This window comes from Channa argus, chromosome 4 (assembly GCF_033026475.1).
Source record: "Channa argus isolate prfri chromosome 4, Channa argus male v1.0, whole genome shotgun sequence".
Classification (NCBI taxonomy): Eukaryota; Metazoa; Chordata; class Actinopteri; order Anabantiformes; family Channidae; genus Channa; species Channa argus.
The window spans coordinates 15,464,867-15,536,955 of NC_090200.1; the positions used below are offsets into that span (position 1 = coordinate 15,464,867).

The 72,089-nt window shown below is 39.0% G+C and overlaps 1 protein-coding gene and 2 long non-coding RNA genes across 6 annotated transcripts in view; 1 reads left to right on the top strand and 2 right to left on the bottom strand.

The window, feature by feature from the left end:
* Window positions 1–33,782: 33,782 nt before the first annotated feature.
* LOC137125283 (uncharacterized) lies at window positions 33,783–39,796 on the bottom strand. 2 transcript variants are annotated; one of them, XR_010914117.1, is made up of 3 exons: window positions 38,381–38,570; window positions 38,213–38,293; window positions 33,783–34,814 (listed from the first exon to the last, which is right to left on the bottom strand). It is a non-coding gene; the product is annotated as an uncharacterized lncRNA (long non-coding RNA). The 2 variants fall into 2 exon arrangements; XR_010914116.1 differs by having other exon boundaries at window positions 33,783–38,293; window positions 38,381–39,796.
* nr2f2 (nuclear receptor subfamily 2, group F, member 2) lies at window positions 37,531–47,386 on the top strand. 3 transcript variants are annotated; one of them, XM_067500481.1, is made up of 3 exons: window positions 37,531–37,875; window positions 42,189–42,716; window positions 44,818–47,386. In XM_067500481.1, exons 1-3 carry the CDS (start codon window positions 37,836–37,838, stop codon window positions 45,090–45,092), a joined length of 843 nt encoding a protein of 280 aa, XP_067356582.1. In that variant the 5' UTR covers window positions 37,531–37,835; the 3' UTR covers window positions 45,093–47,386. The 3 variants fall into 3 exon arrangements, with proteins under 3 accessions (XP_067356582.1, XP_067356580.1, XP_067356581.1); XM_067500479.1 differs by lacking the exon at window positions 37,531–37,875 and adding an exon at window positions 39,996–41,181 and having other exon boundaries at window positions 42,171–42,716; XM_067500480.1 differs by lacking the exon at window positions 37,531–37,875 and adding an exon at window positions 39,998–41,181.
* Window positions 47,387–63,608: 16,222 nt separating this feature from the next.
* The window catches only part of LOC137126242 (uncharacterized), a 13,656-nt gene continuing 5,175 nt past the window's right edge, over window positions 63,609–72,089 (bottom strand). The window contains exon 3 of the long non-coding RNA XR_010914294.1: window positions 63,609–66,813. This is a non-coding gene — a long non-coding RNA (uncharacterized lncRNA). The remainder of the gene's footprint in view (window positions 66,814–72,089) is intronic.

Below are 72,089 nucleotides of genomic sequence, written 5' to 3' on the forward strand. Positions count from 1 at the left end.
AGTGATAAACGTTTTGTGCAAAAAAATAAATCTTTTATTTTGTCTGAACCCAAGGAAGGTCCAGACGGTACTTTCAGTGCCTATCCAGTCTTTAGACTATAGGACAGACAAGAGGATTACTGATAATGTGGACAGTCTTCTTTCAAGAAAAGCTGGCAAACACAAGTGAGTTGACTGACAGGGAGAAGAATCTGATGCTGCTTGTTTGTTTGAACGAGGAGATTAAGGAGAGTAAGAACACAGATTTCAATGCAGTAAATACCAATGAGAGATCGCTATCTTTGTCAAGCCAGTGAGGCCCTGTCTTTAGAGCAGTTGCACCATTTACTTTATGTAACCAGAAAAGTCTCTTAAAATTGGCAGAAATCCCTTAACTGCTAATATTAAAAAAAAAACATATACAAACACGCTATTATATTTCCTGCAAAAGCATGTCTGAATACTAATGTGATCTCTGCGTTCATTTGTTTTTAGTCTTGCCGTTATGTTTTTGTGTCCTCGTGTATTCCTTTATGACTGGCCATGCAGCGCAGTGAGGGAAACTCCATGAGCCATGATGAGTTGTTTAAAATCTAATCAGAAACTAACAAGTCCCTGGTTATTTGTTTCTGCCTCGATACTTGAGAGTTCCCAGATGTTGTGGAAGGTAGGGAGTCGATTGTTTATACAGCAGCGAATCTCTCCCAAACACACACATTCTATCAGCCTTCATGGCTATCTATCAAGGGAGGCACAAGTTACAGTTTTTCTGAAGTCAGGCAGGCACAAAAGCCCTTCAGCAGCAAATTACAACTCCCACCCCACCTGCTGAAGCCAGCGTGCTGGCGGCGCAGTGTTCAGACGGTAACCTGCCTCCGATCGATCGGTTGTTGTTGCAGCTGTGCTCTGGTTGATGGTTTATTTAAGCGGCTCCACATGCTTGTTGAGGGGAAGGCAGCTGAATACATAAAACAGGCTCTCAGAACCACTTTGTGGTCCGGCTAAGAGTAAATGGAATAATAAAAACCAAATGGTTTCATCCCATGTTGTTGGCTCATAAATCCAGGAAGTTGCTTCTTACCTTTATGATCCATGCATGTAGCATGATTCTGTGCTTTTGGCTTTAAGACAGTATGTGTATTGAACTAGATGCAGGTTTAGTTAATTTTGTTAGCCTGCCAACACTGCATCACACTAAAAGGAATTCTTATAAACAGAGAATGAAACGACACCAATTGATGTGCCATTTTCAGCGATCTGAATTAAAATATTTCTCTCCTTATATAACTAAGAGCTACTGTTATCCATGTTCAGTACTGCATGATTTCAGTCACATGTGAAGTCAGCTAGGATTCAAGGTCAAGCCTTGACTCTCTACTGAGGGTCAGTGACATTCCCTCTCCATTCACACTGTTTCCTTCCCTTCGGCCAGAGGGGAGGATGTATCTCCAACTTCCTGCTGCCGTACACATAGACAGGAAATTAGTAATTTGCTGTGCTATGCCTGACATTTCAAGTGTTTAAACTTGCATGCTGTAAGACTTAACCACTTTTATTGGCTTCATACACAACAGGAGCTTAGATCTTTTACAGAAGCACAAATATCACTGTTAAAATAACAGAAAGATTAAAGGACAATCCACTGTCATTTAGATTTCAGTCACTCCTAATCAGAAATCAAGTGATCTCTTCTGTCTGATAATAACTGTTATTATAGAAACAGCTGATTACAGAACATTACTTCTGCTGTTCTTATCAACCTGTCAAAAACGTTCAATTCATAAACAATTCATGACATAATGTCCCTACAAAGATATAAAGACACAGCTTTCTGTCTCATTAGCAGCTGACTGGTTCTTACATTATCAACGGTGTTGTCAGCACAGCCTTTTTTCAAATAGACCAACCAGATATTTATTTCTTTAGTAGCAAAGGTAGTATTTAACCAAAATGGAAACTCCATTTGAACATCACATTTTACATGATTCTGGTTCTGGAAATTAAAATTTAATTTCATATTATGTAACCGACATAATATGTCACTTGGATGGGTAAAACATTACCTTAGTTGAAGCGTCAGTTTAATTATTAGCCATTTGTGCTGATAGATAAATAAATAAAGTATAACAGAAGCACAGTGAGTCAGCTGTACATCCCCAAAAACATTAAACACTTTTAACACTGACTGTGGTCTTAGCAGCAGTTGCTCATGGGTCTCATCTGTCCTACAGTATTTATTGCTGTTTAGCTCACCAAAGCTAATTAGTCATAAATTACGAACTTTAGCCTATAAATACTCTACTTTTTCAGATGACTGCACGAAATAAAATGAAGAACATGTTCTTTTACTGCACGGCTGTCCCTCTGCAGTGTTTAGAAAAATTATTGATATTCTATATTTGTCTACTACTGAACAGATCCACCGAACCTGCAGAATTACGGCATAACTACAAAGTTGACACAGGGTAGTCTGATTGCTGTTTTTATGGACATTTAAATTTAATAAAACCTAGGGAAATCCCTGTGCACATGATTCTTAAAGTTATCAAAGCCCATTGAAAGTCACCACAAGCTTTTATGACACATTACAGTAATGACATTATGCGAATGTGAAACTTTAATTGACTTTTAAAGTAGTTTTAAACTTTGGGTCAATTATGTATATTTTATGACATTGATTACTTGTTCTGTGTACTTGTGGTACTACAGTATCATTACAGGCTCTTTTAAACCTCTAATTAGATCACATAGATTTACAGTATAGTGTGGTTAGGAAAGCTGCTATTGCCAACGCTCTGAGTTAAAAACAAAAAGGTACAACGTGCTGCCAATTCCAAATGCCTGCAAATGAGAGGGGTTTCATAACGTTTTGTTGTCAGATGTCAAGCAGGTCCATTTGACTTCTTTGGCCCCTGGAAACAACAAAGGTAAGCCTGAGAAAAATCCAGCCACTTTGATATTGTGGATATTTCTGTAAACTCCCAGGGGTCCAGGCTTGCCCTAGAAATGGCTGAGGACTGAAAAATGTTGTTGGAGCAATACTGTTTATGCAGAGCACAGGTTTATTGTTAGGGGACAGGGAATATTCAGAAAACAGTTTGGCCCTCTTTTACTCCAAGATATTTTGGCCCATGTCTCCTCGAGAATGACCTGAAAAACAGTAACCTAGATTCTAATACCCAATTAAAACAATTGAAGAAAACAAATGCAGAAATAATAATAGCTGCAGTCATATTAAAATGATGAATCATACAGCACATTTGTTTACTTTATGCAATGTTAAAACAGGGAATGAAGTCAATCATGCACAGAGTAAACCTAAGTAGTTTTATTCTATTAATGCATGTTTGTTAAGTTTAAAGTGCATTACCCCAAGATGAATCACAGACTGGTCCATTTTAAAATGTCCACAAACTTGAGTTATAAGGTCATTAGCTGTAATACAACATACGGAATATATCTCGGCAAATCTTCAAAGCCATGTCACTGTCTATTCAGGCTCACAGAGGAAGTGCTCCATAGATACTTGCAGTATATAAACAAAGCGTGACCTCTTCATGCCATTTGAAAGGATTACAAAGCATTATTATTATGTTGTCTCCACAGTGTTTGCTCGTATCTCTTTTAGATCAGGTCCACACATGCATTTTACCTTTAAAGTATAGAGGCAAAGCATGCTGTCCTCCCAATATTCTGATCTTCAGCAAACGTGCATTTTACACATTGTGCTGCATTTTTGAACTGTTGAACTGCACAATAACATATCCACATCTGGCACTGGCTCCAATGTCACATCTGGCATTGGAGAAATTCTTAAAACAGTAACTAACCAGCAATTACACTCCTGAAGACAATCTAATCACCTGCTCTGCTCTTTGTGGGATTCTGTGCAACACCCTTGAGAAAACCTGGGCCATCAGTTATGAATCGGTCACATTATTTTTTCCGTACCCAAACCAACTGCACATTTCTATTTTGACAGGCTCTCTAATTACCTTTGCTATTTATGGCACACTAACCATCTGCTACTGATTTCTTCATTATCTCGAACATGACAAAATGATTATAGCATCATTGGAGAGATTCATACCTTTGCCAAGTTTGGGCAGTTGTCATCACAAATTGTTTATCAAAAGTCACCAAACAGTCCTAAAATGATTAAATCACTAATCACTTTGTTGCAAAACTTTTTAGCAAGAGACGCTCCATTTGAGTGAACATGAGGGCCCTGATTTTAGTTGAGTGACCCAGATGCTTTGAAATTTACAGGCATTAGGTCCCTAAACGGACTCACTTGGATGCCTACCTCCATTAGCTTAGCAGTCATGTTAATGACACATGCTCCTCAGCCCTACTACAGTATCAGTGATTGACATAGTATTTTTTTGGGCTCAGTTTTAGTTTGAAATGTGTATTCTAGGATGTATTTGAGAGTATTTGATTATTTTATTAATATAATTTGTACAACTTGGGATAGTGAAAAAGTGTACTATGTTCCATTTACACAAATCTGACCCGTTTCGATGCCAGTATTTTTTAATGCTATTTTTAAGTCTTGCAGTAATGACCATCTATTTATTTTACTAATTTCATTTTTTTGGAGCATTCAGCAGGCAGGGTATTTAAAGTACTATAACATTACTCATCCACATTGGTTATTTGCTCAAGCACCTAAACTTAACTGACTATATTCATATTTCTATAATAAGTGATTATTTGTGGTTGTGTCATGAGTTTGAAAGATCTTGGCAAAATCTGACATTTTCAGATGTTGTACTGGGGTGGATAATTGCAAGTACCAAATGTATAATTGTGACACCAGACACCACAGTTTGCCTTTGACTCCTACCAACAGTTAACACTGATTTCTTTTAAACCATAACCAAGCATTTCCGTTTTCACTTTGTCCTACTTATCATGAGGATTATCTCTTGTCTGGAAATCAGCTGATGCTCCTTTTGACCTTGGTTGGCCATTGGCATGTGGAGTTTGTTTTGTAGTAGTACTGATATTATGCAAGTAAATCGATTAATTAACATGTTTTTGTTTTTCCTATTTTTTATTTTAATCCACTTCTTCATTATAGTTTGCTTTGTTACCTTTGTTAAGCTAGGTTTGGTGTTTGACATGTAAACCAAGCACGATAATTCTGTGTTGCTTATCTGTACTCGTTTTTGTTTGTATATATGTTGATGCTGTTTCCTGATCATTTCTTGTGTTCTCTACACTAGCAACAGATTTTGCCTTGGCAATAATTTATTTGCATGTCATATTCGGAAACAAATAACACAGGCCTCTTAATATGGTGCCCTCAATTATCTTGACATGTTTAGGACCAAATATAAACAGGCTACAAATATCAGAAGAGGTCACACTGACACTACAGTAAGTACATTGTTAGTCATATGGAAATTCAAAAGGACACTCATGAAAACACTAGAAATCAGGACAGTCCATCAAAGAGTGATACGATCGTCACATGTATGCTTTTCAATAGTGCTTCAGCATTTTTAATTTAATCGGCCATGAAAAATGGGCGACAGTTGTTTTTAGGTTTTACTGGACATAAACAGCCTGTTTGGACTTTTTCCCACAGAGACCATTAGCCATAATTTCACTGTGCTCTCTGGGCATTATTGTCACTATTCACATTTGATTAAATCCCTGTGGCACAAGTGACCAGTGACATTGATTTGCTATCTTCCTTCTTGCATTGACTCACCAAGCCACCAGAGGCTTTTTGATGGCTGCTGATCCCCAATATATATTTGTAACACATTTGTTTTAATTAAGTGTTCACACAGCATGGAAATTGGATACTTGACTAAATGACTGGAACCAACAGTAATACGACTAATTGCGGTTACTGTTGCAGCCATTGCGCCTTGCAGATCAATATTTAGAGTAGCTGGGTATGGATTTCTAAAAAGAGCGATCAAATAACTTGGCAAAATTTGAACGCAGATTGTTTTCCACAGTAATTTGTATGGCCGTCTGTAATAACTTTTGATAATTGTTTTCTACAATGGCAAAATTTGGAAAACTGTAAAAAGCAAACACAAAAAACTTTTTGAGTAATTAAATGGATTTATCTTTGAATGAAACAAGAAACATCCCTTTTATCTTTTAAAAGATTCATTGTTTGTCTGACAAACCCTTCCCTTTTAGATGTTTTGTAGTTTAGTCAAAGCATACTCACAGTCCAAGGCAGCGTTTTTAAACTACAAAACCGAATGAAATAAAACACTCAAAGGATTACAACAATTTAGAAAGCAGACCCCCTCCTTTTCCATTGTGCCTCTACCATGCTGTGGCTATTTCTCTATGCCCAGCATGGGCTCCACTTTGTGGCTTTTAATAACCTACCCCTTCAAGCTCCTACCCCCTGAGACACATTTTTCCCTACTTTATTTGTGCCGCTCTGTTTCTACCTACCAGCAGCTGCAACGAGGACCAAGCAGTGGAGGCAGCAGCAGCAAATTTCTTCCAGTTGCTCAACACGCTAATACTCCCCTTTTCTTTGCAGCTCAAGCATTATATTGCAGTTTCATTGACTGGGAGGTGTTGTGTTGCAGTGGAATCAATAGCTGAGGGGATCCCAGCCCAACGATTAGCTTGTCAGTCAGGCCTCTGTGGTTGAAAGGAGGGGAGGCAGCGTAAATCCCAGAATACCAGGGGCCACCAGCATGGAAAAGCTGGAATGCTGGGAGCCGCCAATTGTGCTGCACCACCTGTTGTAAGAGGCAACATGTGCGGAGTGTATTAACCTTTCTGCTACTGTGGTTTAACCACTGACTGCTACCACTGGCCCTGTGTAACAGTGCTGAAGACTTTTACTATGCCAGTGTTGCTGTTATCTAATCAAATTAACTTGAACTATTTTCATATGAACTGTGAGCTCTTGTTTGAGCTAAATGGAAAATTTGGGGATGATTTTCTTTATTCATGCACTGACCCGTTATCTCCTGGATTAGCATCTGGAATTGGGAAATACTTTTAGATTTAGATTTGATACAGTGACAAACTCGGGTGTGAAATAGAGATTTCTATAACAGCTGATACGTTCTCATGTAGGAACACAAATACAGTGAGGAAAAAAAAGAAATTTCCCTGTTGACATCTTGGGATATCTGTGAGTCCCCACATCCCACTTTTAAACTCACTGGAAGCTCAACAGAAAGTGAGCTTCCAGTGAATTGAATCAAGCATTTCTAAATGATGCAACATCAGTGCAATACCAACTTCTTTTAGCTCCATGTTCTGGCTTTTAACAGGTTTTTAGGCACCCATGTGTAAGCATATCTCTAGTTTAAACAGTGAATCATTATTATTTGGAATCTTTATCATTTTCCCACATCCTACTGATAGGAGGCAATGTTTACAATGTTTCCTCAGAGACAGAGCAATTGTAAACTGTTTGTGTATGAGTCACATTTACAGACAATTTAGACAATGTAAAGGTTTGACCTTTTTAGAATTATTCGAATCTTGTCCCAGGGTCGCCTCACAGTTCACCATTGGTAGAAAGCTGTGTGATATTAACAGAAGGCTACATACTGCATTTTGATGTTGCTTTTGCTGTTATTCTTAATATGTTTCCTTGTGACCTTTTCCTGGAGCTCTGTTAGAGAATGCCTACTATCATATCTTTAACCATTGTTTCATTTGAGACCTGGTCATGATGAAGAGCACAGCTGTATTTGTTTGTACTTTTAGATGTCTGTACAGCATGAGCACCACTGGAAACATCTGGGGTCCATAAAAATTGACGTTAGTCCTATAACCTTGAAGATTTAATGACTATTATTATTTTGATTATTCAGTATGTAACCAACAGACAGATAATATTGCTGTTGGGACTGTTCCAAATGTGCATAGACATGTAATCAGCACTCTTAAAACATGCCTATTACTTTATTGTACAATTAAAATTTCACTTTCTTCTTATTTTGTGAGGGTAAAAAAACATTAGAGCCGATAGCTGTTCCAACATCAGCGTGTGCTTGCAGAAAGTCAATTTTTGTTTTTCTGCCATAGTAGTAGATGATACAAACAGTGTTGTTATCAGCAATCAGGCAAAACTGTTTTCCTCACAACTGTTAACAATGAAGGCAGCTCTTTCTTGATTTAAATGTTGTGTAGGGATGCCTGTGGAGAAAATCTACTCAGATAATGTTGTTTATCTGAGGGTTAGACTGGAGAATTGACAAACCAAACATTTGCGGATTGTAAGCAGAATCTATGTAGAGGAGGATGTTCAATGTAAAAGATCAACTTGACAGCACCACAATACCACCAATATGGAAATGATAAATCAGAGAGATGTCAGGGTACAGTTATAGACAGAGGAAATAGAAGGCCATTTCTTCCCGTAAACAATGGAGGATCACTGACAAGCATCCCGCTGGGGGGCAGGCTCTCATACTGAGACCAGTGATCACTTGATGCCCCGGTCTTCAGACCAGGCTTAGCAAAATGCAGCTTAAGTTCGGGACTTGGAGAGAACTGTCAACCAAGGGTCACACTAGGAGAGAGCTGGGGCATCAAGCTGCAGCACCAGAGGAGGAGTCAAGGGCAGTCATGGACTGTTTTTCTTGGAAGAGGATGGGAGGGAGTAAGGGTCACTGCAGAAGGACTGAGACCCCATTAGCAGTGTTACACCTACTTCCCCTAGCTCAGCTTCAGATTTAAAGAGCAGTTTCTAAGCTCAAAATCTTAGATTATTTTTGAAAAATGTGTTGGCTCTATGCTGATTACACATGCAACAGGGGATCGGAATGCTGAAAGTAACAGATTTGTTTATGGCCACTTATGTAATAAGCAAGTGGGATAGTTTGCAACAACACAGTAGGTACTCAAATGCTTATTTTTGTGATTTTCACTTAAAATTTCACCTTTTTGTTTTGTTTTGTTTTTGCAGACAGTAACCATCAGGAAAAGGAAAGGTGCTAACCATCATTGCTGTTGTGTGCAATGAGGAGAGGGGGATGAAAAGCATGGTTGTGTTAAGCTCTCTTTTTAGCTCAAAAACGATGTATGTGACGCAGTTCCACATGATTGCTGTCAGTAACATGCCTAAAGCTTAATGAAAACAAAATATTCTAATTCAAGACATTCCAACATTTTTCGGCCATTTGTATTTGTTTTACAAGGTATATACTTTAACTCGTTTTATAAAAGAGAGTTGTTTTTAGACCACAAGTGCCGAGACAACTGTGTTGGACATATTTGCCTTCCTTAATAAACGTAACAACTATAGCCACTATCTGAGCACCATGAAGCTGAGGTTAAAGCAGCTCTCCCATGCTACTTTCTGATAACTGTCTTATTTGTCAGTGCATCAGTTGGTGACTCCTAATTGAAGAAGCTAGAGATTTTATTTTAGCAAGAGGCAACTATGTCGAAAAAGGTTTTGGTTTTCAATACAAATAAATTCGAAAAACCAAAAGCATTTCTTCACTAAAGTTTGCTGCTTTAATTTGCACACAAATTTAGCTCGGATTATGACATATGTAACAAACTCAATTCAACCTCATTTGATGTAATAGTTTATAATTATGTCTTGTTTTCTGTTGAGTGTGCGTTCGTGTGCGTGTGTGTGAGACTGAGCAAGACAGGGGCTGATAAAGAGAGGGAAAGTCTTTGTAAAGAATTTGGCAAGCTCAACAAAGTCCCTCAAGAGTCCTTACCAAAAGATCTGGGAGAATGTTCTACGTTCCAAGGAGAAAGACCCCTCAAGAGTGAAAACACACTAGCGTTAAGTTATTAGCTCCACTTTGAGCTGTGTATGTGAAACAAGCTCTCACAAGAGCTGGTGAGAATCCCTTAACTCACATTACTCCACCCCTTGGCTTTGTCTCTTTTTCAGAATCAAACTAGGAGGGTTATTTTCTCCATGTGGATAGGTCCTCGGGCCCAATTATCTGGCTACAATGCTCAATTAGCCATAATCCCTCTTTTGAGGTGATAATAAACGGGTTTTTAAGTTTTTACTTATAGAATAAAACCCACCTTAAGTGAGATGAAATAAGAAATTCATAATTCTTATCCTTGTGTAAAAGGAGAGGGGGATTATTTTTGTGGCAAGAGAGAAGGTAGCTTAATTTGGTGTAAATGACACAAAAAACTCAACTTGAGAAACATGTGTTTAAGACTGCAATCGCTGCCAAGTGAATGCAATTGAACTAAGGCACGCATAAGCAGGAGTGAAAATATGAGCATCATTAACTCTAACGAACGATGCCCCAGTTTTTATTGCTTGTGCACTGTGAGATTTTAAAACATTTTGGTATAAGAAAAAAAGAACCTGACCTAGTGGTCGGGTGGAGTCATTCAGGTAAGTGTCACTATGAGCAAGGTCACTTTCTGTCACCAGGTGCTCAATTAAAAGGAGCATTAACCTTGTTTACAAAATACCACAGTAATACGGAGTGGAGCAGTAAATTTATTGTCATTAAACAGTAGGAGGCTGCTTTGTCTTGGCCGCTTGCCTATGAGCCACATGAGCCGGGCTGGTTAGTGCGCTCACAGTCTGCATGTCAGCCAGCACAAGGGCTACATCTGGGGCAGCCCTCTGCCACAGCCAGCTAATGACAAATGTCTTTGCTTTACTTTGGCTTTCCTCTTAACAAACGAGTTCGAGCATTCTTGAAAAGTAAATTTAGGAGCAGGAGGTGCCAGCAGTTGGGGAAAATGTCTGCCTCAGCTTTATGATGTGGTAACTAAAGGCACTGAAGAAGGTAACTGCAAAATAAGTCTTTACATAAAAAAAGTGACACTCTGGCACCCAAAATGTCATTGTGCTGCTTCTTATGTGCCTACCACTCACCCTGCTCTGTTTATTTATGTGCCAAAAAATACACATGATAAAACCCTTGCGAGGTGATTTAAAATGCTCTTCAAGCTTTATTTTTACGGTTTGCTTTAGTAGGTATTTGGCAGGAGGTGTAACCTGTGTAGGGCTTTAGTGTTCCAAAAAGTGGAATTTGGATTGCACATGCATGTGGAAACAGGCCAGGCTATCAGCAACTTTAGTTGTTTGGCCAAGACCCCCAAACCTTGCCTCTTCTGTCTCCTGGCCAAAAAATAATCTCACCTCACACCATTAAGCTGGTTATAGATTGATCTGGAAGCACCTATGGTGCAACAGTATACTCAGTATCCAAGGGGATACTGAGAGAGTTCCTGGTCCCTGTCCCTGCTTTTCTGCAGCAATACCTCATTCTGTGCCAAATGTGATACCAAGTGTTACTCCTAAGCCCTGTCACAGGTTTCTGCCAATCTAGGTATTACAACTGTCTCTGTTATTCTTGGAGGAGTGGCTCTCAGTTAACCTCAAATCAAGGGCTGTAATTTGTGGTTGATGGCGCACTTTGAGATCTGTCTGATCTCTGTGCCTGAGGCGTCCAGGCACAGGACTTGATTAGAGACAGTTACATGTGGGAACTACTGAGCTAACCACAACTCGGAGTGAATGTCAGCCGCATGCATGTCATGTGTCTTTCGCTAAGATATATTGGGATGAGATCTGCAGTAGGAGACTGAAGTATCTTTGTAGTTTTAACTACAAAGGTAAGAAGGGCAGTCACTTCACAAGGCAATCATGAGGTATTTTGACTTTATCATTTTAGGTTTTAGATCTGAGAATATATTTTCTGATACAAAGGCATCAATCATTACAAACAAAGATCTATTGCCCTTAACGTTTTAATCCTTTTTGTTTTATACTCCACTGTTACATGCACTGATACTGATACATTTTTACACTGATGTTTATGACAAATGACAAAATGACATACTGTAAATGAATACATAGTCTTTATGAATTCATCTTTCTGAAAATGGCCTTTGTTAAAGTCCATATCACATAGTTATATTTCTGCAAAACAAAAGGGCATATCACAATAAAAACCTAAATGTAATAGATAATTTCATTATATTTTACGTGGTAAAGATAAAAAAAAACACACGTAGTATAATTGTTTTAGAGTTAGGTAGTATTTGGTGCTAAAAATTAACTGTTTATGTTTTTAGAAGCTAAAGCTGTCGTACAAACAACATGCAAACAAATTTTCCAAAAAGGTTAAATCAGTATCTTCTGACCCTGGCACAAAATGTCTTGCATCATGCATCATTAAAATTTTATCTAATCTCTACCTGGCACACACAATACTGACTTGAACAGCTTTATTTTGGGGTTATGGCCACTGCAGCTTGCTGCCCCTCCACTTCTCACAAGTAGATGTTGAAAGGGTGAAAAGAATGAGAGACACAAGGAGAATAAAACACAGCCACACCTTTCAGCGCCTGTGCTCTTGAGGAATTTGATGAGTGACAAAAGCAGAACATTTTGAAGCCCTATTTTGCCCAAGTAGCAGTGCATATACTGAACAATTATTTACGCAGTAGCAGTTCCGTGGAGTTGCCTATGGATTCATTAGCCTCTTTGAGGCCTCCCCCCTCTTCAGTCCTTACCATCTCTCCCTCTCTTAGTCTCCCTTGCTTTCTCTCTTTCTAACGCCCTCAAATGCCTCACTCTCGCGCTTTCTTTCTTTCTTTCTTTGCAGTCTATAAGAGGTTTTTAAGCCTAGCCAGTGTTTGTAATTAGCTCCCAATGCTGGAATGGAACATGTTGAGGTGGGTGTTAATGGGCTGGCCAGGCCCTTACTCGCACAGCAGGCTGAGAGCAGAAACAGAAACCAGTCTTTGTTCCTTGGATAGGGGGAAAGACAAAAAGTAGGCATTAAAAGTGTGTAAAAAGACCTCTGGAAAATATTATCCGGCATTCATATTTTAAAAGAACACTTGGATTGAAGCACAAGGCTGTTATGACTGTCACCTCTCTGTATATGTGCTCAGCTGGAAACTCTTTGGCAACTTGGTGTATACAATCTCAGAACCCCAGTTTACCTCTGAGAAATGATTATCCTTTCTGAATATTTTTACGAGTTCATAAAGCATTGTTTTAAAGATTGGGTTTCGGTTTTTTGACTTTCAAGTTGTTTTTCTTTACTTGATTTTAATTTCTCTGTTGTACAGTCTATGTAAGGTCGCAGATATTAGCAACAGTTGGACATCCCCAGTAATGGGACGACTATACAGTGCTTTACAGTCACTTTCAAAGAAGAACAAGAAAAAAAATGGTATCTTTGAATGTTCAGTTTTTTAGGTCACAGTTCAAACGCACTGGGAAAGCAGTGGGCGTTATTCTGAAACCTTTCAAGATCTTCCTTTCTCCCTTTTCTGGCATCTTCACATTAAACTGTGTTGCTGTGGGAGCAATCCATTACTGTGTCAAAGTTCTTGTTCAGCTTTGGCCTGGAAGCATAGTGAAACAGCTTGTTTTCATTTCAGTAGGGCAAAGGCAGGACTGTGTTTCAAGTCCCCTGCCCTTCCAGATGTGCCTTGATCAAGGAAAGTTGACTATGCGCTTTGTGTTCTTTAAGACGGTAATGTGATTATGTCACATATTTTCAGCTGATTCCCATTGCTATTAGTCTTGGTGTGGGGTCTGTGTTTCAATGGACTCTATCAGGATAGGAGTTGCAGGGATTTTTCTTTCAGCAAAGTCTGATTCCTAGCCAACCAGAGAACACTGAGGTTTGTGTGTGTGTGTGTGTGTGTCTGTGTGTGTCTGTGTGTGTCTGTGTGTCAAACCCCTTCTAAATAATTCATTTGTGTTTTGTGCTTTATGTTTTCCTTTGACCAAACTCACAAATGACAAATTATATCATCACTCTTCCTTTCTTGTAAATCTACATATTAGCGTTTGTAAAACAAATGCACACAATGTGACCACATAACACGTTGATCGTTGTATTTACCCTCATTGTACACAAACCTAATTCTACTTCACTTTGTCACATGTAACTACTAAGGAAGAACAAGCTCTTAAATTAAAAGAGTAGGGAAATAAGACCAAGTTTGTAATAAACTTTATTTATGTTGACAAAAATCCCTTCTTTTTTTACCTGATTCATCTCGGTCAGTGACAAACAACAAAGTACATTTCTGCGCTGCTTTTGCATACTGTTCAACTTCTTACTGTTACTCCTGCCAAATAGGTTTGTTCAACTGACAAAAGCAAACCTAGTCTAAAATGTAAGACAACAGCATGTGAGCTGGAGCCCAATACAAGCTGAATGACAAATGTTGCTACAAGTGTTTCATTGCTAATAACAAAACTATCAGAGTGCTCCAGTAGCTGGATGGTTGTAGCACTTGCCACATATCTGCAACATATATAGTTTGATTTTGTTTCTACTTCTTTGCACTAAAAGTATAGCTGGTAATACACCCTGCTATACTGCCAAACAGCAGACACAACAATACATTTAGCAGGTTGTCCTCAAACATGTCCATTCACTGTATGGCAGGCTGCACATTGTGTAGAGTGGCAGCATAGCTACATGGCATTCTCTCACCCACCACTAGATTAGAGGCCAGCTGGGAAGACAGCTCCATCATCTGCGAATCCAAATGGTGGACCCCACTTTCCTTTAAGCTGCCAGTCTGGGTAAAAACAGGATTATGCCTCCTGCTCACCGACTGGGCCTAGATTTGGTCCCTGATGGCTGCCAAACTATATTGCGACAGGCCGCTGTCACTAACAACTCCACTTTCCAAACCCAAAATTGGGAAGAAGGCCTTTTACTATGAGTTTTAGTCAGGCTTATCATGGTTACTAAGTAATAGTGAGAACTCCCAACTTCAGCTTAGTCACTCTTCCACTTTGGCTACAAGCAAAAGAGGGAGGGAAAGGGAGATTGTTCATTAGTGAGACATCATCTTTGCTGCCATCCAGATGATCAGCTTCAGCTCTAATGCAGTGTGCAAGACAACAAAGGCTGTGCTTTGGTACAGCTACAGCTACATTTGGCCATGTTTTCGATACAGTAAAGCTTCATAGACAGCACCATGCCCAGCACAGAGGCAGTGCCATGGAGAGTGAACTGTGTCAACCAAGACATGGTAGGAATAGCACAGCATTGAGCTGTCCACTGATTTAGCATTTCATTCATCATTTGCTACATTGTCACTGTTCCTGGCAGGGTCAGTTCGTATTAAACTTAATTGAGTGAACACAAACATACACATCAGCATTGTCCAAATACTTAAAAATATAGGCTAATCTCACAGATCCAGTGTGACCATGTTTTTTTTTTGTTGTTGTTGTTGCTTTTTTTTTTTTACAAAAACAAGATCTTGGTTTGAGCCCAATAAGCTGACTCTGTTTACTTGAAGGGTGACAGTATTACAGATAAGAAATGAATGGTAGCGTGTTACATTCAAACTAACCAAGCTATTACAGCCTCTGATTCTGTAAAAATGATCCTAATGGTTTTCTTTTTCTGTTTTCTCAACTTACTTCGTCTTTTTCTTTGAAAAGATCTTTCTTAATAAAATTCTGTATAAAATGTTATGGAAATGTCGTGATAGACAAAAGTCACATTCATTACATGAGGAATCACAAAGCTTCTAAGAGAAGAAACATGTTACCAGGAAATGGATAGTGATTTATAAGTATATTGAAACATCCTAAATCAAATACTCTTCTTAGGTTGATGTAAAAAAATATATAAAAAATAAAGAATAAAATAAAAAGAAAGAAAGAAAGAAAAGTCAACAGATCTCATATTAAGAGATTTTTTTCTACCTTCCATAATGGGGAGAATTTAATTATCTATGCTAACTTAATTTATAAAATTGATTACACTTATTTAATGCTGCTGTTGTGTGTAAACAGTTGATCCAAGGCCTACTGTGTGAACAGTGTTACATATACAGTGTCATTAATTTGATTGGAGTTAGAACTGCTTAACAATAACAGTGGGAATAGATTAATGACTTTGCAGTTGACACAAGATGTTTGACCATGTTATGCAGAAATGCCAGACACTGATATTACATCTGTAAAATTCTGTACAATGTAATGAAACCGGATACTCTTTACTGTAGTGTTTTTTTTTCCATGCTGTAAATCTTACTTCATATGTGTGATTATCCCTCAGAGGTTAAGTCATCACCCAGAGGATCTGCTATTAGAACCATTATCATTTACAACAGGATAATCAGTGAGTATATGTTTTGTTTAAGAAATATACAGTACAAGTTTAGATCAGGAGACATGCACTTATGACAGGATTTCTGACGTTTGCATTGCTACAAACTGGATAATCCTGCTGTCAACAGTTTGTTAAATACAAGAGGCACTTTCTGGGTTCATCACTGTTTGGAGCAGATTAGTAGAGGGTAGTGGATCTCATATGGCCTGGTCAGAGGCCATCATTGAAGGGCTTAAGGGATTAATGTTGTCTGGTGCTCTAGCTCTGTCTCTCCAATATTCAATCGAACTCTGTGCTGGGAGCACACATACACCACAATTTGTACAAATGTATGAACATGTCTCATCCCTGTAGTTTAACAATACATCTATTTGCTGAACTCTGCACAAGAACATATTATGTACTTCAGCCAGATGGTTTGTTTAAGGATTTTCCCAACTCCTGTTTAGCACTCAGACAAACTGGTATTACAGCATAGTGTGTTGCAGTGCACTGTAAAGCTATCTATGGCAACTGACTCGTGATGTAGTAGAGTCCATGGGCTTGAGGAGGATGGGTCAAAGGCTAAATCCCTGCTTAAAGACACCGTAGTGAGCCTTTTCTATCAACAGACAGGCCATTTCAGCATGTGTTGGATAAGATGTAATTTCCCATCTGCTTTATGGCTATTTCTGATCCCTGGGCTCTTGTCAGCAAACTCCTCAGGACAGATATAATCAGTAATATAAGGAGGACTCTGGCAATACTTAGGGCCTTGAAAGGCCCTTCACTTCCCTCAGTCATGTGGATGGCTTAAGGAGTTTGAGTGCGCAGGTCAGAAGTAAACGTTTCAAACACTATCAAATAGCACAGATTTAAGTGGCTTAGGACAGTTTCCTCACACAATGCTGTGTGTATGTGTGTGCATAGGTGTGTGTTTGTGGTTGTCTGATGATGGGGGGTGTTAGTTTGAATTTAGGTTTTATGATGTGAAATTAAATTTTTACGTTTTTGTAAAATTTTCTAAACACTGTGTAAGTGGCCCTGACTCCTAGAAGTTATTTTTATCTCCTGCCTGATGCATTTAAAAGAAGTGACTGACTGGATTATGTTCTTTGGCAACTGTTTCGTTCTCGTACCTTACAGAACTCTCAGGGAATAACTGTGTTGAATGATAGGTTTACAGGTCTTCTCAACCTGCAACGCAGTTTTTTTCTGGGGTTAAATGTCTATATATTATTAATTTGTTTTCCTCATTTTTGAAGGGAAGCACAATTGCCCCTGGAGTGAAAAAGGTGCTTTGTCACAGGGAAGTCAGATGTACAAGGTGCAATATTATTATATATTTTCGTTTTTCTTTTTTACTGGAGACCCAGGTCTCATTGCCTATGTTTAGGCAATGAGAGGACTTTGGTTTGTGTTAGGAAAATATTGTGGTTTTGGTTATATATTAATATAACAAGCATGGCATGTCTTTCCAGTCACTGTGCTGTTAACATGTTCAAACTTTAACCTTTCTCTAGCCCGAGTTGCCTAAACATTTCTATTTGGAATCAGCTGTGCTTTGTGCTAAATCGGCATGCTAATATGTTTATGACTGCACTGGTGTTTAGCAGATAGGGCTTTATTACGTTCACCATCTCAGTTTGGCATGTTATTTTATTAACATGAGTAAATTAGTACTACACCTAAAGTACAGCTGAGGTCAGTATAATGATGATACAAACAGAAACCTTTAACTAAAGTTAATGTGATTACAAAAGTCACCTGAAAGGACAAAATTCTTGGCAGTCTATTTAATAGTTATAGCGACGTTTTACTCCAAAACATGAATGTCAAGCTGATTGTGGTTCTAGAGGAATATCCCAACAATGGTGGTAGATTTCAACCTCGGGGAGCCACAACATTCTAAACAATGTTCCATCTGTGCTAAATGCCGAGATATTTTACTGAACATGTCAAACTTTTGACCTGCTTGTGGTGTTAGATAAAAAGTCATTAGTCATTTATTTATTCCCGTTACATCCGTTCTTATTGATGTAAATACTGCTAATACTAATAGTATCAACATAATGGACTGATTGACAAAGCCGTGCTGCTGTGATCATTCAGTAATGCATTTCTCAAAAACATATTTACTCATAGATTAGTACTACATTTTTAGGAGACTGGGTTGAATATATATTATATATTCTTACAAATAAGTAAGTAAAATCTGCTTTGCTGAGTAAGCGTATAATATGGAGTAGGTTATAAAGTCATGGAGAGGCCATAGATGGGGACAGCCTTTTCAGATCACATGAAAACGCAAGTACAGTGTAGTCATAAATGACTGTGAGCAAAAAAAGCTAATTAGAAGGAGATTTTAGGGAAACACTAGTTCATCGTTTCACTAAAGCACGGCTGTAAAATGGAATTCCTTTTTTCTGCCTCATTATAGGCAAACAGAATCTTGGCATGTGAAATGAGTTATGAACACACTCTTGAGAGGAATACAAAACAGCATGAGCCTTAGTCTGGCCAGGAGTGCTGTAGTTATAATATTTAACATTAGCTTGGCTTCACTGCATCATCCCAACACATGTTAGTGTAGCTGCCAAATGCCAAATTTGAGTTAAAAATAATTGTCAGACAAGTTGATAACATATGCCTAAATCCCAAGTCATTTTGAGGTCTTTCCTGGTAGAAAGAGGTGTTTTCCTTTTGCTCGGACTAATTCGTGCTCTTGACATTGCTGTTAGTTAACAACTCTGAACTCAGATTGACCTGGTATTAAAGATGACATCTTTCTTGAGCATCTTGAACTTGTATGGGCTGCTGTTAACTCTTGCACAAGTTAATTCAGCTCATGATTTACTGAGGAAGTGTTTTGGCTTCTAACATTTTCCTACCAACATCCTATAGATAAGTTGCATTTCTTTTCTTTGCACTCACCTCCTAATCCTTCTATCCCTCATTTATGAGTCTTGGACTACCGTTTTATCCTCCTCTCCCAGCACAGTACCACAGAGATATGCCTTTTTGACCCAACCGCCAACCACACTGCTTTAAAAATCCAGCTGTTTCCCTTCGCCACTTTAACTCCCTCTGTACTTCATTCATGAGTATATATCCTCTTCGCTTTGAGAAAACTGTTTGTGGGTGGATTGCATTTAAAACAATGAATTGTTTTCTCTGAGTCACTCAATGCTCGGCACCCATATCCAGCTGTGTTTCCTCAAGCATGATACACTTCACTTGTTAAACACGATCATTAGTTAGTCAACACTTCTTGGCTGCCTGGCAAGGAATTAGTGATGACAGTCTCTCCTTCATGCTCCTCCCACACACCCGGAGCCTCCCACCATGACTTTTCTCAGTTCTCTGCCTGCCTTGTTCATGGGAAAGTCCCAGTGCTGGTGAAGTTATGACCAGGGTGAATGATTATGTAGGAACGGCAAAATTTACTTTCTGTGTTTTATATTCACATAACTCAGACAGAGGACTACTTTCCAAAACAAAATCAGTAAATGCGCCTGCATTCTTTACTGGGCATTGAATAAGTTGCAAAACCTGCAATATTTTTAATATGTTCTCATAACATTATAATGCTCTTTCCTGGAAAGCACAGAGTTTATTCCATTGCAATTTTCACGCACTGTTGATCCCTCAAAGAAGCTGGTAATGGCAGGAAAATCTGATCAGGATTTGGGTGTATGTTCAAATGCACATTTCCCTATCAAGCTCACTTTTGTCTTAGCTGTCTGTTCTGTGGACATGAAATTCAGATGTGGATTGCTGTGATTCCAGAAGGGGAGTGTCCTTCCTTGACATTGAGACAACCCAGGACCTCCATAGATCAAACATGGCCTTCCTAAAATAAGCCATGTGCAGGTGACCTTTTCCTTCATTTATTTTTGCATGCAGAGCTGAGTAATGCTTGTTATCAAAATTACCTCCAATTTGCTTGAGATGATAGTTTCATGATGATAGTTTCAAGTGCAACATGTGATAAAAGCAGAAACCCACCAGGAGGTGTTGTCACTTTGTAACAGTCGTTTGACTTCATTAGGGTTGCATAAAGCATTTGAGGAAATGTGATACATTTTACTGCGTATCTCCTGGGAAGAAAAATATCTTCTTTCTGTCGCTTTCCTTCACAAGCAAACACACATCATATGTACACTGTACGTACCGCATATATTTCATTTAGAGTCACTGAAGCTGAGTACGCTCCAGTGTTTCTTCTTGGAGTTTCATTTCAGGAATGCAAATGCCTTGGGCCCAGACACTCGGTGATTTATCTCCTCATTTATCTTTGCACACATCTGCCAGTGCCCTTGTGTCTGCCTGTTGCTCATTCCTCCCTTCTTTCAGCCAGCGTGTCTCCCATGAGACCTGGGACAACCCACCCCCCACCCCCTCCCAGCTTACCACTCTGTGCCACTTATGTGCATGCATATACACAAAGTACAGGCTTGTGGAGATAGTGAGAATATTCAGCTGTGCTCACTGTAGCAGCACTTGATGCTACCATCACCTTGCTTCTTCCAGCTTTGCTGGGGCCCAATAATCCAGTCTGTTCACGACCATGCACAGAGGTCTCTGAACTTAGAGCATCAACAATCTGCACGCTGTCTCTGCTGGACTCAGAATACTGTGCTGGTGCATTACTGGAAGCCATGGAAAGTGACCTGATACCCACACTTGCTTTCTGTCAACAAAGATTACACTCAGACCAGCACAATGGGAGTTCCAGGCAGACCAACCTGCTGCTTTGTGTCTTATGCGGACAAATAGAGTATGTGCAGGACGAGTTGGAGCTTTGTTTTTCTTGTCAGAATCAGGTATGAATAACAGCAGGGCCTGCCACAACACCCCCTGAGTGAAGTTTCATATCTTCACAGCATTGCCATAAAGTAAACACCAGTAGTGCAGTTGTACTATGTTTCTTGACATGTCTTGCTGCTCATTCAGACGTCCTCTGTCCTCTTGTGCGATGCCCTACACCTTTCTCCTTAAGTGCCCCACATTCTGCCTTTATTTCACATTTCCTCGTGCAGGCTTGTCTCGGGCTGTGCAGAGAAACCACCGCCTGGTGTGAGGTCAGGTGTTATTTATCACAGCCGTCTGCGCAGGGAGTTGACATTCGTACAGGCGTTCTGCTCTGCCATTGTAATTGACTCTCCTTGTCTTTTCGAGGACACCAACAGATATAACTATGTCAGGACACCTCTCAGCAATATATTACCCGTCTCACTGAGGAAGACAACTGGTGAGTTCTCCTGCTGCATCAACTAAACACAAGATAGGAGACATGGCTGGTCATTGAGAAATAGCAGGATTTTACAAAGCTAATGCTGATTCATTTTTGTCCTTCCTTTTATGTTTTTTTTCTTTGTCCTTTCCTCCTTATACACACCTAGTCCCAAATTGTCCCAATAATATAAGTTAATATGAGCAATGTCAGTGCTTGGGGCTGAACTGTAAGTGAGCCTTTTTAAAAGAAATTGGAAACATTTTAAAGAAAATCAAATCTATAAATGTGGTTTTATCATACTCACCAAGTTGACTTATTAGTCCAAGTGGGCAGCCACTTTCAAACGAGGAAAAAAAACAAATCAGGTCAACTCATCTGATATGTGTGACATTTGTGCAGCAAAGACACCATGCACATTTTCAGAGGTCATCGGGAAGTAAACACTTATTAATGGTTACCTGCATGACAATCAGATAACCAGGTCATGGTAATGATTAAGCCAAGGTTGGCCAGGTTACAGGTCATGTGTGCACAAAAGCATGTCAGATGAAAGCAGGTTCAAGCTGGTGCTAAAGGAGTGAATGTAATTGTTCTAAGACAGCGATCTTTGACCCGCAATGTATGAATGTAGTAGAAAGAACACTCTGCAACACATTGGTGAAATAATTGAAGCACACATACTTGATTGCAGCTATGCACCTTTTTTGGATCTAAGGATTTGAAAGTCATCCAAGTTTTAATGCAGGTATTGTGAGTTAGCTGCTGACTGAGTAAAATGCAAAGAGAAAAGAAGAAGCAGACAAAAACATTCAACCCAACTTAAGTTCACAAGGTCATTTCCAGCTCACGGATTAAGTAAACTAAACAAAACTACACAAGCTGCAACTTATCAGACTGCTTGCATGCCAGGACGTTTTTATCTCCCTCTCATGTTTGTGAGTGTGACAGAGAAGGCTCACAGTCCTCAGCAGCTCACCAGCCATCAGCTATAGGAAAGAACTTCAGTATGCTAAGAATTCATATTTTTTCGTTAATCAAGAACTTGAAAAAAATGTTTGATTATAGAGTGCATGTGGAAATTGTAATTGATGGAGTGAGTGTATATGTGCATTATGTCAGAGCAGCAGACAATTATTTTGCATATGTTGTGCATATGCATTGTCATATGTTGTTAGGATTGCTTGTTTCCAGCATGTTAAGCATATCTTCTAATCTTCTACTTGTTTTATTTTTTAACTTAATCAGCTATTAATTACCCAGCTGATTTTTCACTTAAAGAGATGTGGTGAAGGCTAGAAATGTGGTTATTCAATGTCAGAATGAGTAACGGTCAACATGAAGTCCAATCACAGCTTTACCCATGCAGGAAATAGCACTTCAATTCTCTGCTTCCACAAAACATCACTGGAGCCTTTGTGGGGATCATTTTGTTTATTATGATGAAATGCAGAGAACTGTTTTTATCGCTTTCTCACAAGCCTCCGGTAACTAAGCAGTGCACTTGTGGAGAACTTGTTTCTCTGTGAATTGCGTCAACATGTGATCGCTCAAAACCACCAGAGTGCTCTGAACACAAATCCTGAATATTTCGTGGCTTTTTAAAAAACAGAAAGGCAGTGGTTGTTTGACCTTCGGACTGCTTGACATGTTTATTTATAAAATCCTTTGACTACGTTGAAATTTCTCAGTGGCCACTGTTAACTTAGTTTCCAAACTTCATGATGGTGATTGCTGCAAAAATGGGTTTGAAGAGTTGTCTAAATTATTTATCATAAATAAATAATATATCAAACAGTTTCTGAAAGATTATGTACTCCAGTATAGTTGATAAAAGATGGCCGTAGATGTCTGTAATTTGCTTTGCTAAAGTTATGTTTGGTGGAAAATTATCATTTTCTCTTATTCTTATCTGCACGCAACTCTGTGGAAATTGAACTCTGACCACTATGAAACTTGAACTCCTTTATATAATACTTTTTGTTCCTATTATTTATGAGACAATACGAATTATAATAACAATCTCTGTTGCATTGCTTTTTTGTTTATCTTTCTTCCTTTGAGAATTTTTTTTTACAGATTCAGTGTAACAAATCACTAAATGAGGACACTTTTCTAGAATGAGACATTTTAATTCAAGATAATTGTTAGATCTCACGAGGAAACACAAATGTGGTCTGGTGAACCACTTTTTGATGTAGAAGAAAAATTACCAAATAAACATATTCAAACACTGCACCAACACTCTTCAGTTGTGCCTCAGTCCATAACCCACGCACTCTTTTGGCAGGACATATATTCTGAAAACACTTCTGTTGATTAAGGTCATTACAATTCAGGACTTGGAATTTTGCAAATGCTAATAAAGTTGATTTTACACACACATCACAGTATGGAGAAATAATAGATTTGTGATTTGAGCTCCTGAAGTTAATATTTTCATATGTTTTAATTAGTCCTCATTATGGTGAGCTCATAGTATTTAGTTGAGGTCATCTATTGCTCATATTGCCAAGCTGATTTGTATTTTGTGTTCTGAGGCTGAAAGAGTGTCAAACAACACTGCCCAAAGCCAAAATAGCAAAGGTAAAATGAAGCTGCCAAAAACCCCTGGCATAAATAACATAAGTGAGAGAACACTCTGAGTCTGTATCACCACAAGAAAAACTTCAACATTAAAAATGAAGAAAAAAAAGAAAAGAAAGGTCATCTGGTTTCCATTAAGAAGATAAAATGGTTCACTCGGAGCCTTTTACTGGCCGCTTTGTTACTGGGAGGCGTCCATGCTGCTCTCTCCATCATCATCCAGTTGACACAACATTAAAGGCTTCAAACAGCCGCGCAGGGTTCCTTAATCAAAAACTAATTGTAATAGATATTGAGGAGTGCTAACACTCTGACCGCTCAGCTGGTATCAGTGGTCCAAGGCTGGAGATACCATTAAACACAACAAAGGCATGATAGCTGAGACAGGGCAATGCAAGTGTGAAATACAACATGTGGCTGAAAAGGCACAGATACCCTGATAATATAAAACACTGGTCCTAGGCGAACCTGTCAAGCTTGGTTATTTAGAAACAAAACAATGGATCTGGAAAATTCCTGAAAGTGGATACAGCATGGAGATTTAAAATGTAAGGCAAGGATACTGTACCACAGTGCTAGACTTGGAGAACTGGGAACATGTCAGACCTGATAGCAGTTTTTTTGTGACTCTGTGCACGTTTGCTTGTGTGTATGAGTTGTGGGCCTGCAACGCAATATCTAATTCAGCAAATTAATGCTCTTTAATTTGATTAGTTATTATCATTAACAATAACTCATGTCAAATCAAAGGCCTTCTCCACTATATATTAACCTTTCAGACCCAATCCCACTTAGCATATTAGAATTTGCGTCCAAATTCACGAACAAGGTGAGTAGTGGTTCTTTAGCAGAATGATACATGGTGTAATACTTGTCCTCTTGAATGACTGAGTAAGAAATTAAGGCTACACACAGACTTGTCTTCTTCATCATGTCACTCCCATTGACAAAGCTCATTCTTTTCCTGTTAGAGAAGAACCAGTTTGATAAACCTGTCCTCAAATGAATCTTAACAGACTCACGGAGGTCAGCACTGTCACAGAGGACAGACTGTTAATACTGTAGGACCAACATTTTTAAAGGCATCTAATCGACTCTTTGAGTTTAGGAAAGTGGTGATAATTCAGCCCGACATCCAAAGGAATTACATCTATATAGGAGAATTTTGCACCTGATGATTTACATCCAGTGTCAACGGCCAGTGCTAGTGCAGGAAGTAATGTGCCTTTATGTAGCGAGGTGGAATGTAGGGATGTGGTTTTCAGGGTGGCGGGTGTGCTCATGTCTGACTTCTCACGCAGGGGACCACTACAAACCTGCAATTAATGTTCACCTTTTATTAACTCTCACCATGAACTGTCCCAAACTTGGAACAAATGCTGTAGTTGCCTAGTTTATACGCCATGTATCACAGTATATGTCATGGTTTATATGCCGTAACTACGATAATTTCCTAACCATAAGCATATTGTAGCTTCGTACACAGATATTGTAGAAAGCAGAAAAGACTCACCCTGAATTTTTAGAAGAGGATATTGTCATTGACCTTATTCTGTGTTTTCCAGTTTTGTCCAACACTGCAATACTGACGTTACTGTTCAGATATAGTGCTGAATATTTTTATCTTACAATATGTACACAGCCAGATCATACACAGGTGTATGTGTGCATGTGCGCGTGTGTGTGTGTGTCAGTTTTACTCCCACTTTGTTAGTAGCCTATAAGAATCTTCAAAGTCTTTATTGTATGTCACTTTGGCTTTAGCATAGTCAGTTCCCTCTGACCATAAATGTATGCCTATGCACGGTAATTGTGTGGAAAATGCATGAAGCCTCAACCTAGCATAACCACCCCTGCTGCACTCCCCTGTGGATAACAAATGGGCCTTTTCTCTGGGAATTGAGGCTAAACGATGGTTTCACTTAGTAAGCAAAGTGACTGTCCATCTTCATAACAGTGCTCTCCATCAAAGAGCAATGAATCCCATCCCGTCCCACTGGCTCTGATTAAACGCAGGCAATGGATATCCCCTTTATGAAGGCCTGCAAAGCTGGCCCTCATGTCAGCCTTGCACCTGCAACTATCAGCTACTCCTTCTCTTGCAATAAAAACAACCCCACACATCTGGCCAGGGGAGCACGGTCGCTGCTTTGCCTTGGCTGTTGAACCAAGTCTGTTTGAAAGTGACACACCTACACTTGATTCAAATTACCTAAGGCAATTGTTCTTGGCGGGGGTCATGTGGAAAACCCACAGGTCACAAAGTTCACTGGCTGAGGGACTTTGACCCTTTGTTGTGCTTTGAACGTTCCCCTTGGTCTTCCAAGTTTTTTATAATATTTTGTAAAAGCAGTGTCCTCTGTCATTGACATAAGCTTATGATATGTTACTCTGCACTATAAAACTGTACTGTAATTTTTGTCCATGTCCATTCAACAAAACCACTGGAAATCACTGCTGGAAAAAAGTTCTGTTTGACATGCAACAACCTCCCGCCCAAGACTGTTAAATACTCGTTGTTATTATCCAGCTGAAATAATCAAACTGAAGTGAAAAAACTGTTCATGCTGCCCCAATTTATTGTTGTCACTGTCATTTATTTGCATTTTGGAAAACCTTGGAGAACATGGTAAATAAATATAGAGCAAAAGAGAAAAGTAACTAAATAGATACATTATTGTGTGAAAAAGACTGTAACATAAAACTTTTAAGAATTAAAATGCCTGTAGCATGTGGTCAAATAGCCTGTATTTGACCACATGCTACATGCTACCTGTTTAAAACATGGGTCACATTAGAACAAAATCTAATGCTTATTCTTGTGTGGAAAAAAACATACACAGTATTAACTCAGGAAAAAGTCAAACTGAAGGTGAAGGAGCTACAAGCATCTGATTGGCCTGACATTGTAAGGTTAACATCTATTTATGGGGTACAGTGTTAAACCACTTGTGCATCAAGTGTGACCCACTAATAGCACTGTACGTGATGAGAATCACTTGCTGATACACACGTTTAGAAAATTCACACAAGAAAATAAACTGCTCTGTCACAAACATCGCACAGACGATGAGCAGGCTTTTGTTTTTTAATTTGCTCTAAAAAAGAGGTGGCATACATTAGATGGAAATGGGCAGAGGAGTCTTTAGCCGATGTGAGGTGGATAGAGAGTTTAAAGAAAACTCGATTATTCCTGAACAGTGCTTGTATGTCTTTTCTAGCGAGGTATCAGGATCCACACATCTCCTATTGTTCATACATTAGCTAATGTCATTATCTTGTCTGTGAAGGCAAAAGGGCTAATCTCATGTTATAGGATTTGCAGCCACCTAGTCCAATCTTATTGGGCCAGGGTTTGGCAAAGTGACAGAAGAACAGGAGGAACATCCAAGTTCTGTAAGTGGTATCAATACACCAACAGCAACATGACCTTTCTGAATGGTAAGAATAGAATAAATGCAATTTTCCCCCCCTAGGTTACACATCATGTCTATTGAGGCACATTTGAGATGTTTGATATAAATCATTTAAAACTTCTATTAGGATTCCATCCGTGACTCACTTGCTACTGTATTGTATAAAGTCGGATCTGGACATTGATCCATCCAGTACTTCTTCACAGAGTACCTTCATCTATTATGGCTGGTTAATGGCTTCATATTACATTTTCACGATATTTGTCGGAGCCTGGGATTTTACTTACTCTTTGTGTAACATAAACTTCAGTTTTGTTTTTGTCAAAAACCTGGAGTCCACATGAAAACACCAACATGTTTTTTTTTTCTGCTTTTATGTAGTGAAAGTGCATATTCCTCTAAATCATATTCTTCATTAACTGTTTAAATGTTTTTGAATACAATATGACATGATTGCTACATTAAACTATCATACAACAGAAAGGAAAGACTAACAATAAATTGGATAGATCACCTCAGGGTTCATAGTACTAAAATGCATACTTAATAGTGTAAAACAATAAATATGACACTTCTTTAAATGAACTGATTACTAGTTTTATAATTATTATCACACATAAAGAACGATACCAGAGACAAATACAAAGCCAAAACAAGCAGCTTAGCTATGAAGCATGGGGAACGCTCCGTCTCTAATACTTCAGATTCTTACCCTTATCATCTTCCAGTACTGTGGGAAAGCAAGGTCACAATAGTTGAGACTACTTCCTTAAACCGGCCTTAAGATGTGTATCTTTCTTGGCAATCCTTAGATAGACCCAGCTATTATATTGATGCTTCCCCAGAGCTTCTTTTGAATTCATTAGTCCCATAATGCCCATTTGCCATATTTGTTAACATGCTGGGTCACCTGTCTCACAGCTGTCCATGTTGACTAGCTCTGCCTTTTCATCGTTGAGAGCTACCTGCCATAATGACCCTGTAATAAAGTGTCATTATCTATCCACCCAGTCTAGTGTACCATGCACAAAGCCACTAAAGGAATCCAGGCCCTGTCCAATTCATTTCTGCTGGGTATAAATATCAGCATGCTTTTGTGAGGATTACCGACATTCCCACATTAAGGCTGGACTGATTGTTCTATATGGAACGGTGGGAGTGGAATAGAGCATTTGATTTCAGATAATGCAAAATGAGACAAATGCCACCGGACCGGATGGGGCTTTTGTCTAAACCTGGCTGCAGACTTGAATCTGAGACTGTGACTGTGTCAGGGGCAGCTTGACTAGATGAGAATGAGAGTGGTGTGGATTACAGAGTCCGTTATTACAATTTGTCAGGTTTTATGATGTCAGTGACAGCTGGAATTTGTCTCCTCAACCTTTTATATTCTGCCTTATTGTGCCATCCAATGCCACCTGCAATCATAATTTGTCACTTTGTACAACATGTCCTCATGAGTTCTGTTAAAAGGCAATATCAGACAAAAACAGTTGTGTTTTTCAGTAGCACTACTGAAAATAAAATACTACTAATAAAATTACCATAACTTGTGTGATGATTAGTTTTTTTTTTTGTATTAGCTTGTCTTGTAAACAGTGCAAAATGCTGTAAATCAGCATGCCAGTGACGTTATGATTTACACAAAATTTCACAGATCCCTGTGATGTACAGTAAATAGATTCTGAACATGTTTAATATCTTGTTCGGTAATTGGTATATTGATTGCTAATGTCATCATGATTTAGTAAAGAAGCAGTCATGTGGCAGCTTCAACAATTCAAGGGCCCCTTTGTCCATTCATCAGCACCCCTGATTGGGCCCATGTCATGGTTAGCTGCGGGCCCAGCAGATAAAGATCAGTGGATGATTGGGCACACACATTCTTAACATGGCTGACCCGTGACATCTCAGGGGCAGGCAGGGAGCCTGTCATTATGTGTACAATGCAGCGCTTTCTTCCCTCTTATCTTCGCTGATGACATTGAGAGTTTTTGCATTAACTCATTACCGAAAAGACTCATCATTAAGGCACCACAGAGGCACGGTGCGGCAGCGGTGACACTGCACCACCACTGCAAACAGGAATGTGTCGGAGGCTCTACAGCAGCACACTGACAGCATGAGAGCTCCTCAGTGCTTTGCTGAAAATGTGAAGCTATAAAGATTTGTTCCCATCCTGTATAGTGGATTTACCTGAAATTATACAAGATTACACTGCACACTGTGTGATTCCAGTACCACTTTCTCATATGGCTTATTTTATCAACTGTTTAAGTAGTAACATCAGATATGTATCACTATTCTACTTCTGGGTTGCCAGGTTGTGAAAAGACTAAACACCTTCCCCAGTGTGAAACTTTGTGTGATTTTAATTTATCCCTCTAACGATTTGTTAGTTCCATTACCTTTTTGGGAAAGATTGCAGAGAATGTGGACCACAAACTCATTTGGAGGGTTTAAAAACCCACGACCCTCCTACTGACTCATTTATTCTGCAAGCAGGATCAATGAACGAGTTTTGAACTTTTATAGCTGCATTAATACCACATACAACCTGGAAATAAAATGTGTTTTTACTAGTGTCTTATAAATGACCTATAAAGCATTAGTAAATGATTTATTAAGGGCTGTTCCTATTTCAACACAACTGTTGAACTGGCATCTTGGCATTTTTATTCAGACTAAAAAATTATATGTCAGGAAGAAGTCTTGATAGCATTTGATCTATTTAAATATCAAACATGTTTCACTCTACCGTGAACACCCACAATGCTCACTGCACAGTGTGAGGTTTTGTGTGTTTGTGCTCACCATCACACGTACAGTGGATGGGAATGCTTATGTGCAGCTCATGTGTTAATGTTGTCATTTTCGCACATCAGCCACAGCAGTGTTTTCTCTGTTGTTTATGGCTATGTCACCACAATTACAAGAGAGAAGGGGGGTGCAGAAATAAAGTATCACTGAAAGATTGATAGCTTTGGTCTTTAGTTCAATTGTAAATTAGAACAGCAAGTCCCTCTGGGATACAAGGGCTCTATTTATGATTAAGAAAGAGGCTTCATAATAGAGTGGTGGTAGAAAAGTTTGCTCCCTCTTACAAACAGGCAATTAGCTTGATGAAATGGGCCTTGCTTTTTTTGCAGGCTGATTATGTGAACCTGTATTATTATGTCCAGTCTTATAGTTTATGGTATAATTTTCGCCTTGAGTTAAAACAATAAGGTGTTTAAATACACTGGGCTTTTTATTCTGCGATAAAACACTGTCACTACAGTTTATTAATAGAGTAAAATGTGGGCAAAGACAGTTCAGAAACAAACAGGGGTACTGTTACGGTATAATGTGATGACAATGGCAAGTATCACACCAATAATATGGGCAGAACATCTTGGCACTTCATAAGAGAACATCATTATAGCCTGCTGTCATCCGATTGTGCTTGCCTCACGTATACTTAAGATACTTGTGCACAACTGCTTTTATATTAAAAAACATAATTTATACATGTTCATAGCATTTAGACTTTTTATGCTATAATGTTTTGGCAGTCACAGTTCTGATCAGTCACACAAACCCACAGTTTTTGTTGCTTTGCACTATATTTTAAACTTGCTGCAAATCATCCTTTCTGCAGACATTGTGGGAAGATTTGTCTCCTACTCTACATGTCCTGGAAATGATCAGTCACACCCTTTTTAACAGGCTAAGCTTTACTAATGTGTCATTCATAGAGGAATATCTGAACCAAACAAATGACTCAGCAGTTTATAGTAGTCAACATCTAGAGCAGTTTAATCATCTAAGTCCCTTACATAATTCCTGTACAATTATATTTGTCACCATACTACAACTTTATAAATGAACAACAACTGAAACAACAGAAAAGTTAATACATTTTTTTTTTGTATTGAATACAGTATACTCACAAGTACAGTACATGTATTGGTATAAATATTGATTATGTTTTTTAAACAGTATTACAAGTGTATTTAAGAGATGTTAAGAGTAAATTGAAAATCCTAGTTTTGTTAGCTCATTATCAACACCAGCCGGTGACATAACTGGCATCTATTGCTGCAGGATGTACGACAAACTAATCTAAAACCAACCTGCCTAAATTACAACAACGTGACCAAGGCCTAGGCCTCACTTATTTCCCTATTTAATCACAAAGAACCCTTTTAGCTAAGGAGAGGTGTAAGAATAAGAAAGGAATTGAAAAAACATGAGAGGATTGAAATGGGATAGTTTACCAAAGAAAGGGCGGCTGCACGACAGTACTGTGAAAACGTCCTGCTCGAGATGTACCTGCTACATCGGTGCCTTGAGCTTTTCTTTACTCAATTAGTGATTTAATGGGCACCAACTGAAGGTTTGTCTCCTTGGCTCTAAGACACGTTGTTTTTTTTCCCCCTACCGCTATTTTTCCTTTACAAGCCAGATGAGGCTTCTCAACTTCAGATAACATAAGACATGTGTGGCCATCCTCTTGTTGACAGTTTTGCCCGAGGGCAAATACTCCTGTGCCAGCTGTTGCCATGGAAAATACACCAGTTTATAACCTTAGTACGATGACAGTGATGATAATCCAGTAGCTGTTGTGTTGCTTGTGTTTATACTTAACTGATAAGTTGAGTTTTGTACTTTGTTTGTTTTAATTCCCTCTAGTTTATCTGTGCCACATGCTATGGCTGCACCGACAGCTCTGCAGCCATGTTGTTGTTTACCACTTTGTTAAGGCCTGTCGATGGATCCACAGATTTAACTCGGAATGTTATTCACTAAGACTAATTTAGTGCACTAGCTTCTGTAGGTTCACTGATTTGTTTTAATCGGCTTGGATGCCATCACCATAGCTCATCTCTCATTTTTTCCTTTTTGAATGTATGTAGGATGCCCATATAATCTTATGCTATAAAATATTTGTCCGAGTGTAGAGAAAATTCAGACAATTTTCATGGTTTGAAAGAAAAAAAGATGAGGCTAATAATAATTTCTATAAATATTTGCTGTGCTAAGTCATTGTAATTTAAGCCATGCTGCTGATGCGTCGTCCACTTTGAATCTCTGATAATTTGGTACCTACCTTATAGAAAACAAGGGCCATCTTCGTAAAAATATTGTTGTCAATTATATCTAACAGCATTTAGGTCACTTGAGCTGACAATGAGAGCTTGTACATGTCATCATCAGATGTATTTTCCTGCTGTAGCACATGACATTTTGTATTGTACTACTTGGATGGTACTTTGTGGTATTCTGGTAAAAATATTTAGCTTTCCCTTTTTTTTTTTTTTTTTTTTTTTACAAACTGAATAAATAATCTGAGTGAGTGTGGTGAGAAAATATAAAAACTCCTGTGGTGGGAATGCTTGCTTAGACAAGTGCTGGTATTAAGATAGCAATGTTAGTTATATTCAATAAAACAGAAAAATACTGCAAACTAAACTGCAAACTGCTTGTATTATATTGTGGTTACCTTGCAGTCCATTACAGATAATTAGCAAAACCCAGCAGGATCATTGCAAACAAATACTGTTTACTCTTCAGAATACATTTGAGAGCTTAGCCTGCCATGCCTTTTTCTAACCCCTGGGTCCTATCACATGTCCACAAATCCTCTCTCAGTTTATTGTCAGGACTTGACTCTTATGACATCATCCTGAGAGTATTGACTCGCATGTTGTGAGCTCTAAAAGCAGCTTCTGTGTATCCTTATATGACGATAAAGTAACCAAGATCCTGTGAATAAGTGACTTCTCTTTTTTAATGGCTTTTAGCCTTGAGGTCATCTTCACACCAAAAAATCTTCTGTATGTCATTTAGAGTCATTGCTGTTATGAAGGTCTTACCAAATCCCATTCGCATTCCATTTACTTTTTATTCCCTCCATCAGTTCACAAGGACCATTAATCACACTATGTGATTGAAAATCTCAAATGGCAATATTTGCTATTATACACTATGTCCCATTCACAAATGTTAAACCAGTGCTTATGGAAGCAGAGATGTAGTTGATACTGTCTATTTATGGGCTGCTGGTTTTGTTCATAGTTATAAAATTTATGTCTGCAGCACTTTCACTGAGAAGTACAGTATGGCGATAAAACATTTAAGCTTGATTGATTTCTCAGCCTGCAGTCTTCAGGTTCAGAACTAGTCCAACTTGCAGCATTGTGGTAATTTTAGCGTTAAAAGTCCTGCTTTGATTTAAGGATGAATGAGTGGATTAACAGATTTGCATTTGGATTCAAAAGGTAATATTTTGGACTCACTTCTCAAAAAATTTACTTTGCACTTAATGTGTTCTTAGACAATGCTCATGATTTTATGTTTTATTAACTCTATGTCATCTCAAGTTTTTAATATCACATTTGCTCCATAGAAATATTATTGACAGTTAAAACAAATTCAGTGAAAATCTTTCATTTTCAATACATAATAAAACCAGAACAAAGACCAAATGCAAGTTTCCAGCTTTTGATACTATATAAGGAAAAGCAGCCAAAACACAACTCATATGATATTGTTCAACTTTATTAGTCTGTGACGTGGCAGGTGAAACACTGCAAATGAACTTTTTGCACAGCGCTACTGAAATGGCTACTTCAGTATCTTCAGTTTTCAGCGTAACTGCGTGTGCCTCACTGTCACATGAAAAACCTGTATTTCCAAAACATCCAAAGTCTTCAAGAAGTGAGAGACGCAGCAACTGTATCAGCATACATTTATGAGTTGATCCGGTAGGATGTGAAGTGTTTTCCCTCGTACTACAAAGCATAACATTTGTTAATGTTAATTACACATGAAAATTAAACATCTGGAGATACAAGGGTTTCACGTGACCAAAGCAGTTTGATATAATTAATGAACATGAGACATTGATGATTCACGTGGAAAGTCGTGGCTGCCCTTATAACTAACAACTCATTATTTCTGAAATTTAAGAAAATAACCCACACAGTTTAACATGAAATAGCTGAAAGAGTAACCTGAAGCTGATGTAATCTTCTTCTACATCCGTTTGTGTAGTTGGTACATGTCTCACACTGCTACCACATTACACCTTAAGTTACAGTAATTCAATACACTGTCTGCTGCCTTTGGGGCCACATGTGAACCATGTCTGGCTCAGGATTGAATGCTGCCACAGCTTTCTCTCTCTCTTGTCGTCTCCCAAACTTTTTCACTGTCTGAGTACATAAAAAAAAAAAAAAAGTGTGAGGTGAGTGGACAGCCCACTCTGCCTCTTTAAAGAGAAAAGGGAGGGCAGGTCACACTCAAACAGACACATCTCACAAGTGCCCAGTACAACTGCAGTGTTGTACCGCTGTTCGCTGTGCAGCTCCACTGGGACAGATGGGGTTTAAGCTGCTTTGCCGAAGGGCACTTCAGCAGTAGTTCCTCAAGGTTAGAGAGCACTTATCACACAATTCCTCTACCCAGACTTTCCCAGCGAGTCCTTAGAGTTAAACCATTGACCTTCTGGTCATTCTGTTACAATGCCGCTGCCTGAAGTAATCCTCGTGTTTGCTCCATCTACCCAGGCTTTAGCAGACAAAACAACACATCATTTATCATTCACATCGCTCAATTCTCTCCTTACTACAGTTTTGATCACAACAGCCACGATTCAAACAACCAGCATTTACAAATACATTACGAGTATGTTGGCAGTCTGCCTAAAGAGTGATCATTGAGACAAATTGATCCCTATCTGGTTAAATTGGCACTACAATCAATCATTGGCAAATTGAACACAGTGAGCTATCTGGGATCTATTGCCTATTTAGATAGCGGCCCTTGAGGAACGCAGACAGAGCAAAAAGTGATCCACACCACTGAATGTACTCTGTAGAAAATAGTCTTAATCCCAACACATAACTATAAGAATCCCCTTACACAGAAGCAATTAAACCCAAAACATGTATGTTGTGCACATTTTATTTTTCACACTTTGTGTGCGCTACACTATTTTTTACATGAGCGTAAAATCATATCACTTACACACATCCTGTTTGCCTTAGGTGGAGATTAATTCTGGAAATGCAATGCAACATTTTGTATTCCGTCAGCATATTATGAAACTAATCAGAATTTTAAAGACTTTTTCTCTTTTTTTGGAAAGTAGAGTTTGTAAAAAGCCATGCTTAAGAATCAGTTATTCACGGAGTCTAATCAGAACAAACTATACTCTAAGAATTATGACAAATAAACCCATACATAAAAACATTCTCTAAATAAGATTATTTTTAATCATTTTACACCCACACAAATATTATATCTTCTATTTCATGAAAATGCTGAAGGTAAAATACCCATAAATTATAATATATTGCTAATGTTTTATTTTGTCAATAGTTCTTCCAGCGATTATCTTCCCATATAGGTCCAAAGTAACTTCCAGAAACTTTGTTTTCTCAGTAAATATTCTTTCCCTAAATGAAATGAAATGAAATGAAAAATGTTCAAGCAGACATTTGACTAATTGGTCTGTTTTTTTCCATCTTTCGAGCAACATTACAATATAGCACTGAGGAAAAACCTTTACTAGAGTTAAAAGGGTACTGATTGTTATTATGCAGTGCAGCAGATAAAAATGCCATGACATATGGGGCACAACCACCATCAATCAAGAGATCTTCATCAAGCAGGGAAAAAACAATTTGTGGGCGTCAAAGAGTTTTCTATATTGAAAGAAAGAAATGTTGTATTTTATACTAGAACCAGATGTGACCTGTTGCCTCTTAATAATAAAATAATCTATTCTGTTGTTAATAATTAATTTCTCAATAATTTTTATTTTACAGTAATTTAAATTTCTCTTCATGGTATGTTTTAAGTGGGACAATTCACTTTCTGTGCTGATTCCACAGTCATCTAATTCAATCAGACTCTTGAAGATGATTAGGCTGGTTAACCTTTGCTCCTGCGCAGGTCTGAAAGGCTTAATCAGGCCGGGAACTTGGGGACCTGTGGGTCAGTATTTCTCTATCTGCATGTAGGACTTGGTGAAGGTGTAGATAAGATTGAAGTCAACTTTTATTGCAGTTTTGACTTTTGAACACAAGCGTGAGAGGGGTTCATGCGTCACCGGGACAGGTCATTTTTAGGTCATCAGTCTCAAAGCAAAAAGTCACATTAATGTGTAAACACTGTAACCGAAGTGTGAAGTTTTAATCTCTAATCTGTTCGGGGTTTTTTTTTTCTACTTTGAGCACCTTGCGTATTTTGGCATATACAAACTAGAAAACGGAATCCATGTGTTAGTTTTAACACGATACGTGAATGAAAGTTTTTTTTTTATTTGCACGCCTGTAAATCTCAACTATTATCTGCTCTCTATCGATTAATTTACCTGCACTTATCCCAATCAGCACATCTCCAATCCTGTGTTCCAGAGCGTGTGCTTTGTTTTACTAACAATAATAAAGTGATTTAGTCCTTTCTCCCAGCCGGAGCATGGGAAATCGTTAAAGATCCAGCTATTTGTGTGAGATCAGTAAATATTTAGTGCAGGCGACATCCTCTGTCTCGTCTTAATCGATACTGGTCCCCATTGGGCCGCGCTATTGTTGTGTGCATGCAGGCTTGCTGAGCATATAGTGCTTTTATCTTCTGCTTGAAGAGAGAACAAACTACTAATCACACAGAGGAAACTTTTAAACCCGGGAAATAAAGACTGCAGCCCAAGAGTTTTTGGGGAGGGGGGTGGGGGGGTTAATGGCAAATCAATTGTAATAGTGTGAAAATGTTTATCCGTAAAAAAGTGCTCATGTTTCAGCTCAGAGTAGATTTACGGGAGGTTAATTGAGGCTGTTATTATATAGGCCGTATTATTAGCTGGATCATTTATAACAGAGGTTGGAGTTATAATAAAGAGAGCTTGTTTACATAAATATGTAAGCATATTTTCACTTTGTATAATTTATGTACAATAATTCTAAATAATAATAATAATAATAATAATAATAATAATAATAATAATAATAATAATACATTTATATTGGCTCCAGTTAAAATATATTTTACAGTCAAATTTCATATTTTCATATTTAAATTACAGCTCCTCCACAGGTCTTGTTGCGTCTTCTCTTCCCATCTCCATATAATTTCTAATAAGCAGAATCTCATAATGTATGATCGCCATACTTAAAGACAGGTGCCTGTTCTGACTTCACCCCCTCCCTCACTCCTCAATAGCCCACACAAAGCAGCGGCGTACAAGCGCATGTTGGCCATATTACTGTAGGAGAGAAAAGGCGCACAGGATCTCTGCTTGCTGTAAAGCCTACTTTATCACTTCCAGGGGCAAGTCAAAAGATATTCTGCTCGGACGACACGTCAACTTATATTTCCAGTTTCTCGCTCAACAACACATGACGTGAATCAGTTGTTTGTTTCGGGCTCTCCAAAGTTTTTGCATGATCAGACACTGCAATTTTCCAATAAACAGCGTGCATTTTTTTTGTGTTTGATCCCGTCTGTTGGAGAAGAAGCTTTGCCAGCTTCATTCTGAGCACTGTGTCGAAAAAGAGAAGACTAAATATATTCTGAATAAGAGAGAAGATGCATCCCGCTACGGACGAATCAGCAACATATGCATTTGGTAGGTTTATGACTATAAGAATGCAGCCTCCTGCCTCACTATCACTAGCAAATAACGTAATAATTGAGTATTTGCAACTAGATGGGCTTGTTGTGATCATCATATAAATTAACAATTGGATACAACGCGAAAATGACTGACAGAGTCGCCCGTATTCAATGCGCACTGTAGAAATAGCGTATTTGCACGTGAAATGCTCTGCCTGCAGCATTCCGCGTCTTTTATTTCATCAGATAAGCCTGTTCGCTCATGGATGTAATATTTAATTTAGAGCACAATAATAAAGGGATGTTCTGTGTTGATTCATCATAATAAAGTATGGAAAATGTATACTTACCAGTTGAAGCAAAACTGGGTCCTCGATAAGTCGATACCTTGCGCAGTATTTTTATTTACAGACTCTCCATGTGCACGGGATCTGTAAATAAAACCGACAAAATAGTCATGGAGACAAACTATAACCGGCTAATTTGTTTAAGAATAAAGACATAATTGGTCTAAATACCACCGCTGGGACTGCCTGAAGTGGCAAAAAAGTAAATCCAACTTTGGCAACTGTCAAAGCTTTGCCGTCCAAGTCATGTAAAACAGAATTTAAACAGTCGTCACTTTAAAATGGTGCTCGTTAGTTTGGTCGATGCGAGAGACTGGACTGAAGCAGTTTCCGTGTCGGATGGCTCCTCTAAATTGAATCTTGTTTGAAGCAAAAAAAAGTCATACGCTAGGGGGCACCCATATACTGTAAGACATCCTGGGACAAAGCCTGCTGCTGCTGCTGCTGCCACAGACTGACACCACGCACAGGCCATAGGTTGATCTGTGTGGCTGCAGCATGTTTTACCTTAAAGTTCAATTGCATCTGGATAAGGGGAACGTTTATGGCTGTGTAAATGTGCATCTAAAAATGATTACCATGTCGGTAACAACGACCGACCCGCCATTCTTTACTTCCATTGCCATTATCACAAACTGTAGATTATATTCAGTACGGGGCAGCATCCTATAGCCATCATAAAGCCTCAGAATGAGAAGAAACAGCTTTTACAGTGTTTGTCAGAAAGTGGCTCCGGTTTTATCCTCACCTGCTATGCACAGTGATGGCCTTTGACCTCAGGTGACACTTTAAAACGTGGTTCTAAATTAAAGTTAGAAGCATTGCGTTGTTTCACCATATCCAAACAAACAAAAAAGACGTTTTCTGATGCAGATTTGGCTTCTCTGACCTGGAATAGTAGTGGTCAGGGGGATTATGGTGGGTGCCCCAATGATGTCACCCTATCATAACTTATTTATAAAAGGTGTGCAGATTGTGAACAATAGTACCTGGTGTCACTCGTAAGTTATTGGAAATAAATATAGGAACTTCGAAGAGAAATGCAAACAACAGGCATTGTTGTTGTTTTGTTCACCTGGTGACTGACCTTTTTTTTAATAATTTCCTGGTTTTATTGTGCCTGTGCAAGCTGAAGCGTTCACCTGCTTCACCTTTTATCCACTGTTTGACAGTCTTAATTTAGAGTGTCATCCAGTCGTTTGTTCCCTTTTTGTGTGCATTTTGGTTACAAGTCTCGTCTGTTTAGATATACACATACAGCTACTTAAAGGATGTAGATAATGGCACAGTAGATTGACAGGTTTAGTGTAATGAGCACGGATCATGTCTAGAAGGTGCAACTGTGTCAGGGACAAAATCTTTTCGGGTTTTTCAGATTGTTGTAGAAATAGCACGATATGAGGCAAAGAATTTAACTTTTTTTTTCTCTTCTTCTACTTGACAAAATTGCTATGGATTTACCAGGCGTGCACGTGAGTATAGCCTATAGTCTGGGTGAGTTGAGTGACTGGGAATGAATCCTCTTTCCGGAAAATCGGCTCCTTTTAGGACCAAGCGGCCCTCTCGACCTCCTCGCTGGCTCTGGCAAGGTACCAAGTAGCACAAGTGCCGACTAGCCAATGGGGTTCAGGGGGAGGTCCCTGAGCTCTGACCAGTCAAACACACTCTCCTTCCTTATATGGCAGCTGATCTCCATGGTAACGTGTGCTAAGTTGCAGCAGTCGTGTCAAAGTTCACTATATAGAGAGCTCAGTGAGCTGATCAGAGAGAAAGCATTCTGCCAGCCCGGCTCCTACCAATCGCAAATCACTTCCTAACCTCCGCCTTTTTAACATATTTGATCACTTTGATTCTCTACTCCCTTTTTTCCTATTATTTTTCAGTGCACGGAGGAGGTTTGTAGGTTGTGATCTTTGTTTTTTTTTGTTTTTTTGTTTTAGTGCTTTCGCTTTTTGGGGAGAGTTGTCTTCATATTCCAGGCTCTCAAAACATTTGGCTTCAGCTGCGCGCTTGCTGGCGCTACCTCACAAGAAGAAAAGGAAGAAGACGCAAATTTTTTTACCCAGTTGGTGGTTTTCTTCAAGACTTGTGCTGGAACTTGATAGTAGCTGCTACAGTGTGCTCACCAATTGTTTTATGCTGCTGCAGGCACGGTCTCACCAACCTGCTCCATCACTCCCCGAATAGTCCATGCTAACTCGGTGTGTTATTTTAATATTTAGCCCACCTTTCCCACTGATGGGTGTACTGGATGGCTGACTGTAAGCGCCCCTGGACTTGGCCTTTAAGCGCAAGGCAGCGACTCAGCTCGCCATCGCATCAGTTTTGAAAACGTGCTTCGCAACGTCTCCAACAGCAATAAATCGACAGTTTCGGGAGATCCAGAGTGGATTCAACGTAGGCTAGACTTGATATTTTGTGTGTCCGGCTGTTAATCACAGTTTACCGCGTTTCTTTGAGACATTATTCACCGCGACACCAAAACGGCAGACAAAAAGTTTCTTTACGTTGACTGATAGATATGGCAATGGTAGTGTGGAGAGGCTCCCAGGACGATGTGGCTGACACCCAAGGCACCCTTTCCTCGCAAACCCAAGGAGGACTATCTCTTCCCACTCCTCAACCAGGCCAGTTGAATCTGACAGCCTCTCAGGTCGCCCCTCCGACCCCTCAGACTCCGGTCCAAGGACCTCCGAACAACACACAGTCCACGCCAACGAACCAGACGACGCAGCAGTCGGAGAAACAGCCACAGCACATCGAATGCGTGGTGTGCGGGGATAAATCTAGTGGTAAACACTATGGCCAGTTTACCTGCGAGGGGTGCAAAAGCTTCTTCAAACGGAGCGTACGACGGAACCTCACTTACACATGCCGTGCCAACAGGAATTGTCCAATCGACCAACACCACCGCAATCAGTGTCAGTACTGCCGCCTCAAAAAATGCCTTAAAGTCGGCATGAGACGGGAAGGTATTGGGACTTTTTGTATTCTTATCTATGTATGTGTTTGTGCGTGTGTGGGCTTCCAGACCACGAAACCATGTAATGTCGCCGTCATAGCCTGTTCTCCTTGCACGGTTGTGCGGCTGGAGCACGCAATGGAGCCGCTCTCTGCTGTGGTCGACACGGGGCTCGGCGGATCCTCCTTTTAGCGTTGCATTATAATATTGAGCTCCAGCGCACTATATCTCGGTATTTGACAAAAACGCCCCGACCCCTGGCCAGGCTGGGACTGTCCACTTTATATTTACATAAGGCTGTGGGCGTAGAGACACATCTTTACTGAACAGATGATAGAAAATAGCCTTCTGCGCTATTATGGCGAGTGTCGAATTAAGAAGGTAGCGTGTTCAGGCTCCATCTCCACATCTATCCCGCCTATCTTGTCCTCTGTGTGTAAAGCTGGACATCACCGTGAATTATGCCTCCATATAAGCTCGAGAATGTATTTAAATATTAGTCGTAAATAGGCCTGCATATATGGTAAAACGAGATGAATTGCTAAGTAGGTTAAGGGTTAAACATGCATGGTCTCCCTTGCCCTCTTTGTGTTCCTTCACAGCCAGCTCATGTTGCTGTTGCTGAATAACATCATTTTAAAGCCAGACATATGCACGGATTGTGTTAAACGGGTTTAAAGCGCATGTCCGCTGTTTCAGGACGCGATTTGTCTCGACACTGTCTCATTATTATGAATGCAAGCTGTCATTTTTAAACTAGTATGCAATAACGAGAATAATGAGTGTTTGTGTGTGTGAGTGTGTGTGTGTGTGTGAGAGAGAGAGCGAGAGTGTGTGTGTGTGTGTGTGTGTGTGTGTGTGTGTACAGTATCAAACATGCAATGTGTCATTTTCCTTTTGATTTAAAATTACTTTTAAAATGTGCAATATTTGAAAGCAGCCTCCCTGTTCAGACAGAGAGTCTAAGGATTTGTAGAATTCAGGCTTCAATATCTGTAGTTTCTCTTTTTACTGCAGCCGTGCAAAGGGGACGTGTGCCACCCACACAGCCACACCACGGTCAGTTCGCCTTGACAAATGGAGACCCACTCCACTGCCATTCCTACTTATCCGGATATATCTCTCTTCTGCTGAGAGCGGAGCCCTACCCGACGTCCCGGTATGGCAGTCAGTGCATGCAGCCCAACAACATAATGGGCATCGAGAACATTTGTGAACTAGCAGCCAGGATGCTCTTCAGTGCCGTGGAGTGGGCCAGGAATATTCCGTTCTTTCCAGACCTTCAGATAACCGACCAGGTGGCTCTGCTGAGGTTGACGTGGAGTGAGTTATTTGTACTCAACGCCGCGCAGTGCTCCATGCCCCTGCATGTGGCTCCTCTCCTGGCGGCGGCTGGCCTTCACGCCTCCCCGATGTCTGCGGACAGAGTGGTGGCCTTTATGGACCACATTAGGATCTTCCAAGAACAAGTGGAAAAGCTCAAAGCTTTGCACGTTGACTCTGCTGAATATAGCTGCTTAAAGGCAATTGTGCTCTTCACCACAGGTAAGACAATAGACTGACACAGGCCAGGTTCATGTCACTAACATGCACACTGACATTCGCTAAATCAGCCCTGACCTAAATATACCTGCACTACCGGCTGGAGGTTGTTGCTTGTTTTAGTTGATCGTCCTGCATAAATGTTGACCTACGCTGCCTTGATGCTCAGGGGCTTTTGAATAGGCCTTGGGCTACTAGATTATAAAATCACTTCAAATCAATTGATTTATCAGACTCAAGCAGAGAGCCAAACTGTAAATTGAGCCATGATCACGCAATATTTTGTTAAAATTAAATTGACACCAACAAAAAGAAAAAGAAACACAGTCCAGCCTGACTAAAAGAGTTTAATAATAAAACACCGTAACTGCCTCAACCCTCATAAAATGTAGCTGTTACAACACTTTTAGATAAACCTGCAGCTTCCCAGTGAATTGCTGCACTTTGATTTTTCTTCCGCCATTTATCAGTGTGTGTATACCCCACGTCTTGTTTGTAGGGAATGACAGATATAAATGATGTCAGGCTCTGAGGGGGAGGGGAATAGAAAAAGAAAGACAAGCCTAATGTCCCATTTGCACACAGTGAAAGCAAAGCGCAGGTTTCAACGCTCTCTTGTCATTTAGGGGGCAGACATGTCCGAGGAAAAAGCCTCTACAATGCATCCACACCCTGCATTTGCAAGTATGCCAGTGTCTAACAGCGTGGTTTGATACTGAGCAGTGACTAGAGGGGCGGCTTTCATTTTTATTTGCAGGAATATTCTCTCCGCCTTGTAGGATTCAAGGCGTCCCCTGGACTTGCTCCAGAACTAGGTCATGACCCAAACCTCCCTGCACTTTTGTTACATTAGCTACACCGTTAAAGTGGAAAGTAAAATTATATTTATATATATATAATATATATATAAACATATATATAGATGTGTGTGTGTGTGTGTGTGTGTGTGTGTGTATATATATATATATATATATATATATATATATATATATATATAATGTGTGTTTCTGACAAGATTTACAAGGTTTCAGCCTAGTGTGAATGCATGTCTTTTGAAATAATATTTTGTACCTGCAAGCCTTCAGTCTCATTTAGCTATAGCAATGCCCAGCATTGTTGTGGTGGCTGCTTGTTAGCTTCTTCTGAAAAAAAAAAACAATCAAATTTCAGGTCATTGAATTTTATTATTTAGCCTTTACAGAGGCACGATGGCTTAATTTGTCTCATCCATACCTGTGTCCTGGAGGCTCGAACATGAGCTGTGGGTTGTATCTTGAATGACACGCCTTTGCTACTTTGGTGGTTTGGTTGTTGTCATGCATAAACTTTACAAACTTAACCAATGCGCGCACAAGCGTCTTTTGGCACATAATCAGCTGCCGCCCACACGCAGCAGCATAGATAGTGATTATGCCTCTGATGGTATAGTATGACGGCAGCTCCGTAGGCTATGGGCCATTTTTTTTTCAAGCTAAATCTCAGCTCACTAAAGGTCAGTAGGTCTCCCTGTCTTTCCCTCTCTCCCTCCCCCTCCTCTCGTCCTCGCTCTGCCTCGGACTGTGAAAGACAGGCCACCTGAAACACAGTTTTCAGCTATGAAAATGCTTTAATGATGTACTTTAATTTTAGGTGTATTTACTGGGAGAAACTCCCCAGTTGTAATAGCGCTAAAATGAGGAAGTTCGAATCAAGAAAGTGAGAAAACAAATTCCCAATGTTCACTCGATTCTCCATGTTGTATTTTATTTTCTTTATTTCTGTATTTGTAAATCAGTACAATTGAAGTAATAGTTGTCCTCACACTGGAGAACTATATCTCGATTTGTCGAAAGAATCGCAATGCAATTATTATAAGTTATTAAATTAATCTCATACACAGAAAAATATGTGCATTGGCTAATTATGAAAACACGCCTCAAGACAAACACACTACTTTTTTATAGGGTGAGATAAGAACCATTTCCTAAAATAATTGCTTTTTTAAAAACTATGACAGGCCATCAATTTTCGCCAGGATATCACCACAGTGGGGAAAAAACTCCTAGTGAGAGAAACACTTCAGGTTACACTTTATTAATGTTTATTTGCTTTCCCCCCCTCTCAGATGCTTGTGGCCTCTCAGATGTGGCCCATGTGGAAAGTTTGCAGGAGAAGTCCCAGTGCGCCCTGGAGGAATATGTCCGGAGCCAGTATCCCAACCAGCCAACACGGTTTGGGAAGTTGTTACTCCGTCTGCCTTCCCTCCGCACAGTCTCTTCCTCGGTCATAGAACAATTATTTTTCGTCCGATTGGTAGGTAAAACCCCAATTGAAACTCTCATCAGGGATATGTTGCTTTCGGGGAGCAGTTTTAACTGGCCTTACATGTCAATTCAGTAAACCAAGAAGGAGAAGAACAAACAAAAGGTGGGGTTGGGGGGCTGCGAGACTACAATGATTATAGCTGCTTTTGTGGAAGGAATAAAAAAAGCAACCGGCTGTTACACGGGGCTGGCTTTCATGAAGAAAGACATTGACGTAGAAGACTGTGAATTCCCCCCTACTCAAAAAAAAAAAAAAAAAAAAAAAAAAATTAGACATCCACTGAACTTTCAAAATGGCAGATACATGCTCCCAGTGTTCATGCAGAACAAACTGCTTCGATTCATTTTTTAATGAAAGAAGAAAATGCGAAAAAAAGGGATTTTGTTGATCCTTATAAGGAAAATTTAAGTATTAAGTGCATTTAAAAATGATAATTTGGGTAAAAAGAAAAAAAACTGGAGAAAGGGAAAATACGAAATACGTGAATTTTCTTTTCTCAAATGACTTGTCCTGTGTCCATGTATAGTTGTGTTTTGTACTTTCTTTGTTCCTCCTTTCTGGTTCCAAACCGGCCTATGTGATTTCTGTAGTACAGGTGGTGTTATTTTCTAAGACAATGATTTATTTTGAAAAAAGTGAAATAATGGAGAAAAAAAATTCTAAAAAGAATTAAAACCACAGCAATAGGAGTGTAGGCTTATAATCTAGGCTCAATGCTGCAAGCGCACTTATATCCTTAGGATGACCATTACCATCTGGGGAGAAGGGAGGTTTTTTGGAGTTCATGTTCAACTTTGTGACCCAGCGGAAAACCTTTTTTTTTTTTTCTTTATTAATATGAAGTTACAAGATCCACTTTGTTTTTCCATTACTGTTTTCAACTTAAACCACACAAACTCTTAAAATTAAGGATTTGTCAGTCTGACGCTCGCACACAGGAGGAGTTTAGACAATGAAAATGATGTGGCGAATAATTTTCCCCATTTCATCCAGCTCTGAATATTTGGCATCAGTTCCCTAATTGGATAGAATAATTTAATAACATCTACAGGTTGCAAAGACCTATACTGGTACAGGTTGCTCCAAAGGCGTTTGCAGAGGCTTAATCGACACTGAAAGCATAACTGACTTGTGAAATTTTTTTGGAGAGGTCAAGGGTCATAAAAGTTTGAAGCCCTGCCAGAGTAGTGTTTAATAGCAGTATTATTAAAGCGTCCCTGAAATTCACTTCAAGCATTAAGTGCCTGACAAGCATGATGTGATTTCTTATCAAAACGTTGTTAAAGTAGGCCTGCAACATTTTGGGGGAACACAATTAGATTTGAAACTTCAGTCATGTTATTTCACTTGAAAAAAAAAAAGAAGAAACACTGATTAGAGGCAGTATTCTTGTAAATATAGGTCAATTCATTTCAACGAGTTTTTTCCTTTATACAAAGTATATGTGATTAAGAAAATCTGTGGTTGCCATTTTTTCTCTCTCGGTAATACAACGTCTTCAAAATTGAGTGGCAGACTTAGCTAGTAGCACTGAAAGTTATGTTTTTAATGTATATACATATTACTACAAATGTTTTCTTTTTCATGTATATTTAGACTGTGAATGCATGGCCACAGGTCGCTAACCTATTTTACCTTTGATATATAAATGTAAATGTTTTCTCTCTCTCTTTCTTTTTTTTGACTGTATAGATATAATCTGTGCATTCAGTACACTAGCCCTTGTATTTAAAGAAACAAACAACAAAAAAAGAAAGGACGTTCATTATTAGGCTACAGACTTAAACAGGGTGAGCAGGTTTGGACAAGGAGTTGATATTTTAACTTTAGTGTCATTGCTCCTTTGGTCTTTGACAGGTGCCGTGGTTGTGCGTGAGCGTGTGTGTGTGTGTGTGTGTGTGTGTGCGTACGTGCGCGCGTGTGTGAGTGTATTTGGAGGCTAGCAATTTTGTCCTTGTTTTGAGGCTTTTCTTCCACACACACACAGAAACACCATGTTGTGGTTGAATTAAAAGGGATCACTGATTGAACACTGATCTTTGGCTGTTCGTAGCCACATATGGACCAGAGAATGATACATGATTGTAATTATGAACAGTTTAAACTGACCCACGTTTTTATATAAATATATAAAAATATATGACTGCAGGGTATTGATAACGTATAGATACTTTTTTTATGATGATGATGATGATGATGATGATTATTATTATTATTATTATTATTATTAATTGCAAGTGATATATGTGAGTGTGTGTGAAAGTTTATAGTTGAACACAATTCTTGTTTGTTTGTGTTAGCTTATTGTAAACAAGCATTCTGCTGTAAATTTGTTCTTGGTATTAAATTATAATTTATGAATTTGAAAACACCAGTTTTTCATGTTGTTTTACTTTCCCTAACGTACGTGTGAACTTGTCCTTGTGGGTGCGTGTGGTGTGTGTGGTCGGTTAGAGGGGAGGAGAGGGGAGGGGGGCGGCGGTGGGGGGGCAGGGGGGAGGCGGGTGGGGGAACTGGAGTCAATTTGCTGTGGCAGGATGTTGCCCTTTTGCCCTGTGAAAGTGATTAATGAATTACAGAATAATTAATCAATCAGCCAATAGGCCCGCTCCACACCTTCGCTTTTTGCTCCAAGGTTATGATTATTTTTCGTATATTAAAAAAAATTCCCACATGTAATTTACTGTTTGTAAAATAATGGATTGAAGGTTGCCGCCTGTTAAACTTCAGAAACAAGATACAACAGTTGTAATAAGGCGCCCTGCCTCAACAGATAATAACATTTCATAACAGGAGACCCCCCCCACCACACACACACGGGGCAGGGACAGTGCAGGAAATACCAAGCTCAGCGTCCCCTCCGCCTTATTTGCGGAATATAGTTTCACCGTTGGACGCTCGCATAAATATTAATGGGCTGAAATCATATAGTGTATATAATAAATAGTAGGATCCAAATAATATAAGTCATATTGAAAGGAGAAAAAAACATTTTCACAAAATCAAATTTCTTCCAGTTATTTGCGCTATTATGGTCTAGATTTTATTGCCACTGAGCGACGTTTAGTTGCTGAACGCTGAAGAAATGCTTTTAATCCTTTCATTTATACAGAAATACATACATATATACAGTGAATATCAAATGAGAGGATGTGGTGGGTTTTAAATGCCAGTTATGTACAGGCATGGTGTTGTGATTCTATAAACCTTTGGCTTATCAGTAATTATTAGTAATATTGGCTTAGTTCAGAGTCAGGCCGGAAATAGAATTATCCATGTTGTATGGAGGCTTAATCAGGGATGGGTATGGAAGCCAACTCTACCACGGCTACTGCTGCTGCTGCTGCTGATGATGATGATGATGATGATGATGGTGTTGGATGTGCGTGTGTATGTGTGCGCGCGAGAGAGAGTGTATGGTTTTGTTGATGTTGATAATGATGAAAATGATGATTATGATGCGATGCTGATGGTCTTTTATCCTCGTCTTCTTGTTGAAAGCGCTATTTATCCATAGTGAGGCTTTCAGTGCTTGTTTAACCAAACTGTCTCTGAGGTATATCAGACACTGAGGCCATTTTGATAATTAAAGGTGGACATCAGCCTACACACCATCACCACTGAGCCACTATGATTTAATTGGGCTAGTATTTACAGCACGCCCATCTCCAACCAAATAAATAAAAACTGAAGCCACAATCAACTTCAAAATATGCGCACACGAGGTGCTGAAGCCTTAAACAGACGCAGGAACCATACGTAGAGTTTCACAATGGGTTTGTAAGGGTCGGATCTTTGAGCTGATTTCATTTGACAGGGCGTGATGTATATGCTGCACTCTATAATTTGTACTTCTGCTCATTTATTAGCATTGTACAGAAAAACTAATGAGGTGTAGCTCGCAGGGACGTCACTTTTATTTACGTCGGGGTGACGTGAGAACTTTTTGACACGCGCACTGGTGGCTTGCAACCTAAAACAAACAGCCAACCCTACAGGCTACGGGGCTGCTGGTTGTTGGGGTTTACACACTGAAGCTGAGAACTTCTTTAGGGCTCATGGGCTATTAGTGCGGCTATTTGTTTAATAAGATAAGGATATGGTTTGCAGCCTCTCTCTTCCCCTGTCTCTTTCGCGCATACACATGGACGCGCACGCGCGCACGGCCGCACAGTTAAGCGACAAATATGCCCATTATTTGCATCTTACCACTATCACTATGACTAATTAGCCCGTGGAGCATGCGCTTTATTGCACATATAGGCTGAGAAACCGCAGCATTAAACTGAAGTCGGACGTTTAGCAAAGATGGGCACCTGTTCCTTAGCGTGCTGGCTTTAAAGGAAACAGTTAATATTATTATCATTAATAATAATAATAATAGTAATAATAATATGTTTTTTTTGTTGTTGTTGTTGTTAGTCTAACAAACCTGTTAAATAGTGATACAGGTTGGATGAATAGTGTGTTTGTCTTTCTTTTTTATTTACTGTATATTTCAAATTTATTAGTTTTAGATATTCTGAGCATTCTTGCCACTTTCATCTTTCCCCATTAAAAATAAATTGCCTGGCACTTCTTACCTATTGCACAAGGCTTGCCTGAATTTTGCCTATAAATGTAAGAAAATTGTGCCATCTACCCGCTGTCCCTGGAACTGTAGCTTCCCCAGACCTCCGAGACCTCAGCTCACTTTAACACAAAGGGAAAAGCGACCAGCGCTGCACACCCAGGCGCCTCCTCGCACATCCTCGACAGCAGCTGCCGGCTGCTATTAGGCTGTAACTTTACAAGTAATGTGTGTTTTAAGCACCTGTCATCCACTCTGTATCCCACTGCGTCTGTCTGCGTGAATGGAGAAGGTAGTAACCAGTGGACAGCTCTGCCTGCAGGAAAGTCCACATGTAATATAGTGGTTTTTAACAAGATCAGGAGCAGCAAAGATATATATAAAATGTAAGGAATCTGTTTGGGACGCTTACATAAAAGGACAAATTAGAGGATAACTTTGGATTTTTTTTTTTAATTGTTGCCTTGTGTCACTCACAGCTTTACTTTTTACACTGACGTTGTTGACATCAGCGCTTTGTGGTCCCAGGTATTTAGTGGGTATCAGCGGCTTTTGACGTTGTGGATGACGGGAACTTTTTTTACTGGGTTCACGCAGTGAATAAAAAATTTTCCGCACCACATCGTCCAAATATGAAACTCAGAGATTTTTTTAAACCTCTCTAAAACAGTAATATTGTAGCACTTGTTTTTTTTATTTACCAAACGACTGCTCTCTGTGGAGGTTTCATTTATGGTTAGCGAGAAGAGAGAAACTGAGAAGAAAAAAAGCAGAACGAAGGGCCAATCAACACCAGCAAGGCAAAGTTCATTTGAAAAAAAAAGGACTTTTAAAAGAGGCGCTTTTTGGGGATATAAATAGAAGAGATAAAGACAACTGCAGCAACTGCAGCTGATGCAGACCAGGAGTTGAATTTCCCCCCATTTTAAGGAGGCTATTTCAGTTTTCCTTTAACCCAAGCGCGCTCACGGTGAATATATCTCAGTGCCACTGTTTCCTATGATAGTTCGATTAGCTCAGATGAATCCAATCGCAAATTTGGCCACCGAGTAAGCGCGTGGCTGCTGCTTTCAGTCAATAATAAATAAAATACATACATTTACAACAGAAGAGGACGAAACTTTAAATGGAAAAGTGGGCCAGTGGGTGGGAATAAAACGAGACAGAACCTTTTGGAGCGTTCAGTTGGATTTGTCCTAATGCACACGATCACACACGGTGGGGGGGTGGGGGGGGGGGGTGCAAGATGAGCGGTGAGCCAGAGGGATGATTTGAAGAGACCGCAAACACTCTCCTGGATATTAGACAGCAACTTCCAAAACCCTAACGCATTATTTCATCAGGACTACTTCATAGGTATTGATCGATATAGGCCTACATCTTGTATTGATTTGTTACTCGGGGTACGTAGATACTTTATTAAGATCCCCATTAGGTGGACCGCAGCGGTTGTCAGTCTTCCAGGGGTCGCAGCATTAATGTTAGAAGATCGTCACTCTAAAGTAGTTTGGAGTTGGAGCCTGAATTAGACTTCAACTCAGCTTGTAGACACACTCACACACACGCGTTAAGAGTTTTTATGGAGGCCCCTCAGTTTGTGTTGCTTAAAAGAAGCTGATTAAGTGGTTTTAATTGACGCTGGCAATCAGTTTACTCAAATTGTTGTCGTTATGCGCTTACATGCGCGTACGTGTGCGTCTATAGGTGCATATCTGCGCGTGTGTATGTGCAATTCCAGCAACATGATGATGATGATGATGATGACGTGTGCCCCGGTGATGCCACTAATATTGAAGGCATTAACTCACGCGGACGTAAAATGTTGCATAAATTGCTCAAACAAGAGCTAAATGTTTCATCAATTTTGCATTAATTAAACAGGCAGGCACACACTGCCCGGCTCTTACCCGCCGGTGTTGGAGATGTTTTCTTCCTGCAAATGCTCGTTCTAGGGAAGCGTGCAAGTGTTGGTGCATGTGTGTTTGTGTGTCTGTGTGGTGGTGGGTGGGGTATTTGCCGAAACTTCAAACCCGCATTTGGCAAAGCTCCCTCAAACTGTGAAATTAATTTGGCGTAATTCTGGTCGATGCTGGTGGTAGACTGGAGGTGCTTTAACAATAAAATTCACACCCTGAGCGTTATTCTTTCGTCCAGTCTTCATCGTCGTCGTCATCATTATCACTTTTTATTAGCACAGTTTCCGTCACCAACACAACCGACAAGCTTACACGTCCACATAGTCCACAGGTAAAATAAGTGATAAAAATACATTGTAATATTTCTGTCAATTATTAGAGCCACGCAAAATGTAAAGTATCATGCATATCTTTTTCATGATGCAAAAAAAGTGAGGTCTTATTATTAGAAGTTTCAATCGAACGCACCATCCAGTGAAGTTGTATTTATTTTATTTTTTCCCGCTTTTTTCAGCACCGTTCATTTAAATGGCACTATGGGTGTCGATGGAGGCTGCGCCTGACATTTCTGCAGAACAAATCTTATTGGGCATCTCACTGGGAAATCCGAGCGAACACCACACTTGTGTGAACGAACGGAAAAACACAAAGTCCTACATTCAGTCAAACATCCGCTCTTACATTACACTGACCTTATTTTTAGGCGTTATTAAGAGGCGTGTATTTGACCTGTAGGCCTTAACCGCAAAAGCTGGAGCTTTGCTTTCTTGTCTTGAAAAACAAAACATCTTTTTTTAAAAAAAACACACACATTATTATTCTAGTGGGAGTGAATCGCGTTTAAAATAGTAAAATAAATAAAATATACAGGAAAACTTTACTGTCTTTACAGTCAACCTTCATCCACGTTCAGGGGGTCTCCACTCTTTTTTTTTTAACCCATGTGTACATTTTATCTGCAGTAGCGGAAAGCTTCCCCACAATAATATAAAGGACATTTCCATCTCATGTTCAAACCAACCTAACAATGTAATATAAAGACAATGCATGTGTGAGCAAGTCTTCTCTTGGGGTTCCCACACTCTTTTCATGTCGGGAACACCTCGCGCAGATAGGCGTTACAGCCCCTGGATCCCCCGCTTGATAAGATTTTGTCACAGGGACCCACATCTGACATTTTCTGCGGCTCGATGGGATTTTGTACACGCTGTCCACATACTACAGAGGAGTAGATACGCAACCGAGAAGCTGCAAAACCAGGATCAACATCACCACATTTATACATCGTGCAAATGTACAACCAAACCAACCGTGACCCACAGGAGAAGTTCAATTATTTCTCTGATTTTGGGGGACCCTCATTATCTCCCTCAGTGACCCATGTGCGTCCAGGGGCCTCCGTTTGGGAACCAGTATAAATGATCAGCTGATAATTTTGCAGTGAAATGAGCGCAGTTCTCAAGTTGCCGAGCAGGACGCATTTCACCCCCTTCTCAATGACCCCTTCAGGTCCCGGGACTCGCTCCGGGTCCCCCAGTACTAATGAACAGTGATAACACGTATAACTGTTGGCCGCCAAAAGACAGCAGCATGCAGGCTGTTGTCATGGCTGGCTATGCACACAGACGTCGGTCAACCTTATGAGAGAACAAATCTTCACGGAGGGTCTTAGCAAGGAGGAGGAAAAAAAGGGGGGCTGAAATTTCGCCTGCAACAGCGAGATGGCGCTGTTCTGCACTTTTAACCTCTGCTGTGCTCCGGTGCTCCGACTGACTCATGTCTACCTGTGGTTCTTTCGATGTTCTGCAAAAGGGTTCACTCAAAACACGTTAAAAGCATTGCTGCCGCACGGGTCGTCGATTCTGTCTATTTTATTTTCAATTTTATTACATTTGTATAAATATATTTTGTAAAGAACAACGCTCATTTATTCTCTAATTAAAGGTGAAATAGGTGTATTATTAGAAAAAAAAAATTCATACGGACAATAAAAAGGCACTTTGACAGAGTATAGCGATGATAATTCATATGTGTTTTTTTTTGTCCAATAAGCTAAAAAGACATTCTAACTGCAGTCTTCAGAGCTGTCATTATCGGTGATGCCCCGATTTAATAAATAATCAGGTGGTCTTGGCAAATGTTTTGTGATAGCAGTCTGCTCCGTCACGGAAGTCTGTGTCTCATCTATCGAATTTGTATTTCACTTAAAATCGATCTGTTTCTTAAGACCATCGAGCACTTGATAATGTAACATCGAAAAACGGAGCTGGGTTTCCGTCTTTTCACAGCTTTTTATTATAACCTCCAACTCAAAACATGTTCTGCTGTCTGCCGTTTGAATTTATTCAAATGTGTTATTAATTATTTTTACTTTTTTAAGGAAAATCTGGTTTCGTGTTTCCGTCTGGAGGTGATCCTGCCAACGGCCTGTTAACGACGGATAAAACAAACTGTAAATTCATATGATGCTATCATTAATATAAACAATAATAATAATTTCCCACCTGCAATAATACGTCATCCTCTGTATTAAATAAAATAAATTCACTGTGATGTATTTTCTGCGGTTTAATTTTACTTTCTATTGCAGATTACGCTTCTCTACGAGCTTCAAAAGTTGCGAAGCAGTTAATATAATCGGAAGTCTATTTTGATTCCAGCTGATTACATTTATATATTTATTTTTTGCTACAGCAACATTCATTCTAAATTGAAACTTTAAATCTGGTTCAATCAACTGTTGTGATAATAGATTTATTTTAAGGGGGCTGAAAAGAACCTGCTGTAATTAAAAGTAGCTGATATAAATACTATTTTATAATTATTACAGATACTGTAACATATGTGCACTTACTGTATTATATTTTACTGATGCTGTCAGTACATCCCTTTAATATAGACAATTTGAAACCAGACAATTTGAAGAGAATCACGTCACGAACTTTTTAAATAAATATAAAATACATTTTCTTTAGAAGTTGCCTGTTTCTCAGAATAAATCCTTTACAAAAGGTGAGTAGCATCAAGGACTGGAACTGGAGCCATTTCACGATGTTCACATGTTGTGGTCTCAGTGATCAAGCTCCCTGAAAGCCTTCGCAAGTCCTCTGAACTTTACAATTATATGTAAACAAGTTGTCAGTTTGGGAATAATCTTCTTTACTTTTTATTGGAATGAAAATTCAATCTCCCAAGCTTAGATTAGGCAGACGAGTTTTTTTTTCCTCTCTCTTCTTCTTTTTTTCCCGTTCCTTGTCATTGGTGGGGCTGGACTTTGGTGGACAATAATGCGGCAATTGTTGATGCTTTGTGACCCATAAAATTTGAGGGTGGCTATTCTGGCTTTGGTATGTAATTATGCAAAACACTTTGCATAAAGACTTGCCATCCGATCTAATGATAGAGCCTGCAGTCTCATTTCCAGAGAGGGAGGCACCAGCAAGCCCTGCACTCGGAGTGACGGTGGAAAAGCTGCAATAATAAAACCAAGACAAACTGCACATAAGAACACATGCTATTGTTCAGGTAATTTTGTTGTGGTGTGGATATTTATATTCTAACAAATGGCAAAGTGTACTTAAATCGAACGGCTACATTATGGTTCTTTGACAATATTTATTCACTTTGATTAGAAAGAAAATGGCTGTTAAAGATTTTTATCCAAAAAGTGAGTGAAAAGAAACAAGCACCATAAATTACTGTTTTTTTTTTTATTATTATTATTATTTTGTCAGAATTTGCCAGTTTATTAGAAAGACTGCACACTGCATGCTTTGAGGTGTGCACTATATGGGATATTCTGTGTGTATGCACATAATAAACACTTGTGCTGCCTGACAGAGGTGTGAATCTGAGAGCTTTTCTACCAAATGAAGTGCCAGCAGAGAGAGAAATAAAGAGATCTGCAGCTGTCAAGGGTCAGTCAGGCAGAGATTGCTTCTAGAGATCTTTGGGAGAAATCACACGTTTGAAGGCTTAGTGCTTTGCTGTCTTCGCATTTCAAGCTCAGATCAGTGGAATCAGAAAAAAAGGAGAACATGGGTTGGAGAATTCTGATGTTGGAATGGACGAGTGCTTTTTTTGGGGGGGGAGGAAGGAGACGAGCCTTTTACCTGATCCTTTGGAGGAAGGGGGAGAGCCCAAGTTTTTGTTCTTACATTAAAACATGTATCACACAATTAAAGAAGCAGTGTCTCTAATGTCTGCTTGTGTGAGGACATTTAAGGTACAAAACCTGCTCTGCACTCTCCTCTAATTAGATGTGTGTGTGTTGACAGGAAAGGAGGAGTGAAGGAAAACATTTCTGAAGTGTTTCATGACTCTCAGTTTTTTGCTGTTGGAAAACATTTAGAGTGAAAATGTGGAAGCTCTTACACAGACTGAATAATTTTGGCAAAGTTTAGGCACAAGAAAACAGAAATAAGAAAAAAAAAGTTTTCCACTTAGTGTAACATTAGTTTGTATTTTTTCGGAAGACAACTCACCATTTTCCTTTGTTGAGGTTTTAGTCAACTTTTGATCTTTTTCTGATGCTGAGTGAAACAGGATCTCATGCAGAAGAGCCTGATCCTGTCTTGTGACCACTTGCTAATTCTAGGTTCCAGTAAAATGATCAAACATTGCATTTCATTACAAGGTTTTCAGGTGATCCAGTGCATTCTGAAACTGCAATATCACCGAAAAAAAGTGGTTTGAAGTTGAGTAGTAGAGAAAAGGAGAAAACATAAGAAATTATCAAACTTTGATTATGAATATTTTTATCTGCTGATTTATGAAATCTGGAGAAGACACAGCTGATAGTGGATTTTTACTGTGTAGAAAAAAAAAAATGTCATCCACAGTGTCATTTAATTTTATTAAAGGTTGTGAGCTGCAAGCTGCAGATAAAATAAAAAAATGTCACTGGTTTGAAATTGATACATCCTAAATGTTTCTCCTCACATAATACTGCTACATGCATTCCTCTCTTTCACGCTCTCTCTCTCACACACACAGACACACACACACACACCCTGTAGATGACACAGAGCAATGATGAATTTGGCCAAATTGCTGAGGTCAAAATGAACTGTGAACCACTGTGAATCGAATCTCAAGTTTTGCATCTTAAGGCTTTTGAGAAATAGACATTTTACATACATAAGGACGAAGCTTTTAGCTCGTGTCATTATAGTTCAGGAAAGTACTAGCACAGATGAGATTTGACACTTTGATCCCTTAAGTTAACTGACACAGCTCCCTGAGCAAGTGCTAACTATCACTGACAGCCAACTCCTCTGCATATTTAAGTGTTTTCATGGTGTAAAAAAGTAAAGCTGATTAAAGATTAAATGAGAGAGAAGTTAACTAAAGAAAGACTTTTATAGTAAAAGAGAAATGTAGCAAAGGTCACACAAGCGCACCATCAGTGATTATTTGATTAATAATTTGGACATTGATTCAGATACAAGAATTTAAAAAGTATTTTCTTCAAGAAGCTTTTACTTTGAAATCCTGATATATTTGAATGATAAGTGATTTGAAGAAACATGTCTGTCTTAATGTGAATCTTAAATTCTGAGTGTGTTTCGTAACTGCTTCTCTTTTTTTTTTGTATGCCATGTGATTAATTTTGCCTTCTTTCCTGCTGGGGAGGCAAAATATGCAAATCCCATCAGATTCATAACACTCTGTGCCTTTCAGTTGTTCATGTGCTTCTGCTGTGGTGTATTATTATTTTCAAGGGTTCTCAGCAGGACATAAAAGGATCATAACTTATTCTCCCACCTGACAAAAATATTTCATTCTCCCTCTGTTTCAAAGATGGACCCAAGTAAAAGTGATAGTGACATGATTTATTATCATCTGAATGGATGACAGTGAGCTGATTGCCTTCGACAGAGCATACAATGCTGGATTTGAAACAAAATATAAATTGACAGAGAATGCTTTCGATGAAGTAAAAATGCTTTCATGTGACAGCATAATGTGCTCATTAAACCATCTGCAAAACAGGTGATACAAATATTTCCATTCAAACAAGCACAAAGGGAAACCACTGGACTTCATTCATCAGAAACTGGAAATGAGAGCCGCATCCTGTCTGAGAGAAAAGCCCCTCACTGAACTCTGAAGTTTTTGTTTTTGTTGTTATCATTCAAGTATTTTTTTTTTTTTGACAACTAACTAAAACGTTGCCTTTCTTGTTAATCACCTGTATGAATTCTTTAAAGATGATTGCATTGTTTTGTTTTAATGTTATCTTTTCCATGCCATCATTTTATCAAAAGCTGCCCTGTATTGGGATCCAGTGGCTCCAGCAGAAAGACCTCTGATAGGCCTGGGATAGCTGCGATCTGGGCCATGACAGCTCAGTCCAATCAGCCTGTTCAACATGCTGGTTTGACTGTCACTTTCAATTTTCACATGACCCTTTGGTCCTAGAATGGGGGATAAGTGGCAGAAAGTAGGACTGAAAGCTCATATTATTGGTCTGACAGCTTCACTCATCTGAAAGTAATGCAAAATGCACTTCATATTTATACTCTGACCTAATGCTCAAACAGGGAATCTACTGTATGTACATGCAAGGTGCTGAGACACAAAGCCACAGGCAGATTCCTGCAGCATCATTTGTGAAAAGGCATATTATTACAAATTATTCAGAAGATGGATCTGAAAGAACGGGAGGAGAGCTACAAAAGAGTGCACTCTTTTAACGCTTGCTTTGCCACAAAGAGTTTAACTAAATGTTATTTAGACAAAACAACATATGGAGCATTTTAGGTGCAGGAAGAAAAACCACATTGTTTCACTTCATGGATCACCAATAGGTACATATGCAACATATGGCTTTTTCAGACAACGTTTTATGAAAACCAAAAAAAAAAAGAAAAATATGAAGTCTGTTGCTACATGTGCATGGCTGACCAAATTCTCAATATCCTCCCAGAATGTTTTATCTGAGCTCTATTTATGCACATGTAGGTCATAAAAGAGGAGCGCTATCAGTGGTGGATTTGGTCATTATCAGACATGGTGCTAGACAGGAGGGAGGGGTTCATTGTTCACTGTGTGCTGCCTGCCCAGTGACTGAATAAGGTGTGTTCATTGTTCATTCTCCCCGTGTGAAAGCCACAGGCTCCAGGTTTTTTTTTTTCAGTGTTGTTACTATGCTTAACTACAACATCATGTATAATGTGGTGACTATGAAACACAGTCACAGTCAAGGAAGTAAATTGGAGAAAGTGAAATTGTTGGATCGCCTCCCACCATGAAAACACCCACAGTATTTTGTCATTTACCAAAAGGCTGAAAATGAATGATGGCGCTTGGCTTTAAAAACATGTCCTCTCATCACGCTGAGGTCGTTAAACATGTTAAATATCTTCCAAGAGAACACGGAAGTTGGACATAAACAAAAACAATATTAATACTAAAGCAGGGTTTGTTTTCTTCTTCTATTATTTCATTATATCGCTGCGAGTTTCAATATCAGCCACTTGTCATAACACTGTGATATCTCCATGTATTTGTCATAACTCCAGCAGTAAACGTTTTTTTTTTCCCCTCCCTCGTATAATCCACACTTCTTGTCCCCTGCCTGCCCTCCTAATCCCTTGGCATGTGTTGGTGACATCACATGGCTACTGGCTCCAAGTTCTCGTCCCCCTGCAACTGTCATTAACTCTGTGAACAAATGAATAATGACTAGGAGACTTGCTGGCTCCCACCACTGACCTTGGGTATTATTAGAGTGACCTCTCTTTGGCTTGACCAAAAACCTTTTTGATATCATTGCTGGAAGTACACTAGGAGCGATGGCCTGTCTGCCTGTGGGGGGAAAGCCGAGCATTACACATGGAGGGGGAGGAAGATGCCATCGGAACCACCACTGTCGTGTAAACCTATACTTTGCTCCCACTGCTACCTCATGAATACTTAATTAGAGAACACAGCCTGAAATACCAGACTCACAAGTTGTCTGACCTCTCCTTACCAACACTGCACAATATTTGGGTTTAGCTGGGTGACATGGTCGGATGACACGTTTCACTGTAAAGGAGAGCCTTTTGGGAATCTTGTCGCAGTTAGCCGTGTGATATCATCTGTGCTGGGAGAGGAGAGGATCAGTCAGGTGTGGCTGCAGGAGGAAGCATCTCCATATGTCACAGAGATGGTTTTCATAGGAACATGCTGGAAATCACAAAGTGATACTGATCACTACCCACTGACAGATGAGTGCGATTTACTGTCAGCTGTAGGGGTGGAAGGTAACGCAGAACAGTTACTCAAGTACTGTGCTTAGGTACTTTATTTGAATATTTTCTATCTACTGTGTACATTAATTCCACTGCAGTGATGCAGATGCAGACAAATATTTCACATACATATTATTTTAAAACACATGTTGCCATAAATGTAACTATTCAATAACATACAGTCCCCTGCACCTTAGCATGACACATCATGCATCTGTGTCAGTACATGTGTACATTTCTGCTTTCATTTCTGCACTTTCACCTTGGTAAAAACGTTTTACTTACAGCTGAGTATTTTTTCGTTGTCATGTTGCTACTTTGACTTCATGAAAACGAGCTGAATACTTCTTCCACCTCTGGAGAGTTGCAGAGGAAACCAGTCGGTGAATCTGTGCTTTTATTGAAGAAAACAGTAAAAAGAGAAGCAGCTAAAAGACAGGAACACATTACAGTTTACATAAACACAATAAAGTGATACATATAAAGTGATGTCCACCAACATTAAGAAGTAATAATATGTTGTATTGTAGCTTTGGCTGAAGAAAGCAGCACAATTCTACACTGAATTACATTTAATGCTACACTTTGCTTATGCTCTACTACAAGCCACACGAAATATAGTATTTTTACTCCGTTATATTTATTTTATACGTCTTTAGTTAGTTACTCACAGATTAAAACTTCTGTGGAGTACATAATACATAATACATAAATCAACAGTAAATGAAATAGTTATTGCAGCAAGCTGCCTATACAATGGTGTTGACGCATCAGTAATAATAAACCAGGAATAAAATTCAGCTATAATAAAAAATTAAAAATACTCACTAAGACATTTTTTCTAAATTACCCGACTTTTATGATTTATGCAATATTACTTATGTGTTGTAGTTTTGCTTTTAAAAGAGATCTGAAAACATCCATCAGTGGTGGAGTAACTTCAGATTGAAAAATTATTTAAACTGGTGAGGAGAAGCCTCCTGTTGTCCAGTAAGACTAATATCAAACTAACAAACAGCTTTTACCAAGCAGGCAGAAGGGATTTGGACATGTATTTTAATGCAATGCAAACAATTGATTCTATTTTCGTAGATCCAGTTGGTCTGTTTTCTAATTAAACATTTTAAAAGCCAAATGAATTAATAAAAGAATTATAAAACTGTCAGATTGGTAATCTTGCCGCCACTGACCGAGAGTCCGTCCCTATATGACCAATGACAAAGATGTATGGAAGGTGTAGCTTTTTTCGAGCTGCCACAGAACGAATAAATACCTGAGATGAAAGGTAGACACGGGGACTGGCTGATGTAATCAGTGCTGCCACATCGAGGGCTCTCCATCATTACAATCTGTAGATTGCAATAAAAGTTCCCAGAATTGCACTGAGCAACCCAATCTAAACCAATAGACAATCACAGCCTCTGATCTCAGTCCCAATTGAGACATATCCCAGTTGAGTGTCTCAGAAATTAGACCTACTTGCTGTGTCCATGATCCAGAGATGGACAGATAGCAGGTGCTTCTCTCTGTCTCTCTTTCACGCACATGCACCGATCAATAAGCTTCATTAAAGCTCTGTTATTCACAACAGTTTATGTTGGTACGATTTTACACATCTTTGCGTAAGCCTGAGGGGGCAAATTAAGTCGCTATTAAAGGGTGACAATTAGTCGTTTGGTTCTGTTGAAGTCACTGAAGCCGCGCGACAGAAGTGGACGACCTCTGGCAGCGGAGAGCAGCAGCGTGGGAAACTGGGATGCTGATGTGGATGGATACAGCATGGGAAAGCATATATACACACTGTTTAAAAAAACGAATTTTCCTGTGTGTCTCAGAAACATCACTTAGGTCGGGATAATGTTTAAGGGACATATTCGTCCAGTTATCGCAGCACGATAGAAGTCAGAGCTCTAATACGCGTAGTTAAAATAATCTAAACATCCCAAAATTATCTAAGACGCACACAAACAAATATACGTCTGCTGCTAATTGAAGACGTGATGTCATCAAATAAGGATTTTTTACAGGTGTAACAGCTTCAGGTGGCGGACGGTTTTATCTTAATCACATTTCGAAAAATGAAGGCGGCGTCCAACATTGCTCCAGGAAATGCAAATTATTTCCATTCTAAATAATTTAAAATGTTATTTTCAATACAGGAAAATATTTTATATTATCACTATTATTTTTGTGTTTATTGTTGTTTTTATGTTCATCATCATTATTATTATTATCATCATTATTATTATTATTATTATGTTGCGGTGACATCTAGTTTAAGAAAGCGTGTGTATGTGGGTGCAACAGCAGGGAGAGCTGAAATAATTCCCAGTACACACAGACATATCCTCAGGCGGAGTTCGTCGGAGCCAGATTCTGCCTGGAAATGAGTCGTGAAACAAGGCGGACTTGGAAAGAGAAAACAGCAGGTTTAATGTCCGCCCAGCACCTGTCATGACTTGGATGTTGTTGACGAACACAAAAAGAAGACGACCTGCGCGAGTGGGGGAAAAAAAGAAAGGATGAGAAGGATCTGGATAAATGAGTATGGATCTGACCTTTCACAGAAAGTGTAAATGTTCTGGGCAAAGAACACATGTGACCAAGGTGACCATGATGATAGAAATCATCATCAGGGTGGTAATTACAGTATAGTTTATGGCTGGCTGCCTTTGCCAAAAATAGTAATTGGAGCACATCTCTTCTTTTAACCAGAGAAAGCGTTCAGCTTGGAGGATGGAGGCAGTCGTGAAAGCAGTGATGAACACTATTGTTCAAAATTTGACCCTCTATTAACATCTCTTGGCAGCATCTGGATTCTGTCACCATGAAAGAGTACAAAAGTCATTTTCTCAGCTACCAAATCTCCACTTTTTAAACCCCCCCCCCCTCCATCAATAAATGGGTAGAGGCCAGCTAAAAAGCTCAATCTCTCCTTTATCACTCTCCATGTTACCACCTCTCAATCCTCCCCTTTGTTTTGCAGGTGTCTCCAATTACCTGATAATTTGCCTCTAATCTTGGCACAATTATTAATAAACATGTTTATCCCCACTTAAACCAAAGTTCCTGAAAATCCGAGCAAGAACAAATACGTAGCAGTGACACTCTTCGGCAATGTGCTGATTTATCAATTTTAGTGTAAAAGTATTGCAACCCAGGAGAGGGGAGAGAGGGGTGTCTCTGGTGATAGATGCAGGTTGTCGATGGCATTTCATTATAAATTTTCTTGGTGAGAGATGAGTGCTAAGGACCAGTCAATTCAAGAGACACCAAGAGACACAGAGTGTTGCTAAGAGACAGAGATGCTGCACAACTTCCATCAGGAGCTTGACTCTGACCTTATGCAAATCAGCTTCTACCAAATCTTTTGTGTGAAAGAGCCCATGATGTCACTAATACCTGGCCTAAAAAATATGCTTTAATATTTAGATTCCTCTCATGAAGCAAAATGCAAGTGTAACAGTGCAACAAATACAGACCCTGGCACACTTGTTTAATTGAAATAAGGACTGAATCGCTAAGTCTACAAATGAAAACTGATGGTTGCTCTATCTGCTAGGAGTGTATTCCATCAAAAATGATGTGAAACCTTACATTCAGGAGGTGACATGTTTTCCAAAATGGACTGGTGTAGGATAATATTCTATATTAATACAGTATATTAAATTTATTATGGAGATAGTGCATCTTAAACTGTATTCAATAAATTTCCCATTTACCTTAATGCTAATGTCTACCTGATGAAACGTTTAACAGAAGTTGTCCTGCAGCAGCATAGATTTTTCACGTGAGACATCAACGCGGCGCAGTTTTCTTGACCTGTGTGTCATTTAACACAAGAATGATAATGATGGTTGGGGGTGTTGAGGGTCAGATGGCTGCAGAGTGCGGGGAGGTTGTGACCTGTGAGTCGGACTGTATCGGGTTGTAGCAGGTTATCTGAAGTGGACGCTGATAATGGCCTTTTTAGACATGCCAGGTTTGATCCTTTCACCCGCGGAGGAGGGAGAGTTAATCAATAGTCTGAGTAGATCAGTGATATAAGGTTACTGTATCAACAACTAATAAGGAGCCAAACAACAACACATTTGACAGAGCCAACATGAGTGAAAAAAGATCCATCAGTAGGAATATTAGGAGCCCCGTGTCATAGAGCGTTAAAACACAAGTCAATTGTATATTGATTTCACATTATGTTATTGTCTCTTTATGCAGAAAACAACTGTGAATTTAGAAATTACGATCACAGCGTGGCCTTCCCAGATTAACTTGTATGTGCAATAAACACAACTTCAAGGCACAAGCATAAAATAGGCATTTTAATCAAAGCTAAGTGAAATATAGATCCCTTTGCTCTTGTGGTTCTTAACATTAGGCAGAGAAAGAGAGAGAGGGAGAAGACGGAAAGAGAGAGAGAGAGAGAGAGAGCAGTACACTACCGTGTTCAAAGCCAACCTTGTCAATAGTACTCACAGTGGGCTAGGGGAGTGTAATAGCACTTTCCTGATTCTACATTGATATGATATAATCCAGTGTGCCCTGTTTCAGTATCATATTTATCTAACCTGCTGGGGGACAGGGTAAGGGGGACAGTGTCCCTGCTGCTAGGAGCAGACACATTACACACTGCCTCGTGTATTCTTATTGATTACTCCCACCCCACAGCCCAGGGACCATAATTTAACTCAGCAGGCACTACAGTTAATACTGGAATTCAAACATTCCATCTACACTTCAAGAGACAAAAACAATTGACACTTTAAAAATGTGCAGGGCCTCTCTAAATGGGATCTGAAGGGAAAGGACCTCCATTTTCTAGTATGTGTATGTTTTTTTCCCCTCCTTCCTTCTCTTCTACTTCAGTCTTCTGTCGGCGCAGCCACCATATTGTTTCTGAAAAGAACTGTGGACAATGTGCTGCTTTAAAAGAATTGCAATGTGTTAGGAAATCTGTTCATTCTAAGGAAGACATAAAAAGGATTCAGATTTTACAACATTTTCTTGTAACTTAACAAATGTGTGGCTACAATTCAAAATAAGACAAATTTAACAATAAAAAAACTTGAATTTATTTTATCAAGTAGAATTTTCACAAAAGCACTAATAAAAACAAATTGGTCAGGAGCTTACATTCAGCTTGACTAAAGCTCTGTGGGCAAGATGTACATTGTGGAGCAAACAAGTAAAAACAATGAAAGGGAGGGAAGATCTTTCAAATTCGTTTGAAATATTTGAAAAGTTAGACAATTAAGCGGCAAGTCCGACCTCTTGTTAGATCCTTGGTGTGAAACGTTTTCTGTCAGCTGGTTTGTGCCATGCAATTATTACAATACACAATCTCCAACCTTTAAGATCAAGTAAGCGTTTTAGCTCCAACAGCCTGGATAACTGTGTGATCACGATGTTTAAGGTGTCTAAAGTGGCATCTACTGACCTACATAAAGCCATGTTAAGAGAGCTAACAGCAGGAAGCTGGTCAGTGTCAGAGCAACAGCAGCTGGAGGGGGTGATATGGACAAATGAATACTGAAATTATTACCACAGCATTATGTTGAAATTAGTGTACTACATTTTTTTACTAAATTACTCAAAAATCACATTTTAGTTCAATTTGAAACTTTAATTAGAAGAACATGAGTTAAAGTGCTTAATATTTAAATACTATCTATGCGATTACACAAAGAGATGATAAATTATATTATTAAGCCACTGTCTGACACAAATAAACTAAACTAATATTAGCAAATAAACAAAATATACACTATGCAGAATAATTTGTAATCTTGTCTACAGGTAATCCCTTCACTTATAATTCAATTAAAGAATCTGACTGTTGTTATAAACGCTGTCAGAAATTTCAAATCAATGATCAAACCTGACTTTTTTTTTTAATGGATGAATGTGACGTAAGTCCCCACTGCCATGCTTTTTTTAATGCTAAAATGAGCATCAGTGGGGATTAATATGCATTAATTAAATTGACTCTGTTTCCTTTAATGAGAGGGAAAGGATTTGATGTTAATGCCGTTGATCTCACGGAAGCTTCAATCTTCCTAATTAACCAGTATTTCTGCAACACACTAAAATAATCAATAAAATAAAGATACCTGCTATGTATCAGTCATTCAGATATTCAGATAATTAAAACACAGCACATGCAAGCTCACCTTAGCAATGATAGAAATAGGTTTTCCAGTTTAAAAACATCTTTCCTCTTTTTTTTGGGGGGGGGGGGGGAGACTATCATTAAAAATGCCTGTTTTATCTCAGCTTTTAGTCATAGTGCGGCAGCACTCACTATTGCATCTGTGTGTTGTACAGAGATAGAGCGTCTGTGGAGGGCCAGAGAGCAGACTCCAGAGATCCATCCATCTCAATCTGAAGCTACAGCTGACACCTTACAAAGAGGTACAATTAATAAGGGCATTATCCAGCAGTAGGCAACAATAGAGTCCTAACGCAGAGACACCAACCTCGGGAGGCCTGGAGAAGGGAGAAAGGGAGTGTGTGTGTTTATGTGTGGGGGGAAGGGCGAGCCATTACAACCCATGTCTTCAGTACATGAATTACAATCTATTATAACTGAGTCTCATGATAGACGGTACCAGCTGGTTTGTGCGCTAAATGGGTCACTTTGAGTTTCTCAGGCGGCACTCTTTAGGCAAAATGTTTCAAATATTTACCTTTAGAATAAGAAGTAAATATTTCTGGATTTAGAGAAGTTTCCTATTTAAATGCAGAGTTAAAAAAATAAAAATAAAACAACTAAAAGAACAGACACTTGCTCCTGTTTGTTTGATGCCAGTCTTTTCGGTTTACAGAGGTATTATCAAGAGGAAACCTGAGATATCAAATACAGCATAACTGATAATGGAGCTCTTATGAAAGTGTCCTATTAGTGCAGGCTGAGTGCAGCCCTATGGTTCACAGTGGAGAGGGCGGAGACACCGCTGCACTGACATTTACAGCAATCCAGGAGTTGTTTGTGGTCACTGGACTGTAGACAAATGCTGAACCCAAAGGTCAGAGGTCAGGGCTAAATTTCATCCACAGTGGAGGTCCCTCTGCTGGAAAAGACAAACACAGAAAGCAGCTGAGGTGTGAAGTCTTTCTGCTGTCAGGGAAATCAATCAATTGTCGTGTATAAACACAACCCAGATCATGGGAATACATAGCAGAATAAATGTTGGTATAAAACTGTAGAAAGAACAATAAGCACATACTGATCAATAGCAAATGAACTGACAAGCCAAACAATACGTCCGAAAACGAATTCTTAAATAATAAAATCTAATCACTTGTAAGCCTGCTCCAGTTTTTATACAGAGCATAGAGTTCTCCACAGTGATCGTTTTATATTTTCCAGATCCTTCCATGGGGAAAGGATGAGCTTGGTTATGGATTAACACTGTGATCAATAACAAGATAGGAGTCTGGCTCTCTAAGCTGAGGAAAATTAATTCGAAATGCAGTCAACCTCTTATCGACTCTCAGCCAGGGGTTGCTTTCATTGCAGGTAGTTGATAATCCAGCAATACTGTGATGAGCAGCTAATCTCTCATTTTAAATATGACCTCCACTGCTCATAATAAAAGTTAAGACTGGTCATCCATTTGTTGTCCATACGGCAGGGTCTCCTGGTGGTTCTTTGTCAGCAGCAAGATTTGGTGATCTACTCTTCTGTATTAGTGGTAATCTTCACTTCAGAGTTTGAGTCAATTAAACAATTTTAAATATCTTGATCAGTGGTTGCTCTGAACATTATCAAACACCCACTGAAATTAAATGTGATGCATTTGTGGGTCTGTCTGTGTGTATCAGAGCTTAGATCAGGAAAAAAAAAGTTTAAATATATATTCTGTTTTACATTAAAGATTTTAAATCATTATTTGATACAAGCCCTGTTATTGCAACAAAATACTGTAGGTGGAACAAAAAAGCCACTTAGCTAATAAATGAATCAAACGTCTATTTATTTACAGTTTGTAATTCATAAGTGTTTTTTATGATTTAAGTTTTCCTCAAACATTCTTTACTTTTAGTTTTTAGTTTAATCTAGAAGCCATGAGTAAAATTTGGTATACAGGGGGAAAAGCAGGGAGCTGTCTCTTCTACAAATGTTTCCTGTTTGTAGAGAATAATAACATTAACAGCAGATTATAATCTCAAAGATGCAAGCCTAAAGCACACACACACACACACACACAAAAAAAAAACTAACAGAAGTCAGGTAATGCCACTGGATCAATTGGTCCAATCAACCAATCAAAAGTCATCTCTCCATGACACAAAGCAGCACTTTCAATGTGTCTTGGTCACCTCCAGCCAAACATTATGCACAAATCTTAATCACTGAAGAGCAGAGGGAAAGTGGTGTTATGCAAGTTTCAAATCAGAAGCAAAACAAAGCGGGTTAATTGATGATCAACACAGTCTAACTTTAATGAGGCCCTGTTGCCCACGGCCAGGCCCAGTTCAGCATATACGGGACTTCTCCTGACTGCTCCACTTTCTTTGATCTGGTTTGCTTTTTTTCCCCCTCCACCGCTGGGACTGTCATTGTTGGTTTTAATTACTTCACCACCAAATGGTACAGATGAAAGATAGGTGTCTGTAATTAATAAAATTTCCATAAATTTGAATCACTAACTAGTCTCATTAGCTAGTGTCTTTTGTCTTGACTGAAGTTCTCATGTCATCTGTCTCCAACTCTAACTATACGGAATAATATTACTTAAGGCAGGAAATCACTTGATATGCACCATATTTTCTGATAATCAAATTTCACTGTAGGTAATTAAATGCAGCACATACTGTAGCCCTACTTCGATGATTGAGGTCAACCTGAAGAAAATGCCAATTGTTATTATGTATTAAACCATTATAATACTCTAAAGTCTTTTCAATTAGTCATTTCAGACGAACACTGCAGCAGCGGGCATGTCGATTTTATTCAAGCTCAAAAACATAATCAAATTGTTGAAGAACTCATCTTTGATGATGTGTAATCAGGATCAGGGCCGTGTGGTACATCTCTGGGCCACCAACTAAATGAGTTGCAACGCTGCTGGCACTTACTGCTTTGGATGGTAGTCAGTTTGGCAGTAGGAGAGCTATGGTGTATTCACATAACAAAAAAAGGACAGTTACACAGAGGGGCATTTCGTGGAGAAAACACCTGTTGTTTTCATGACTTCAAATATGTTTGCATTGGAAAGCATGGAGATCATGGGAATGTCTTTAATCATCTTTTAAAAGAAAAAAGACAAATGCAAATTTTGAGTTGAGCAACTTTCTTGCAAAACTCTTGAAGGTAAAATTTTGAATATATACATATATAACATTTTTAGGCTCACATTATTAAATGAGATGTTTTTATTCAGTCATTCAATCATATTAATAATTCATTGAACTACACTGTAAAAAACATGATTTTGAATATAATAAAGACATTCTTTCATCAAGATTGTGATTTCTTTCTCTGTTTATGTACACAGTAAAAATGAAACTATTCTCAATTATAGTAGACCAGGTCAGACACAGGGAAGCAAGTCTTTGTTGCTTTGTGACAGAGCTCTATAATCTTGTGGAGAACAGCCTATCATTACCAGGCAGTGTGGTAATAGACTGACATAGATGCTATGGGGAGCAATTGATTCCACACATCAATCAGCAGGGAAACTCATCTTAACGACTGCAGAGAAGTGACTTGTTTGTCCTCAACATCATGATAAATGCTAACATGGAAGCAGCGTACGATCCCTGCAGCTGAATGAAGAGGTAATTACCCATCGTAAGAAATTTATATGTCTACTCCTACTTTGCTTGAGCTCTGATATTTTCAAACATCGCTAATACCTGCAGGTGTATACTGCTGTACTTCAGCTTTGATGAAATAGTGAAAAGTAATTGCCTCTGAGCAACTGTTTACAATTCAGATCATTATTTATGCATATCAGTAGAATGTTTTTAATGCTACTATGTTGCATTGCTTATGAATGCTTTTCATTAAAGGTAAAATGAAGTATCAAAGTGAAACATGCTCTTTTTTTAAAAACTCTTGTTCTTGATGTTGATATGGATTTATATTTACTGACTTTTTAAACCTTCAATAATCCAAAGTTTTCTTCATTGAACTCTGATGATTTTCTTTTTCCTTTCAATAAAAAGCACACAACCGCATCGCTTTCTTGGATCAAAAATTTCTCCGCTGTGTTTTTATCCATGGACATCTGTGCCAGTTAGTATAAAAGAAGCAGCTGGATGCGGAGAATATACCATCTTCCACTCTAAAAGCGAAGGGTCCCACCTGATTAAGAAGGGCAGGGGAAAGACTTTGGCAGGCCAGCAGGAGAGGTCAAGGATAGACCAGCCAGTTTCACTCCCCCACCACATCATTTTTGTATGACAGCACCACCCTAAGGTTGAAGTTCACCAAGACTTTTCATGAACAGAGCGCTTAACGTCAAACACAAGATTAAAGCGGGGGTGTCGCAGCTTGGCAGGACCAAATGAAAATATCAACTGCTAAGCCCCCCTCTGAAAAGCCAGGGGACAGGTATCTAATATTAGAGAGTAAGCCTAGTTAGCAAAGGCGGCCTGCTGCTTTCCACGTTCTCAGTGGTGGTCAAAAGGCCAGGCTTGCTTTGGAATTGCTTTATTGGTGAAATATATTACAGTAGAGGCCTGTAGAACTGCCTTATTAAGAAGGCAGAGAAGAGATGCCCTCATGACATATAGCAGGAACTGAGGACATTTCCATATTACTGAATAAAATACAATCTTGCACTATTTTATTTGTCTTGCACTAAAAGTCAAGCCAATAAAAAGTTTGCATGAATAAACATTTACTCTGTCATTCATAATTTAGAATTAATACAAGAAAGAAAAAGGTGATTTAATTTTAATCAAAAGCAGCTTGAACCATCTAGTTCATAGAGTAAGAGTTGCAGTAAAAAGAAATATCGATAACAATTAAATCGAACACCCTGTGTGAGTTTGTTTGATTTGCATTACGGTTAATGAAACTAGAGCAAAAGTCACTTTTAGAAATACATTTAAAAAGACAAACTATCAAAGCCAGAGCACATACAGTAAATTCAGGATTTAAGGGACCTGTTCTCCAAGATTATAGCTCAGTCACATTTTAGAGAGAAGCCATTTTGTTGTACACAAATGACTTGTTTTCTTCCTTCGCAGTCTAGCAACAGAAGCTGGTGCTTCAGCTCTTTAAGTGGCTTGGAAGCATAAAAGAGGCTTATCTGCCCCTCTCATTTCTTCAGTCACACAATCAGATGACCTGAGGAAAGCTAAGGAGAAACAAAGACAGCCAACACTTACTACGCCATCCATCCATTTAAAGATTTGTTTATTTTATGGAAAACTGCTTTTATGTGTTTTCATCATGTCATAGGTTTGACTGAAATTGTATTTGACATTGAAGACACTAATTCATTATAAAGACACACAACTGGAAGTCACAGAATTCTCTCATCGCTTTTAAAATAATAAGAGGCAAAGTTCATGACCTGAGTTACCACACTGGGAGCAAAGAATTAAATTAATACGCAGGAGTCTGATCACAGTGTAACTTGTGAGTATAACAACAGAAATGAACGAAACACATTCATTTCAGTGTAAGAGTAAAGTTCCTTTTCTAAGGAAAACATATGTTGGTAGTTTTTAAAGTGTATTAAAATAAGAATTTGCAAATAAAACTCAACAAAATAATTTTTAATTAATTAGAGTACAAATCATTTTGAAGATTCCCTTACACCACTCTGTCTTTTCAGTTTGACATTGTAGGTAAATAAAAATATATTTTACCATATGATCCTTGCCAATGTCTTTTTTTCTGTAACATAGCACTATTTATAATCAGAAACTCTAGTAGGACATGAAGCTGATCTCAAAGGCTTTTCTATAATCCCTCCCCTGGAAGTGGTCTTTACTGGAAGGCTAGTTTGTGATGGGCTCACCCAGTAGCACAATGTTGCATTGGGATACAGCATTCAGCTTAAGCCAACTTATCAACTACATTCAAAGCACATCCATTGAGCTATGTGGGGAGACTTTTTGCAGATCTATTAAAAATACTCTTATCTGTATTTAGCATATGCTGTGTATGTCAGTGCTGGCAGCTTTAGACGGATTTACACTCAAAACACCTCAAGCTATTCTTGAGCTGAAACTACTGATAACATTCTGAAACTTCTGCAGACAAGCAGGTTTTACAAATAGATAAATTCATTCAATCATTTTATTTACTTATTGTAATTTTTGGTGCACACTGAATGTTTTTAAATACAGTTTTTGCCCTTTTCTGCAGTGCTTTTTTCTTTTA

What these genes read in the sequence shown, in the direction of transcription:
- nr2f2 (XM_067500479.1), top strand. Translation starts at nt 40,731, where the DNA reads ATGGCAATGGTAGTGTGGAGAGGCTCCCAGGACGATGTGGCTGACACC. An exon ending in AGTCGGCATGAGACGGGAAG is followed by an intron (nt 41,182 to 42,170) that starts GTATTGGGACTT and finishes CAATATCTGTAG; the next exon opens with TTTCTCTTTTTACTGCAGCC. An exon ending in AATTGTGCTCTTCACCACAG is followed by an intron (nt 42,717 to 44,817) that starts GTAAGACAATAG and finishes CCCCCCTCTCAG; the next exon opens with ATGCTTGTGGCCTCTCAGAT.